Source organism: Camellia sinensis, chromosome 9 (genome assembly GCF_055761805.1).
Source record: "Camellia sinensis isolate YWXY chromosome 9, ASM5576180v1, whole genome shotgun sequence".
NCBI lineage: Eukaryota > Viridiplantae > Streptophyta > Magnoliopsida > Ericales > Theaceae > Camellia > Camellia sinensis.
In genome coordinates, this window is record NC_138969.1 from 152,437,614 (window position 1) to 152,509,702 (window position 72,089).

General features: G+C 35.9%; 4 protein-coding genes and 1 long non-coding RNA gene across 6 annotated transcripts; 2 read left to right on the top strand and 3 right to left on the bottom strand.

Annotated features, from left to right (window-relative positions):
* Positions 1-14,325: 14,325 nt before the first annotated feature.
* Positions 14,326-43,259, bottom strand: LOC114280296 (Pentatricopeptide repeat (PPR) superfamily protein). Of its 2 annotated transcripts, XM_028222649.2 has the most exons (3): positions 43,098-43,259; positions 41,335-42,817; positions 14,326-14,960 (listed from the first exon to the last, which is right to left on the bottom strand). In XM_028222649.2, exon 2 carries the CDS (start codon positions 42,809-42,811, stop codon positions 41,372-41,374), a length of 1,440 nt encoding a protein of 479 aa, XP_028078450.1. In that variant the 5' UTR covers positions 42,812-42,817; positions 43,098-43,259; the 3' UTR covers positions 14,326-14,960; positions 41,335-41,371. The 2 variants fall into 2 exon arrangements, with proteins under 2 accessions (XP_028078450.1, XP_028078449.1); XM_028222648.2 differs by having other exon boundaries at positions 41,335-43,254.
* Positions 43,260-46,367: 3,108 nt separating this feature from the next.
* Positions 46,368-49,067, top strand: LOC114280264 (uncharacterized). Its single transcript, XM_028222619.2, has 6 exons — positions 46,368-47,085; positions 47,196-47,266; positions 47,348-47,570; positions 47,781-48,530; positions 48,651-48,784; positions 49,059-49,067. The coding sequence occupies exons 1-6, from the start codon at positions 46,368-46,370 to the stop codon at positions 49,065-49,067; spliced, it is 1,905 nt and encodes a 634-aa protein (XP_028078420.2).
* Positions 49,068-51,618: 2,551 nt separating this feature from the next.
* LOC114256066 (uncharacterized) lies at positions 51,619-52,878 on the bottom strand. Its single transcript, XM_082887812.1, has 2 exons — positions 52,750-52,878; positions 51,619-52,606 (listed from the first exon to the last, which is right to left on the bottom strand). The coding sequence occupies exons 1-2, from the start codon at positions 52,786-52,788 to the stop codon at positions 51,866-51,868; spliced, it is 780 nt and encodes a 259-aa protein (XP_082743938.1). The 5' UTR covers positions 52,789-52,878; the 3' UTR covers positions 51,619-51,865.
* A 5,862-nt stretch (positions 52,879-58,740) lies between these two features.
* On the bottom strand, positions 58,741-62,382 carry LOC114269897 (uncharacterized). The gene is made up of 3 exons (XM_028211266.2): positions 61,885-62,382; positions 60,611-61,062; positions 58,741-59,505 (listed from the first exon to the last, which is right to left on the bottom strand). Exons 1-3 carry the CDS (start codon positions 62,047-62,049, stop codon positions 59,067-59,069), a joined length of 1,056 nt encoding a protein of 351 aa, XP_028067067.2. The 5' UTR covers positions 62,050-62,382; the 3' UTR covers positions 58,741-59,066.
* A 4,972-nt stretch (positions 62,383-67,354) lies between these two features.
* Positions 67,355-71,651, top strand: LOC145798803 (uncharacterized). The gene is made up of 2 exons (XR_014340445.1): positions 67,355-67,591; positions 71,393-71,651. It is a non-coding gene; the product is annotated as an uncharacterized LOC145798803 (long non-coding RNA).
* Positions 71,652-72,089: the final 438 nt, after the last annotated feature.

Here is a 72,089-nt window from a genome sequence, read left to right on the forward strand (position 1 = left end):
AAACAGGAATCTTCCTTTTGAGTTTTGAGTTAAAAATCTTTCTTTAGTTCATGGCTCATGATGTGCTACCAATGCTAATCTCAATTGCCCATGATTGTTGCCATTGATTTACTCAACAAACCGAGAGGTTCGACGTAGGAGTCGGTCGTGGTGGTGGTTTTGTCCTTCAATGTAGACTTGAGAAATACAACTCGAAGAAAGGAATAAAAATCATGAATCTAGTTAAAACAAAAAGTTTAAGTTGAGATGAAATCAACCGCTATTGCTTGTAAAATGCAGATTTTTTGTTGGATTTTATTTATTTATTTATTGTGTGTGTGTGAATGGGGACCGGCCGTGGCGGAGCCACAGCTAAACCAGGGGTGAACTCCCTGGATTTTGGAATAAATTTTTTTTTTTGTGTATAAATATAAAGAAAATATTTTAAACAAAAAAATTATAAAATATTATTTAAAGTGAAATATCAATGACATTTTTAAAATTATGAGAATAATAATGGTTGTTTTTTTATTGAAAATAAAGATATTACGATAAGTCATATTATTATCTATAAAAATTTCAATACAATCGTGATACCTATCATTATTGACATACAATTATAATTAATCTCAATAAAAATTTGGAATTTATTGAATTGTTAGGTATATTTGACATGTGGGGTTTATCCTCTATGTGTTTCTTTACTATTGGTTGGTGATATTATATATCAATGATGACGTGATATTACTATTATATTAAATTTTTATTGAAATTTTGTATAAAAAATTATTTTATCATTATATAATTTATTTTAAACTTATATCCATGACTTTTTTTTTTTTTATATATATTGTCCATGATATACTAATTACAAATAATATATATATATATATATATATATATTTATCTTTCTTGAAGCCAATCGTAAAAATTTATATGAAATATTTTATAAAATTTTTTAATGTTATAATTAATAAGTGTCTCCTCTGATTTAATTTCTTGACTCCGCCACTGGAGACTGGTGATGTTTTAGAGATTTTGTCTAATTTATAATGATAGGTATCATGAAAAAAAATCATGAAAGATTTTTCACCGTTAGATTACACACACAAAAAAAATCACACACTAATCCAAAAATAAAATCTCTTCATAAAATGATATATTTTTCATCACCCCTAATATTATTCTTTATTTATTGGATGGTCGTAGTAGCAAATGGGAGAATCAGTTTTGAGCTTGTCTTAATAGCGATGGGTGGTGTTTGTATTGATAGGCAGGTGTTGGATGGAATGGAAGGAAGAGAAAAAAGCCTAGGGATTCAAGCAATAATCTATTGTGGACCTCACTTTCTGTGCATTCGTGTAAGATGCAGATTATATCCCTAAAACAAAACTTTTTTACAAAAAAAATAAAATAAAAAAGAAAAAAAAAATTATGAAACCACAGTGTTTCGATGCACAGCAGGGACACAACAGTGAGGGGTCACTGCTCCAGTTTTTTGATTATGAAAATGACAAGTTCTAAGTAATTTAAGCCTCCGTTTGAGAAGTGGGTTACCTTTTTGGCTTTTTAGCTTTTTTAGTTATTTTAGCATGGGCTAAAAAGCTTGATTTGGGAAGAGTTTTTTGGCATTTTGATTTTTTTGACTTTTTTTGTGAGAGAAGAGTGTAATGATTATGGGTGAGATGTGATGTTTTATTTTTTGTGGCTAAAATAGCCAAAAAAGCCCCAAACTCTTCTTGCCAAACGAACCCTTAACTAAACTAATTGTTGTTAGTTTGTTTATTATTATAAATTATATATCATTTTTCTTATTATATAAAATTTTTAAAACCGAAGTGAATCAAATCAAATCAAATTAATCCTGTTTCTACAATTAAGTTATTGTCCGATTACATAGATAAATTGTTTGGTTATAGTTTCAAATTTTTTTAAAATTATAAGGACCGATTCGGTTCCTAATTTATTATAAAATCAAATCAAACCTGTAGATAGTTTCTTTGTTATTATAAATTATATAAAATGTTTAGAGCCGATTTAATCCAATTTTTATGATTCGATTATAGACCGATTACATAGATTTAATAGTTTGATTACAGTTCCAATTTTTGGGCACTATAGGGACCGATTTGGTTCCTACTTTATTAAAAAACCAAATCAATCTGATCTATAAACACCCCACATGCAGATAGTTTGTTTTACAAATCGATAAACCCATCTAGCCAAAAAAAAAAGTGTCAAAATTTTATCTACAATTTTAAAATGTGGTTGGGAATGAATTGGTAAATTATGAAGTCTATACATATAATGAACACCCATTCATATTTCTAAATAAAATTATCAGTATATAGTATTCCACTTTCCAAATAAGCGCTTAAACTTGTTCACCTATGTGGACCCACTAAATTGACATATAAAAGGTTTGATTATTAAACTAACCTCAATTTGTATATATCCAAAATTAAGTGTAACTTAGGACAGAGTAATTTAACTTCAGTTTAAAAAAATTTAGCATTTGGACAATATATTTATGAATTTTGGTAATCAAAAAAAAAAAAAAATTTTGAATTTAGTGATGATTGGAGCAGAAATTTAGAATTCTAAATTAAATTTGAGCCAAACTCAGTAGAGAGATCAAACAATCCGAATAACATGAAACTCAAATTATATGTATAAATATAATAAATATATATATCATCATTGAATAATATTAAAATTATCTAGATTGTCAAATTATATTCACCATATATCATATACACAAGTAATACAATATAAAATCTTATCATTTTTTTTTTCTCACTCAGAAATAGTAAAAACCACCAATGGAGCACAATAATTCTCATCTCTTTTGTCTCTAACTTTCATCATATAAATGATTTTATCCAAAAAAGAAAAAAGTATTAATAGGTTTTAACTTTAATAAGTTAAGCAATGTAACTATATTACAAAAGATTTCAATTTATGAACAATTTAACCTTAGTTTAAGTTTAATTTATTATGCTTGGATTGAGCTTGGACAGAAAAATTTAAATTATAAGTTTGGACAACTTTTAACAATGTTTTTTAGTAATTTTTTGACTTTTTTGTTAAAATATAATGTGAAAAAAACTACTATATTTGAGATGACTTTTTAATTTTTTTACAAAAAATGTGTAAAAAATAAAGAGAAAAGGAAATTTTTGATTTTTTGATATAAATTATTGATTTTTTGATTTTTTTAATAATTTTTTAACTTTTAAATTAAAAGATGATATTGTCAAATGGACCTTAAGCTAATGTTGAAAAACTTCTCACCCAACTGAGTTACACCTCTACCCAAAATTACACATGCCAACCAATCATTATTGTTTGAATCAAACTTTTTATTTATTTTTATTTTTATTTTTATCACGAATAAACGCACTGCCTCAATGAAAAAAAGTCCAAACCTCATAACCAAGTTGAAATATATTTAAAAATGATCAAAAAAGTTGTCATGTAAATGTCCATGGGTTAGGTGGAATACACAACAGGAAATAGTGAGGTGGGTCCTATTTTCATTAATATAAGAAAATTATGTTTAATTTAATAATAAGGCTCCGTTTGGAAAGAGTTATTTGGGATTTTTTTGGCTATTTTAGTCACAAAAGGTAAAATAGATTATTTTAGCCATAAAAAATAAAATATCGCATCTAACTCATAATCATTACACTCTTCTCTCACAAAAAAAGTCAAAAAAATTAAAAAACCAAAAAGTCCTTCTCAAACCAAGTTTTTTAATCCATGCTAAAATAATCAAAAAAGTCAAAAAATCAAAAAACCAACTTACTTTCCAAACAAAAAAGTTATTTCTACAAAAAATTATGATTATGCATGCATGAGCGAGGTAGACAAAGCAACCAATGATATAATGTGTAATTAATTTGCATGATTTACTCTGGAATTAATGTGTCTTTTCTTTTGTTGAATGTGTGAGTGAAGATGCTACTGTGTCATGCTTATTAGTGCATGTTAGGAACATCAGTAATAATAGACCTTTTAGTTGGTTAAGAATGCAAGGGTCATGATTGATGAAAGATTCATCATAATTGGTGTGATCCAACTCCTTTTACAATGTATCATGTCATGTATGTGTATGCATAGAATAATTAAACCAAAATCAAATTTCTAGTCAACTCCAGTTACTGATAGCTGAGGGGTTTGGGATTTTCTGTTCAAAGATTTTAAAAATAATAATAATAATAATAATAATTTTAAAAATCATTTTATCTTATTTCTTGCAATTATACGATTTCATTTATTTTAAAGAATAATTAATTAAATATAAATTTATTGGATATAAATAAATATATGGGAGAGGTGCATAGTTTCCATAAGGTGTAGCTCCGTTTGGAAAGAGAGGTTTGGAGCTTTTTTGGTTAAAATAGTCACAAAAAACAAAATAAGATTTTTAGTCTAATAAGACAATACATCACATTCAATCCATAATCATTACATTCATTCTCTCACAAAAAATCAAAAAAAGCCAAAAAATTTAAAAGTCCTTCCTAAACTAGGCTTTTTAGCCCCAAGCTAAAATAGCTAAAAAAGCCAAAAGGCCAACTCACTTCTCAAACGAAGCCTTAGTTAAAAAAATTTGAATTGAGTTGAGTTTGTTTGGTACATGATTTAGAGATTTAAAAACTATCATATGAATAGTCAATAATTACTTAATATATGCAATATTATGTAGTTGTATGAGATATGCTATATAAGTGTACTTTTTAATTTTTTGATTAAAAAAGTAGAGAAAAAAAATATGTATGTTTGGGATAATTTTTTGATTTTTTACGAAAAAATATGTAATAAAATTTTGTAGTAAAATCAAAATGACCATTTCACCCTTCTGACTTTTTGACTTTTTGGATAGTTGAATGCAAATTTCCCCACAAGTTACCCTTGAATAGTATAGAATTTTTAATATTTGTAGTAATTTTTTGATTTTTTATCTTTATTAGTTGATCGCAAACAACTTTCTTTATCTTGAGATTATTTTAGAATTTTGATGATTCAATAATTACTTAATATATATAAGATGAGAAGAGACTGTACTAAGAAATTAATGAAAACGAAACTTCAAACACCATTAAAAGAAAAAAAAAAACTCAAATATATAAATTTTTAAAATTTTGAACTTCTGATGTAAATGCAGAAGGAATAAATTTGACAAGAGTGACCCAATTATTGAATTTTCAAACAAATCATTGTGTGTTTTTCCTTCATATATTGACTAATCCAAAATAATACTATATGAATATAACTATTATTTTTGACTACCTTTCATGTTTTCTCTTCTGACCATTGTGATAAAAAAAAAAAACAACAATGCTATATACTACTAAATTTTTATCACTAACACCACCATTAATGATGTAAAAAAAAAAATAAAAAAAACACAAAACACATGTGACAGTGCAACCACTACTTAGTGGTCTGTTTCAAAAAAAAATTACATGGACATGAAATAATGGTTAATAATCATCAACAGCGCACAAACACACTAGTGCTAACATTCATGAAATTAAGGCTTGTCATGACTCATGTTGTCCTCTGGTTCATGATTACATACATTTGATTAAGATGTCTATTTATGATACAATCAAAGACTTCGAATTTACACAACCATTCACTTTTACTCTGATTTATGAGTAAAATCTTCAACTACCACATAATAAAACCATTGACCTTTGTCAATTTTGTGCCAGCTAGCCAAAAAAAAAAAAAAAAAAAAAAAAAACCCTCTTTGTAAACACTTGCACCTTTTATTTAGGAAAATGCAATCAATGATGAATTTTTGTCCTAAAAATCACTCTGAATATTTGATGGAATGTGGATCATAATTGTGATTCATAAATATACCTTTTAAAGCAATTTTTCTGAAATCGCTCTTGTAAGTCTTAATGAAACCTCCTTTTCTACCAAAACAAACAAAAAGAAATATATTATAATTGAAGAAATTACAATTCAGTGTAAGTTTAATAAGTAAAAAAAATTAGATCAATGATAAACTTTATAAATATTAATAATCAAAATCTTATAATTTTCCATGAAATTGTTATTATTTTATAGAAATACCACTAAATTGTAATTTCGCACTCTTCTTTACATGGTTTGGAACCCTTGACAAGAGGTAAACCCAACTTGAACAAAAAATGGGAAAATTGCAAATCAGTGTATGTTTTCAAAAATAATTTCAAATCAGTGGTAAACTTTATCAATTTTAATAATTAAAGTTATAAACTTTTTCATAAATTTGTAAATATTTATGAAGTTACCATTAATTTACAATTTTTCCACCAAAAATCAAGGAACACTAGGTCTAATAGACAAAAATCAAGGAATGAAATATTTGATCAACAATGCTACAGACCCCCCAAAAAACACAACTCCCACTCACTTGTGATTGGTCCATAAAGGAAAGGAAAAAAAAATAAAAACAAACAAACAAAAACACATGATTGATCCACATCATTTTGGGGGTCATAGGAGTCCCCAACTTTAGAGGTCCTAAGTATTTTTGATATTTGATATGGAAAATAAGGAAATAACACATAAGTGACTATTGGAAAAAAATAATTATAAATAAGTGGTAAATATTATAAATATTAATAATTAAAATTACTAATGTGTAATAATTTTTAAAAATTATGACCGAGTGTAATTTCTCTTAAAAATAAATAGACACCTTAAAAATGATGTATACCATATGTAAATTATAACATTTGTAGTGTTTTTAACACACCAATGTCATAACTAAATGCTTTTTAATCATAACTAAAAAATAATAATAAGTCACAACTAAAAACCACATAAAGTAAAACCAAATAATTTTTCAATCATAACTAAATAATAATCACAGTAGGTTATAATCAATATCACAATTAATCATAACTAATATAATAATGGATCATAATTAAATCATAATTAAAGACTACAAATGTCATAATTGAGGCATATGATACAATTTAAACTCCTCTTTTGGTAAATTTACGTTTATAGTTTTTTTTTTTTAAAATTTTATATTATAAACATAAACTAGTTTAGTGTCTATTTTAGTTTTCAAAAACTTATAAAGAATTTATAAAATTTATTAATTCTGGTAATCACAAAAATAAAATAAAAAATGAGTTTTACTAGCTTAATAAATAAATAAATAAATAATTTTCTTCCTTCTCCTACCCCACCACTCATCACCACCACCAACATCCCCATTTCCAACCACCATGGCCAATAACCTCTTTTTTCTTTTTTTCTTTTTTTTTTTTTCTTTTTTTTTTTCCTTGAACAACCAAATACTATTAAGAAGCCATTAAGGCGAGGAGAAAGACACATCATTTGTAAGTAGAGCATTAAGAGCTTCAGGTGGATTGGCAACCCAATCCAGAGCCAAGCTATTACAAGCATGAGCCTTTGTCAACCAGTGAACGGCACGATTGTTTACTTTAGGTGTCCATCGCAACTACAGATTTCCTCAGAGTCTAAGCTGACGAATATCTAGCATGTAGGTGAGAATCTCCCAAGGCAAAATCGTCTCTGAGACCCCCAGCTTTATGACTTATTGGTTATCACTTTCGATAGTGGCTGAGGTGAGGTTGCGGACTTGCGCCAGGAGGGCTGCCATGTGCACTGCATGGGCTTCTACAACAAAGGTAGATGAGGAGCTAAAAGAGGAGACTAGTCCATCCACAAGTCGGCCTTCGGAGTCACGAAGAATAGCAGCAACTGAGGCTATGTTTCGGTTAGAGCTGAAACTTGTGTCACAATTAATTTTGAACTCCCCAGCTGGAGATGGATGCCATCCTTGTTCCCCAAGAAGAGCGGGGGCAAGGCACTCGGTGATGGGGGAAATATCGCCAGAGTGCTGGTGTTGGTCCTTTATCGATGCTTGTGTTATTCTTGAGGCAATGGCTGGTGGGTTGAGTGGGAGGTTGTTGAATATGAACTCGTTTCGAGCCTTCCAAATATACCACTCTGTGAAGAAAATTCTGCTCAATAGATTACTCCTTGTACTAGCTCTTTTTTCTACCTCGAACCATTGAGCCATCCACTGCACTATATTAAGAACAGTCCCTTTCTTCATTCTGAGGTCAAGCATGCTGCCAAACCACACAGCTCTAGTCCATGGGCACTCAAAGAGCATATGTTCCACTGATTCATCATCCTTCAAGCAGATGGGGCAGATCCGAGATTAGAAGCAGTGACATTTGTGGAGATTAACTTTTGTAGCCATGAGGTTCTTACACGCTCGCCACCAAAAGTGTTTGATTTTTGAGGGAGCTGCCACTGGCCAAATTGACTTCCAAAAACCAGTAGCGACTTGGAAAGAGCTCGATGGTTGGTTCTGAGACCTTTCCTGCCTAGAGGATTTAGCGATCCAATAACCAGATTTGAAGAATACACCCCTGATCTAGTTGGATGCCAAACCAGTCTGTCTGCTCTATCCTCCAAAGAGATAGGAATAGATTGAATTGCTTGACATTCCTCCTTTGAAAGAAACGAAAGTAGATGTCCAATCCGCCACTTTTTATGAACGGGATCAATGGCATCTGCAACACGTAACACATTGCAATTCGAAGGTTTTGGAGAAGAGAGTTGAAAAAGTCTTGCATTTGGGATCCATTTGTCCTCCCAGAAGCGAATGGATTGGCCATTGTGCACTTGCCATCGAGTCCCCTTGTGGAGGAGGTCCCTCCCATGAAGCAAGCTATGCCAAGCCTAAGAACCACGTGCTCCTCGAAAGGCTGTTAGAAATGTAGATTGTGGAAAGTATAACCCCTTATACAAACGGGCCCAGTAGGATTGAGGATTAGAAATCAATTTCCATCCTTGTTTAGCAAGCATTGCTTGATTGAAAGCCGAAAAATCCCAGAACCCCACGCCCCCATGGAACTTTGATAAACACATAGACTCCCAAGAAGCCCACAGAATGCCTTTGTTCGTTGGGTTGCCTTTCCACCAAAATTCTGAATGACTGCATTAAGTTTGTTACAGAGAGATTTCGAGAATGTGAAGCAAGCTATAGGATAGGCTGAGAGTGCTTGAGCCACCGCCTTGATTAAAACTTCTCTCCCAGCATGGGAAATGAGTTTATTTTTCCATCCCTGCAGTTTTGAAGACACTTTGTCCACCAAAAAACCATAGGCTTCGGATTTGGATCTATCTCACCATGTTGGAAACCCCAAGTATTTCACATTCTATCTAGCTAAAGGGATACCCAACTCCCTACAGAGCTGCTTTATTAACTCAGCAGGAGCATTGGTCGAGAAGAATGCCTCTGATTTTTCGAAGTTGATGATTTGGCCCGAAGCTTCGCTGTAGAGTCGCAAAAAAATGCATCATTTAGAAGCATGCTGAGCTGCTGGCCTTGAGGAACAAAAGAACATCATCTGCAAAGAAAATGTGGGACAAAATAGGGCAAGTCCTTTTCATTCGAAGGCCTGATATAACCTTGTTCTGAATACCCCAAGTGATTAATTTAGACAAAATTTTAGTTACAAGAATGAAAAGGTAGGAAAATAAGGGGTCGCCTTGTCGAAGCCCACATGAAGGAGTGAAGGAAGCTCTATTCTCGCCATTCGCAACAACGGAGAATTGAATTGTAGTGACATGGTCCATCACCCAGCGGATCCAAGTGTCATGAAGGCCCAATCTTTCGAGCACTACTTTGAGGAAGTCCCATTGAATGCGATCATAAGCCTTATTAAAGTCTAATTTCAAGGCCAGATGAGCATGCCTACCACCTTTTTTTTGCCTCAAAAAATAAAACCCCTCATGTGTTATCAAGATGCTGTCTTGAATGAGCCTACCGGGTATAAAGGCCGCTTGTTGTGGTGAGATAAGCTTGGTGAGAGAAACCTTGAGCCTGTTAGCCAAGATTTTGGTAATGATCTTCATTTTGAAGTTGCAGAGGCTGATAGGTCGGTACTGGGATAGCTTCTCTGGAGCAGTTATTTTTGGAATCAACACCAAGTTGGTATGGTTCCACTCTCTAGGAACATGTCCCCCAAGGAAAAAACTTTTGATGGCCAAACACACTTCTAGGCCCACAATTTCCCAGTATTTTTTTATACAAGATGTCTTGAAAACCATTAGGTCCAAGGGCCTTAAGCGGGCCGAGGTGAAAGGCACGCAGGTTCAGGGCTAAATAGACTACTCCAAGAGCACTCATCCATAAACCGGTTACTGGTACAAATAACATAAAGAAATGTAACTAACGTTTATTGGAAAAAGCAACCCCAAAGATTTGGGACCAAAAGCGGTTAGTGGTAACCATTGAATAAGGTTCTTCGGCTTGAGTTGGGTTAAAAGCACGGAATGTATTTGCACCATCACCATCTTCAAATAAAGTATTTTCTGCAGTAGCACCATGAATAGTGCATAACAAAGCCGCACCTAATACACCTGCAATTCCCATTATATGAAATGAGTTCAACGTCCAATTATGAAATCCTTGAAAAAAGAGGATGAATCGAAATATAGCTGCTACGCCAAAGCTAGGCGCAAAGAACCAACCAGATTGACCTAGTGGATAAATCAGGAATACAGAAACAAAAACAGCAATTGGGCCGGAGAATGCAATTGCATTATAAGGTCGTAATTAAACAGATCGAGCAAGTTCGAATTGACATAACATGAAACCTATTAGTTTGAAAGCGCCATGGAGAGCTGTTTTGATCTCCGCATTAGTGACTGGTTTAACAAGATTCGCATTCATTTTACTAGAGACAACCGTTGTGACCGAGGACAGAATGTCATTGAAATCCCGGTCAGCAGCGGCTTGGAAAGAGCTTGAAAATAAGTTACAAGATGCTCATTAATCTCTTCCTCCATCTCTAAAACTATCCCAGCCTCCGTCTTGAGTGTGGTTAATTGGTTCCTTTGGCATCTTTGAATCATTGTTGCATGGAAAAAAAAAGAGTTCCTATTTTCATATTTGACCCAATTTACCCTGGAACGGTGGCGTTGGTACATTTCTTCGCGTTCTAGAGCAGTTTCAAGATCTTGCTGCAACTCCCGGTTTTTGCCATTCTGTCATCTAAATATGGGCATGCTTGGATAGCCTAAATTTCCATCTTCAAATTCTTAATCTTAACCCGATTATCCCCGAACTTGTACTTGCCCCAAGAGGAAAGTGCGTGGCTACATCTTGTCAGTTTCTGAGATAGATGCACCATAGGTGGTCCCGAAAAACCTTCAACCCAAGATGAGGTTATAATTTCGGCACACTCACCGTGAGTTGTCCACATTGATTCGAACTTGAAGATACGCGGAATTTTTTTGGGAGGAATATGACAGTGTAGTAGCAAGGGGCAATGGTCGGAGCCTATAAGGGCTTCATGGAACACCTGAGCAGAGGGAAACAATTGTCGCCATTCCACTGTAGCCATTGTTTTATCTAGCCACTCCCTAATGTTAGCGTCCCCTCCTTGGTTATTGGTCCAAGTGTATGGGGCTCATTTGAATTCAAGGTCCATTAGTTCACAATTTGCCACGAAATTTTGGAAAAATTGCATCCGGACTCGATTACCTCCCCTCAAGCCTTGCTTTTCTCATGACCATCCAATTTCGTTGAAGTCCCCCAAACAGAGCCAGGGATATCCATTTGTCTCTGCCATATTTTGAAGATTGTTCCAGAAAATTTTCCTATCATTCCAGCGAGGAGGTATGTACACAAAAGTAACCAGCCAAGCAATAGCAGCTCCCGTTGTTGTGAGGACACATCGAAATAGATTCTGAGCTTTTGCCCTAACCTGGAGGTCGACTTCGTCAGTCCACCATAGTGCTAATCCTCCCGAGATACCCATAGGATCCACAAAGTAGAAATAAGAGAAGTGGAGACGTCTCCTAATCTTTTCAATTAAAAATTGTTTATTCTTGGTTTCCATAAGAAACATTATTGAAGGGTGATGGGTTTGACATAACCCTCAGAGGATCTGGATTTTCAGAGGTCGCCCAAGCCCCTGACAGTTCCAGCTGATGATCAACATCGGTCATGTGGCGATTTAGGGCTCGCCACCATAGCCAATTCAGAGGGTTTAGAATCATTTTCAGGGAAAGTACTAGCAATTTGTAAGAGACAATCCTCCTCGACAACATTAAACGAAGAAAGTAGAAACAAACAAGTCTGGCCTACCACGTCTTGGATGGTCACCTCCACCAGAGCTGAGCCTTTCAAAATATCCCCCTGCCGACCTCTAGGTCGATCCCTTTTGACCTTCTTGTTAGTCACACTAGCTGGGGGAATATATGTGGAACTGAGTGTTGGTTGGAATTGGGTCTAATCTGGAGCTACCAGTAAAGATAGTGAAGTTCCCACCTTCCAGATTTTGCTGCGAAACAGTGCTTGGTCTTCATCGCCAGAAACCTTTCTTTTAAGGGACAAGTGTTGGAGTGCCTCTGTTAACCCCTCTTCTGGGACTTAGGTAATGCATAAGAGAGGTATTTCATTAGATGGGTTAGATGGTAACAAGGTTTGAGGAATTGGGCTGTTCCTAGTAGAAGGTAAGGGCTCTTGGCCAGGGCCCATATCCAAAGCTTAAGAGGGCCCAGAGTAGTTTGGGCTATCAGGTGGTTCTGTAACAAAATAAGTTGAGACCTTAACAGAGTCCACAGTCACATTAGTAGTAACACCAGGGATTGGAGGAAGGCCCATTCCAGGGTTTGGCCCACCATCTTTGTGAAGGGCCACAAGAATTAAAAACCTTTCTTGGCCCATCGGCTCCAGAAGAGGGGATGTGAGGGCAACAGAAGTGTTGGTAGAAGAATGCTTCTGTCCACCATCTTTCTGCGGGGTAGTGGGATCAGAGCCTCCACGTGGCATTCTAGGGGTAGTGGTAGTCTGATTCTGATCTTGGGATACGGTGGTGCAAGTCTCTGTTGCAGTACGATTTTGTGATCGTGGTTGTGGTTGTACCAACAAACTAGGCTGCTCTGTTCCATAATCCTCACACTCCGGTGGAAAAGAGGGTTCCGATGCCCATAAGGTTTTCCGGCCTGAAAAGAGTGGGGCTAAACTTGCTTACAATGCATCCATTTTCTGGCGATAGTGCTCAGTAGGGAATCTCATGCTTCCAGCCATGCTCGTTCTCAACTCAGGACCATAACCAGAGGAGGTGCCTTGTTCTTTAGAGACGAATTTACAGGTATTCCTCTCATGCCCCAATCTGCCACAGTCATAGCAGAAGTTTGATAACTTTTCGTATTTAAAGGATAGCCATGTATGAGGAATTCCCGAGCACTGTTGAAGCCATATTCCCTTGGGTAGTGGCTATTGTGTGTCAATCTCCACCCGAAGCCGTAAGAAACTCCGATACAGTAATAGATCTTCTGTGTAGGCTTCCACTCGAACCAGTCTTCCAATTGTGTTGCCTAGGATCTCACCATTTTGTTTGGTTAATTTTCGGATAGGGAGTCCGTGGACTTGCACCCAAAATGGACTTCATTTGAAATCTAGTTCCTCCACTGAGCATCCCGATGAGACAGGTTGAAGCGCTAGGAACCACCCCATCACTGACCATGGGCTGTCACGAAGAACTCGATGTCGGTCTTCCCCGTCACTGAACTGAAATAAGAAAATATTATTGGTCCAAGGTGAGATAGAGAGCTCGCCTCGAGTACGCCAAGCTGCTCGAACAATGTTTGCCACAACTGCTTTGTTAGGAGTTTTTGGGGCTAAGAGTTTTCCAATGAGGCACAGATTTGAGATGTCTTCACTTTCCCCATTGCCTTCCTCCAAGGACAACCCCTAGGCAATATGTGAAGAAGAGGGAGGTGGCGTCGGTGGAGGGGTAGAGGCCATGAGAACTAAGAGAGGGTAAGAAAAACTGGAAGAGAAGAGAAGATGAAAGATGACAGAAAAGGAGTCGAGGGGGTAACCGGAAAAGACACCAAAAAAATTCAAGGGGGTAGCCGAGAAAGACTCAGCTAGTACATAGGAAAACAAGAGCATTGGATGGACCGGAGAGGAAGAGCCCTTAGGCCAGAAACTCCCATTGAAGAGAGAGAAGCTCTCATTTTAGAGAAAGAAGAAAAAACAACGCACTCATTGTGGTGCATTGTTTCCGATAACCTCCTTTGACAACCACCTCTAGTCACTACCTACTACAACCAACATCATTGAATAGTCAATGACTATCTCTTGCATGAAACCACCTTCGGTGGGTAACAACAATTGGCGGCCACCACCTCCCACTGGTTTTTTTTTTTTTTTTTTTTTTCCTTTACTTTTAATTTGTTATTTATTTACTTTGCCCACATGAATTATTCTTGATCTCATAATCAAAAATGGGTCATGAACAGAAGCAGAACCCGAAACTTATTGACAGTATAAAAAGCAAATAATAGTAAACCTATTCAAATAAACAATTCCAAAAATATACTAAATAACATGAGTGATTATCAAAGTTGTTCCTTCCTTCAAATAGTTAAATCCGGTAATTGAATCAACATCACTTAAATGATTAAAAGCAAATCAGTTAACACCAAACATAGAGAAAAAAATCACAATGATGAACACAACTATTTGCCCACTGGCATCTGTAATTTCCCTTGAAATTTTCATCTTCTTTGTTGTCCCCTTATATAGTTCTTCAAGGCTACAAGGCAATGTATTTTCAATCAGAGCCACCTTCCAAGGGGCAGAACTCATCGTTCTGCCATCCCCAAATGAAGTAAAAATGTCATCTCCAAACATTCCACCACCACCACCAAACCTTGAACCTCCTCTCATGCCACCAACACCTCTCATTCCTCCAAATGGGCTTGAATTCCCAAAAAACTCGGCAAAAATGTCATTTGCGTTTCGATGATTAAATCTAAACACCGTTGGACCATCTCCCATTTGGAAGAATGTTGTGTTGCCGTGACCACCGAGTCCTCCGACATTGGGTGGTGGCACTTGGCCTTTGAGAACTTCTTCATCATACTGATCATATATTGCTCTCTTTTTGTGGATCACTTAGAACCTAAAGCAATGCAAAATAAATATCAAATTTGTAACATAATTTCTATTCTTCAATCGCACATTAGCAAACATGTCCAAGACGAGAATCAAATTTTAATAAGTGAAAAATCAGGAAAGATCAAGCTATGCATTGTGAAACCTAATAGATCAAATATGAGAAATAGACCCAATATTACAAAATGGGTAATCCTAACAAGTCCTCAACATTGAGAGGAACTGTGAGTATTATAATTCCAAGTATGCCAAAAAAAAAAAAAAATGAATACATAATACGTTATCTCACTAATTTAATTGGATAACTAATCCTACACTAATTCATGAGATAATTAATCCTTTCACTATCAATTATGTTAATCAAACAAACCCTAAAATCTAAGCTACTCCAACTCAATTCGTGTTCATCACAAGTACTTTTGAGATTAACCGATAACAAGTTAAAGTCAATCCATTACTCAACTTAAGTATTATAAATAAATAAATAAATAACACTCAATTAAAATTTGTTTGATTTTGACTGATAATGTGTTTAATAAACTTATACACTACACTACAAAGAAATCAATATACTTCAACTCAACTCAACTCAATTCAATTCGTTTGAGATCAAGCAAATACTTATTTTGAAATTCTTTAAATTATCAAATCAAATTAAACAATCTTTACAGCCTTAGGTATAATCCAAAATTAAACTCCTCTTTTGGTAAATTTATGTTTATAAATATTATATATATATATATATAATTTAGTGTCTATTTTAGTTTTCAAAAACTTATAAAGAATTTATAAAATTTATTTATTTATTTATTTATTGATAAATAAATGGACTTTATTAGAAAAGTATCAAGATGATGCAAGGAATACAAAAACCACCCACAAAGGGCCAAACCAAACTATCTATGTAAATCCTCCACAAAATCTTCAAAAACCAAAACACTGGGATCAACTGAACCCGAAACCCAACTATGCCAAACCAGCAATAATGGACTCTCAAGCCAGGAAACGGAGCGGCACTCATTCTGAAAAACACGCATATTCCGCTCCAACCATACCAACCACATCAAACAATGAGAAGCAAGAACCCAAGCCTTCCGATGCCGCTTCCCCACCCTAGCCCCACCCCAACTTTAAACCACACCTAATATCGACCCCAGTTGCACCCAAACCATCCCAAACAAAGCCGCAATAGAATTCCAAAGTCGAGACGCAACTGGGCAATGTAAAAGCAAGTGATCCACCGTTTCCCCATCCCTACAGCACATGTAACACCAATTAACTAGAACCTGCCCCTGCCGACGCAAGTTATCAATAGTCAAAATCTTTCCCAAAGCAACAGACCAAACAAAGAAAGCCACCTTGGAAAGTGAACCTGTCGCCCAAATGCTCTTCCAAGGAAACACTACCCCACTCCCCCTCCCCCCAAGCATACCATAAAAAGAAGACACTAAAAACACCCCTTTAGATCTTGAACAATCCCACACCAAAGAGTCCGCTCCATCCCCTCCATCCTTGACACCATACAAAATGCCCAGCAAGTCCACCAATTGATCCAACTCCCAATCTTGCACATTACGACGAAGGTGAACATTCTAAACAAACAACTGCTCTTGTCTAACTCTAATAGACTCCACCAACTCCTCCCCATCTGCAGTAATAGCATAAACCATAGGAAACATACTCGCCAAAGGCACCTCGCTACACCACTAATCCTGCCAAAAGCGAGTCTTATCCCCTATCCCCACCTTAATCCGAGTCTTAACCCAAAACTCCGTCCACCCTAGCCAAATCCCTTTCCACAACCCACAACCATGAGGATGGACCACCCCCTTTGAGCACCACCCCCCTCTGGCCACCCCATACTTTGTCGCCACCACCCTCCTCCATAACCGCTCCCTCTCTATAGCAAAACGCCACAACCATTTCCCTAAAAGAGCCTGGTTAAAACCCACCAACCTCTTGACACCCAGGCCCCCTCTCTCCTTAGGAATTCAAATCCTATCCCAAGCCACCAAATGATAATGAAAATCCTCTCCTCCACCACCCCACAAAAAATCTCGTTGCAACTTTTTCAACCGCCTAGCGACGCCACAAGAATCACATGCAACGACATAAAGTATATCAGGATACTAGAAAGGACACTCTTGAACAATATGAGCTGCCCTCCCTTAGACAAATACCGTCGCTTCCATCGTGCCAACCTTCGCTGCACTCTATCTACCACCCCATTCCACACCCCTTTCGCCTTAAAGGTAGCCCCCAAAGGAAGCCCCAAATAGGAAACTGGTAACTATGCCACCTTATACCCCAAAATAGCTGCCAACACCAGAAGACAAACCACCTCGCCCACAGAAGTTAATTCTAACTTGGCCAAATTAACTGGGAGCCCAGACATCGCTTCAAAGCACAGCAACACACATCGTAAATGCCCAATTTGATCTGCATCCGCATCACAAAAGATAAGCGCATCATCAGCATAAAAGAGATGATAAACCACCAGAGAAGCAAGCCCCTATCCCACCTCGAAACCTGATAACAAACCCCCTTGAACCGCCTGGACAATAAACGACTCAATGCCTCCATCACCAAAATAAACAATAAAGGAGATAGAGGATCCCCTTGCCGTAATCCTCGCCATATAGGAAAAAAAGCCCGCCGGAGTACCATTAACCAAGACTGATAACCGCACCGTAAAAATGCAAAACTGAATCCACTTCCTCCATCGCTCCCCAAAACCCATCCGTTGAAGCACATACAACAGAAAATTCCAATTCACATTATCATAAGCTTTCTTAATAGCCAGCTTGCACATAATCCCCATCTTCCTTTGTCGAACCCACGAGTCCACACATTCATTAGCCACAAGCATAGCATCCAAAATTTGACGACCCCCACAAACGCATTCTGAGACTTTGACACCACCCCTTCCAGGACACCCAGAAGTCTATTGGCTAGAACTTTAGCCAATAATTTGTAGACACTATCTAAAAGACTGATTGGCCAAAACTCTCTAATATCCTCCGCCCCACCTTTCTTGGGAATCGACGCAATAAAAGTGGCATTAAGACTCTTCTCAAACTTTGTCTCCAGATAAAATTGATAAAATACGGCCATCACTTCCGCCTTCACCACCCCCCAGCATTGTTGGAAAAAGGCCATGAAAAAGGCATCCGGCCTAAGGGCTTTATCCCCGGACATATTTCTCAATGCACCCCAAACCTCCTCCTCCGCAAACGGACGCTCCAGCATCAACACCGCCTCATCTGAAATAGTATCAAAAGTAACTCCCTCCAAATCCGGACGCCACCCCCCCTTCATTCCTGAAAAGATGTTGGTAGAAACCCACGATACCATTTTGGATATCCACTTCTGAGGAAAGCAGCACCCCATTGACCCACAACCGCCCTATCTGATTCAACCGCCGGTGAGCATTTACCATCCGATGAAAAAATTTAGCATTTCGGTCCCCATTCTTCAACCACAAGCACCTGGACTTCTGGCGATAACTAATCTCCTCCATCCTAGCAATCCGCCCATAATCCTTCTACGCCCTCTCCCGACACACCACATCATCTGCCGACAAGCCCTCTCTTTCTTCCTTCTCATCCAACCCCTGCAAAATCGACAAAGTACTCGCCTTTTGTACCTCAAACTGACCAAACACCTCCTGATTCCATCGCTTCAAATTAGATTTAAGCAGCTTTAACTTTTGAGCCATCGAGGTACTAGGCAACCCCGCCACACTATAACTCTCCCACCATTCCTTTACTGTCTCGCCAAAACCGTCGGCTTATAACCACATATTCTCAAAACGAAAAGCCGTCGGGCCACGCCGTACTGCCTCATTATCCAATAGGACAGGCCAATGATCTGAAACCGGATGTTGTAAGCGAGCCTAGAACATCTGGGAAAAATGCTCCTCCCAATCCCCCGTGACCAGGAATCTATCAATACGAGACATTGCTCCACCTCCGAACCAGGTATAACCCCCTCCCTACAACGACATATCAATAAACTCCAACCTATTAATAAAAGAGGAGAACGCCCTCATCGGCCCCGTCACCTGTCTGGCCCCTGTCTTCAGGCCTTTTCCCAAAATAAACTAACCTACTAACTTATTTCCCAGACTAAGCTTAGTTTGGTCGAATTTTCCAAAATAAGCTGAAGCATGTTTTCAACATGTTTCTGGCCCAGATGCACAAAATGAATAAAATCATAAAAGCATGGTTACAAACCACGCTTTTAATTAAGAAAATGCGGTTTCTATTAGCGTTTTCAGGCTTAAATAACAGCGCGATTTGGAAACACGCTTTTAACATATATTAAAATGTAAACAAAATGAAAGTCAAGTGGGGAAGTAGCTTAAATGGTAAAGCGCTTGTTTGCCTGCAAGAGGCACGGGGGTCGATCCCCCGCATCTCCAAACTCAAACTATTTTTCAAATTCAATTCAACTCTTTCCCCCCCCTCCACTTACTCTATACTTTATATATTTATTATGTAATTTTTTTATCAAAAAAAAGTAAAACTTTTGTTTGGTTAACTAAAAAAATTCTCTATAAAATATAATTTTTTTCAAAATGTCAACATAATTCATTAAAAAGTATTACTATTCAGGTCTAAAAGTTCATTTTCTAAACTTAGTGATGTGTCAAGAAAATTATTGGTTCAAAATTAAATATTCTTTAATTATCAAACAATTATCTTTTTGACACATCACTGAATTTATAAAGTGGGTCCAATGATGTGTCAAAAAGATAATTGTTTGATAATTAAAGAACAGGGTAAATTACATTGACACCCGTTGAGGTTTATGTTTATTACAATTCCTCCATCACCTTTCAAAAATTACATCCCTCTCCCTGAGGTTAAAAGTTTCATTACAGATTACTTCCTTCAACAATTTAAATTTTTTAAATACCAATTTTGCCCTCACTGGGTAAATTACATTGACACCCCTCACATTTTAGAAATTACAATACCCTCCCCAAGGTTTAAAGTAGCATTACCAATTGCCACCCTCGGTTAGTATTAGCTGGAAAAAAAAATTCATTAAAAGAAAATTAATTGGAAAAAAATTTTGTTAGTCAAATTTTTACATTTTTGTTTAAAAACCAACGTAAACTCATTTTTGAATTTACATTTTTTCCTCAAATTTACAAACTGAAATAACCATTTATAAACCAAAAAAATTATCAAACAAGTTTTTATGACAGTTTTTAAAATTTTTGTAAATATAAATTAAAAACTGAAAATGAAATGGTTACCAAACAGGTCTCAGATAGTAAAAACATCGTAAAATTGACAAATAATTAAATAAGTTACCAACGTAAGAAATAACTTATTAAAAGATTCTTAGGTTATGTATGGTTTGATTTTTAAATTTTTTTAAAAAAATTAAAAATTGATTTGGTTAAGAAATAAAAAATAAAAAATAAAAAATAATTATCATTTTTATATAATTTTTATCTTTCGAGTGTAATAAACATAAACCTCATGGGGTGTCAGTGTAATTTTTATCTTATGTTGGTTTTTAAACAAAAATTTAAAAATTTGACTAACAAAAATTTTTTTCCAAATAATTTTTTTTTTCAATTAATTTTTTTTCCAATTAATTTTTTTCAATGAATTTTTATTTCAACTAATATTAACCGAGAGGGCAATTGGTAATACGACTTTAAACCTTGGGGAGGAGATTGTAATTTCCAAAATGTGAGGGGTGTCAATGTAATTTACCCAGTGAGGGCAAAATTGGTATTTAAAAAAATTAAATTGTTGGAGGGAGAAATCTGTAATGAAATTTTAAACCTTAGAGAGGGGAATGCAATTTTCAAAAGGTAAGGGGGGAACTGTAATAAATATAAATCTCAGAAGATGTCAACGTAATTTACCCTATTCTTTAATTATTAAACAATTATCTTTTTGACACATCATTGGACCCACTTTATAAATTCAGTGATGTGTCAAAAAGATAATTATTTGATAATTAAAAAATATTTAATTTTGAACCAATAATTTTCTTGACCCATCAGTAGGTCTAGAAAATGAACTTTTAGACCTGAATAGTAATACTTTTTAATCAATTACGTTGACATTTTGAAAAAAATTATATTTTGTAGAAAATTTTTTTAGTTAACCAAACAAACGTTTTACTTTTTTTTGATAAAAAAAATTACATAATAAATATATAAAGTATAGAGTAAGTGGAAGGGTGGGAAAAAAAGTGTTGAATTGAACTTGAAAAATAGTTTGAGTTTGGAGATGTGGGGGATCGAACCCCGTGTCTCTTGCAGGCAAACAAGCGCTCTACCATTTGAGCTACTTCCCCACTTGACTTTCATTTTCTTTACATTTTAATATATGTTAAAAGCGTGTTTCCAAATCACGCTATTATTTAAGCTTGAAAATGCTAATAGAAACCGCTTTTTCTTAATTAAAAGCGTAGTTTGTAACCACGCTTTTATGAGTGCGCCAGAAACATGCTAAAAGCGTGCTTTGGAAACCTGCTTCAGCTTATTCTGGGAATTTCGGCCAGACGACTTAGTTTGGAAAATAGGTCAGTAGGTTAGCTTATTTTGGGAAAAGGCCCCCCTGTCTTCTCTTCTGGACTCCGCACGACGTTGAAGTCTCCACCTACACACCAAGGCCTCTCCCAGCAAAAAGCAACAGCTTGTAACTCCTCCCAAAAAGCCACCCGCTTCGATCTCCTCACTGACCTATACACCCCCGTAAATACCCAACGAAAATATCATCCACACATCTGAACAGACAAGATAAAGAAAAACCTCCCACCTCTACCCCCTCTTGCACCACCACCCGATTATCCCAACACATAAGAATACCACCTGCTGCCCCTACAGCTGGTTGGAAAGCCCAATCCACATGCCTACCATCCCAGATATCCTTGACAACATTCACCTCTACATACTCCATTTTGGTTTCCTGAAGGCACACCACATCCGCTCTAGCACTCTTCAATAATGATCTAACCACTGCCCTATTTCCTATATCATTTAAACCCTGCACATTCCAAATCAATATTTTCAATTGCATGGCAACAATAAAGGGTTTCCACGCCCTTCCTCATCCACCGACCAGTCCCGATCGTGTTATGATCATAATTGATGGAGCATTCTAATCTGCGTAATTCCCGGCCTCCTCTATCTTTCTGGCCCGTGCTCTGTAACTCTTGCCCCCCTGACACACCTCCTTGCCATGACATCTTAATGGCTGAAAACAGCTTCAAAGCCTCTTCCTCATGCCCTTCAAAAGAAACCCTCAAAAATTTACTAACCTCAGCAATCCGAGCCAACACCCACTCAGAAACCTCATTCGATGTTGGTGGCTGCTCTGTTTGGAAATGCACTTCTGAATCCAGTACTGTATCGGATTGAGAGGTGGCCGCTACTATTTCCCCAACTTCCACGGCCACTGGCTGAAGGACTAGAGCTAAGCCATCATCAATCTCGGCCCCACCAACCTCAAATTCTGCCCCCCACTCCTCACGGACCTCCTGACATCCCTGCTCTGCCCCACCGAGCTTCTCCACAAGCGGCGGAGGTGAAGAAATTGATACACCAGCCATTGTATGTTGCCCGTGGTGTAACAGCAATGCAAGAGACCCCACCGGCCTAAACGGCGTTGACGTGTCATCCGTCCCCAACATTGGCGTCTTACCGCCATTATTTTGGTGACCTGACCCAATAGCAACGTGTAACGACCCGAAGACCTGGGCAATCATCAGGTTCACCTGTGGGCCCACCTCCCTTGCTGGGCTAGGTAACTCTTGAGCTAGGGCCTGAAAAGAGTTCAAAACCCCACTGGACCGCACAATTGGATTCCAGTCAAAGAAGACTGGCCCACATGCATAGGCACCCAAGTAGTAGAGCCCAAAACCCCCTGGCCCACCTTCTTAACTTTAGAGTCCACGGGGCCCAAATTCCCTCGGCCCAATTTATTGACTAGAGGCCTTGCATGTGGTCTGCCCAAAGACCCATCTCTAAGACCCTCTTTCCCAAAGCTATGACTTTTCCCAAATCGTCCATACCCTCAATTCTGTCGATCTTCACGCCTCCATACTCGGGTTTCCTTATTCGTTACAGTCGCCACCTGGGAAACTTCAAACGACGGCTCCGACTCCAGCCAAACTGGTAGCGAGTATGTAATACCCCTGTTCTGAATTATGTTAATTGGTCCTTTATATGAGTAGGATTATGTGTTTAATATGATCTTGTGTGCCATTATGTGCAAATATGTGGTTTTGAATTTCTATCTGTTCACCGTAGGAATATCTGTTCGATTATCTGCTTTCGAAATTAAATTGAAGGCCTTATCGGCCACCGAAACCAAAATTGATCGCGCCATTGTGATTGGCATAATTTTTAGAGCCTACGGTGAAATTTAATTGAAAATTGACTCGAACCAGATTAAGTTGATTAAATTGGTGAATTAGTGCCCAATTATTTATTATTATTATATTGTGTTGAGTAGGGGCCTTAATACACTCTCACTTACTTCTATTGAACTCAAAAAATCTGCGTTATACAATTGTGAGAGAGAGAGGGCCGGCCATAGAGAGAGAGAGGGAGAGACTTGTGCAATTTTTGGCTCAAACTTGGGAATTTGAAGATTGAACTCAAGAATCAACCATAATTTGTGAGAAGTAAGGCTCCTAGGTGAGTAACCCACCCTTGATTCATGGATTTTGTTTGTAAATTGTAAATTCAAAGTTGAATGATGAGGAAGAGCATGGATTGAGATAGTCTTGGTGAATTTAAAGTCAATAGATGCATGTATGTATGTAATTACTTTGAAATTGCATGTTTGAGCACCAAATGTATGATCCATGTTAGTTTTTTTAGTTGAAATCCATGTATTTGACCATCTTTTCATCATATGAGTTGAGAATAAGGGTTATATGTCACATGCATGTACAATCCATGGGAGTAGAAGTTTGAATGTTTGAATTTATCATGTTGGACATGAGTTTGATGTAAGATTAGAACATGCATGTGATTAATTTGTGAAATTAGGCTTTTTAATGTTGTAATTTGGTGTTTATACCATGTTAGTACATATATATATGAAGTTTGAGTCAAAATCAGGCATTTAGAGCCTTTGAATGTCGAATTGGAGCTCAAGAATGTGTTCTGAAAAATCCAGAATTTTTTATGTCCGCTTGAGCGGGGAAAGTGCTGCTCAAGCGGGAAATTCGTGCTCCCAGTACTTTTGCAGACGTGGATGTCCGCTCGAGCGGGGAAGTTCACGCTCGAGCGGGGACCTATGTAGAGAGGCCTTCCGCTCGAGTGCCAGAATGCACGCTCGAGCGTAAATTTGACATAACCAGTACTTTTGCAGGCCTTAAGGGTCCGCTTGAGCGGGAACCCTATTTTCTGAAATTTTGTTTATGCATTCTGAGTTCCGTTTTCTGTTCTCTTTCACTTCCAAGTACTCTTAGGCATACATTGAGCATGGTAATTGAATTAAAGAGATAAGAATAAAGTCTAAAGAGGAAAATATGAATTTAAGAACGGATCAAATTGTTTGTGACCCTTTTTGTGTTCATGGAATGTGTAGGGTCAAACTCCAGGGCAAATCCACAAGCCAATCACTGTGAGTAATATCTTAACAAGATATTTGAAATATACTGTTGTCCAATTGTTTACTTATATGTAAGTTTTGTAAGTTCATTAATCTGAATGGTGGACAACGATTGATATGAATGATTGGGCCGAAGGCCGATTGATATGAATGATTGGGTCGAAGGCCGATTGATACGAATGATTGGGCCGAAGGCCGATTGACATGAATGGTTGGGCCGAAGGCCGATTGACATGAGTAATTAGGCCGAAGGCCGATTGACATAAATGACTAGGCCGAAGGTCGACTGACATAAACGTTTGGGCCAAGGGCCGATAGATATAAATGATTGGGCCAAAGGCCGTTTGCTGTAACTGTTTCAATGATTGCTTATGTATCTTCCTCATTTGATATTATTCACTGGGCATTCGCTCACGCTCATTCATGTACATGTAGGTGAGCCAAGGGACGTCCAAAACCAGCCCCGATGAAATTGTGAGAAACAGTCGAAGTTTTGAGTAGTCAACCCAAACGTCTCACGCACGAGACTGTCTTCGCTTTTGTCCTTGTTCATAGTTTTTGTTATGTTGGTGAAAGCATTGGACTACTTTGTATATAAGTCTTGGGTTCGACTGACTTAATCTTGTATGATCCTGTATGCACAATGTTCTGTGTTAGTATATTTTTTGATGTGAGTTATTAACACATAAATGTTTAGAATGTAATGGTGTGCATATAAGCGCAGCTCTATGGATAAAGTCTTAAATTTGCTTCTGTTTGGCCCCTTTACTTTGATGAGTTTTGTTTTAGTGGATTAAGGCCGTAGGTAATCTCGCGATTACTGGCCGGTTATGGCCTTAACCTATAGGGACGGGTTCGGATCGTGACAGAGTAGTATCATAGCACGAGTTAATAACTCACACACCTGTCTAAAAGAGCAATAAGCGTCTAGAAAAGATCTAGGATGCATTCATGTGATAAGTATGACTTTGATAGTATTGAGAATGCATCTGAATGTTTCAATGTGAACAACTATGTGTTATAAATTTGTGAATTGCTGCTTTGAAAATTATTTAAATAAGTATGCTCTGTAATATATGCATACCTGTGAATCTTTTGTACAAAGTATAATGTAAGTTTAATCAGATAGTGAGAACAAGAGGTGATGAGATAGAAGAATCTTCTACTGCCAGACTGGATAGAATGGAAAGACTAATTCAGGAAATGGCAGAGGCACTGAGGCAACAACAAGAGTGGCAACAACTGGCAGCAACCACATCCGCCACCTCCACCTCCGGCACCACCTGTGCCAGATAATCAGAATGATGACCGAATCATAGCTCTCACCAAAGAGTTTAAGAACATGAAACCACCACAGTTCCATGGTGGATAAGATCCTTTGAAAGCTGAAGCTTGGCATCGAAAAACTGTTTGAAGTGTTTTCGTGTTCGGATACACAGAAAGTGCTTCTAGCCACCTTTATGCTAGAAGACGAAGCAAGAAGATGGTGGATGTTAATGCGTGAGAATTACAAAGATGCTGATTGGGCAAAATTTCTGGAAATTTTCTATGACAAGTACTTCCCGCAGTGTGTCCGGGATAGGAAAGTAACAGAGTTCATGGAACTTAAGCAAGACAGTATGACTGTAGCTGAGCATGAGGCCAAATTTACTGAATTGGCCAAGTTTGCACCATACGTAATTGATACAGACTATAAGAAGGCGAGGCATTTTGAAGGTGGGCTTCGAAGTGACATTTTAGAAAGAGTAAATGTTTTGAAGCTAGAAACCTACATTGGGGTGCTAGACAGGGCCATAATATCAGAAGCTAATATAGCTAGACAAACTAAACCGACAACTGACTAGAAGGGTAGTAAAAGGTAGGGCTTCTTTTCAAAGAAGAAGTTTTCAAAGAAACAAAACACGGGCTCCTCGAACGCTTCTAATTCTTCCCGAGCTACAACCCCATTGTGTACCACTCGTGGTAATAAGCATCGTGGGGTTTGTTACCATGTGACAGGAGCTTGTTTTAATTGTGGTAAATAGGGGCATATGGCCAGAGATTGTGAATAGAGCAGAGGAAAGTTTGCTGCTAGTTTGACAGCATCAGTCCCAAAACCAGGAAATGCTACGAGATCTACTCCCGTCGAAGATACCGTGAGACAAGGGAGAGTTTTTGCGCTTGTTCCGGGCGATACTCGGAATGCCAACGCAGTTGTCTTAGGTAACATTTCTATATGTAATTAGGATGCCTTTATGTTAATTGACTCTGGATCAACACACTCATTTGTAACATGTACATTTGCTTCTAGACTGAGTAGACCTCTAGAATTATTGCCATATCTACTATGTGTGTCTGCTCCATTTGGGGAATCTGTATTGTGTGAAACTGTCTATCGTTTTTGTGACATGCGAATTGGAAATGCCACTCTATATGTGGACTTGTTACCCTTGAACTTTAGGCACTTGACATAATTTTGGGCATGGACTGGTTAACTAAATATTGTGCCACCATTGACTATGTGACCAAACGGGTTGTGTTTAGACCACCAGAACAAGAAGAAATTATATTTGTGGGTAACGGGGTAGTGCCTCCACCTTATTTGATATCTGCAATGAAAGCATGTAAATTGATCAAGAAAGAGTGTCAGGGTTATTTGTGCTATATGTTTTCTAAACAATCTGTAAATGCTGAATTGAATGATATCCCTATTGTTAGAGAATTTCCAGATGTGTTTTCAAATGAATTACTAGGGGAATTGGTAGATAGGGAGATAGAGTTTACTATTGAAACTGTGCCAGGCACCCAGCCCATTTCTAAAACTCCCTACAGAATGGTCATTTGCCGAAATGAAAGAATTTAAAGAACAGTTGCAAGACCTGCTGTAGACACCCCATTTTTGACCGACCTTAAGACTCAGACGTCACCGATTGAGCGCTTGGTGATGTTGCATATCGTGCTCGTTCAGAGGTTTCAGAGTCTCGGCTGCGAGCCTTGCCTCCGGACTTCCGGACTCTTACATGCTTTGCCTCGGTTTGCGAACCAGGCTCCGTTTTCTCTGTTTTCTCTTCCCGAAGGGAGGGAGAGGTCTCGTAGATTATCTCTCAGTGGCCGTAGGCTACGTTTCGTGGTCGTAGGCCATTTTTCCCGTTTGGAGCCCGGTTCCCGATTTTTCGGAGCCAACGGCCGTGTGCCTCGGTTCGAGACCGCTTAACCACCTCCGTTTGCTCCGGTTTTTGGCATGTACCTTATTTGCTCCCTTTTGAGGGACACTGTGGCTCGAAAAACCAACTTCGTGGTCGAACACCACTTCCGGTGCTTAGCAGTCAGTTTTCGGGGCCTCGGGCTGCGCGTTTCGGCCCCCGAACCTTCATTTTGCATCGGTTTGGGTTCATTTTTGGCAGGGACCTCTGTTTCATTGATAAGAAGGTCGTAGAAAGGTGGGAGGCCAGTAATTGTTCTGACAACCAGTTTTATTCCTCCATCGCCCTCCGTCGTCCGTTTTTCTCACTTGAAAGCCAATGTTGACCACCCTGAGGCCACTTTTTCTTACCTTAAACCACATATTTGTGTTGTACACACCTGGGAGGCCACCAATATTACATGGCCGGCCAGTAATTGTGTTTTCCCCTTTTGAACCCCTCCAAAAAGTGGGCTTTTCTCTCTCCTGGTTTACTTTCTCTAGTTTTTTACCACATGGTTGTGTTGTGCACACATGGGAGGCCCTCTTTTTGGCATGGTCGGCCATCAATCATGATTGACCCTTGGCCGGCCGGCCATGGCGAAGGCCAACCAGCCACCTGTAACTCCAATAATAGGCCGGCCTTTCTCCCCTCTCCAGGTACATTACAAATATGTATTTTGTTTCCCCCCAGATTGTGTATCCGGGGGGCTGCACTTTTGGAGGGAAACTTGAATTCCTTTCCCCCCCATTTTTCCCCCATTTTCTCCACTCTTTTGCCTATATATCCAGGCCATTCCAGCAGCTTCAGGGGTTCGAAATTTTTGGTTTAAGCCTCTTGCATTCAATCTCTCTCTCTCTATATTCCAAGCACCAAAATCCTTCAAATCCTACACCATTTTACACTACACCTCATAGCACAAGGCCTCCATACTCCACACCAGCAGCTTGAGACTGTTTTTCAGAGCTTAGGAGCACCCAAACTTGGTCCAAAGGCTGTCAAGGATTGGTTCTTCAAGGGTAAGTCTCCTTCTCTTCTTTTTGGCCCTATTTTTGCATACAATCTAAGCTATACTTGCTTGCATATTTGGGCTCCGACCCTAACTGAAAATAGCATTATTTTGAGCTCCTTTTCATGTTTGTTTAAGGGCCTCTCCCTGTTTGAGGCTTCCTTTTTACACTTGCTTCTTTACCTCTCTTGTATGCCTCTTTCTTGCATGGTATTTTAGGCCTTTTTTTAAACTGTTTTGAGCTTGGTTATAAACTGTAAAGTGGCTTATTTTGTGCCCTTCTTCAACATTGTTGAAGGGCTCTTCACTGTTTGAGGCTTCCTTTTGTCACTTGCCTCTTTATCCCTCTTTTGGCCTTATTTTTGCATGTTTTGTTAGCCCCTTGTGCTTGTATTTTTGGGCTCTGGTCCGAACTGTAAATAGCCTTATTTTGACCCCCTCTTCATGTTTGATCAAGGAACCTTTGCTGTTTGAAGCTCCCTTTTGGCTCTTTGTGTTTAAACCTCTTTTTTAGGCCTTATTTTGCATAATATTTTAAGCTTGCATGTGCACTGTTTTGGGTTCGATCATAAACTGTAAAACACCATGTTTTGGGCCCCCCTTCAACTTTGTTGAAGGGCCCTCCTATGTTTGAGGCCAGCAACCATCACTTGCTTCTTTGTCTCCCTTTTGGCCCATTTCTTGCACAATAGTTTAGCCATACTTGTGTTTGTTTTCGTGGCTTGTTGTAAATTGTAAAGTGCTTCATTTTGAGCCCCTCTTCAACTTTGTTGAAGGGCTCTCGGCCATTTAGGGCCAGCAGCTGCTACTTGCTTCATTATCTCTCTTTTGGGGCCATTTTTGCATGTTAACTTAGCCCTATTTGTGTTCACTTTTAGGCCTTACTTAAAACTGTAAATATGCTTGTTTTGGGACTGTCTTGATTCTGTCTTCACGCTTCATATTCAAATAATGCATGCTTTGCATAGCCATAGGTCATTCCATGTACCGAATTTCATGTTTCGGGGTCTCATTCCATGTGTCGGGTACCATATTGCCATGTTTCGGGGCTGTATTGCATCATATTTCGGTACTGAAATTTGCATGCTTGTATGCCATATTCCATCCCCTGCCATGTCATGTTAGAGTGGCATTTGTGCCTTAGGGTCGGTCCTCAGTTTGCGTGCATGTATGCACGCATTTTGAGTGTCTCATTTTCATCTCATGGCTACCGATGTGAGTGTGGCTGAGGTCCACTCATGTTGGTGTAAGTCCATTGTGCATTGTGTATGCCATTTCAATTCATAGCATTGCGTATGCTAGGTTGTATGTTAGAGCATCGTGTATGCCATGTTACATCGTGCATTGTGTATGCCATTTCATAGCATTGTGCATGCTAGGTTGTACATTAGTTGCATTCATGCATGTCATGCATATTGCATTGTGCTTGGGATAGGAATTCGCCTAAGCACGGGAAACGAGGTACGTTTCATACTCCGAGTGACGGAACGTGTCTCAATTCCTAGTCGCCGACGCTCCGGATTATCCATGATGGAGTCTAGGCCTTGTTGTGTCCATATGTGCATTCATTTCATATTGAGTCGTGCAAATCGACTCCTCGGCCATCATGCATCAAGATGCGTGATTGGTGGCACGAGGATCGAGGACTACACTCCATGAAGAGTAGTCATGCATACATATGTGAAAATACTTTGCCATGTCCCTTTGTTGCTCTCTGTTGCAGCAAATAAGAAATCAGCAGCCTTCCGAAACTTGGCACGTATCCCGAGAATAATTGCAAACAGAGGCTAATTGGGGCATCGCAGTGGATTTCCGCACAAGGCAACTCAAGCATGCATCATCCATCATCCGGAGCAGAATTGAGGCAGTCCCTGGCTTGCATGCCAATTTATTGCTTTCCTAATTTAATTTGTTAATTAATTAGGGTTTTGTACATATTTGGACTGTAATATTTATTCGGGACTGTATATTATTTATTCGGACCCTCCGCGTAAGGACAATATTGTAATAAGTGTGCGTGTGTGTGATGTATGTCTTCCAACCCCACGTCTTTCTCCCTTTTATTTACCAGCTTATGATGGTTAGATTAGGGCATATTTCTATTAGCATACAGTATGATAGCATGTTTGCATTCATTCATCTGTTTTGCATGCACCGGGCTCGGCGCATCATACTAACTGCATTGTATTTTCAATTTCAAGTTGAATACATGTTAGCATTTCATATGCCATGTTTAGAATAGCCGAGCCTGCTATAGTTGCATTTTTGCATGTGTTGCATTAGACATTTCTGTATAGTTAGGATCATGCATGAATTTCTAACCTAGCTTCTGTTTTGGCTTGGAGTACTCGGTAAGTTTTACGCTTTAGCATCCTTGTATGCGTGTGAGTGAATGCCATGATAGCATGCTTACCATGAGGCTATGTGCTTATGTGATATAAACTGCCTGAATGCCTGTGGGTGAAGGTTGGGTTATTTGAATTGGAACAATTTATTAATTGTGAGTTTTAAGCCCACTAGATAGTGGCAAAATCATGTTTTCTAAGCCCACCTGAGGGTGGCAAATCCACGTCTTAGCCTACTTGCGAGTAGCACCATCAAACCATTTTCAAACAAACAAACATGAAATGTTTTGTTCCAATTCAGGCGATCCAGTCTATACTTGTATGCTGTGCACATCACATAGTAAATCTAGGCTAATAACCGGAATAAGAACGCATAATGTTTTCAAAAATAGATATCATGGTTAGTAGAGGCCGATCTTTGATCGGGCGAGCGGGGGTGCTCACGAAATGACCTTCCCCAATCGTACCCAAGTTCCCGAGCCGAGGCAACTTTGGTGATGACGGACACGTGGCCTTAGGCAAACGAGTCAGGGTTTCCTAAATTTCCTCAAAATAAAACATTTAGGTGGCGACTCTGTATCTGGCAAAGCAGTCCATGTTTGACACTTCTTTCAAAATCTGTTTTCTCAAAACGATTTGCCGGATTTGGACTTTTTGGTTCAGATTTAGAACCGTGACAATTTGAGAGTCCGAACTGTAGTAAGCCCAACATTGAACGGAATGGGGGACTCGTTCCTCCCGGGCATTCGGGGACGTCTACACCTGCTTGACAAGGGTTTATCCGACCTAGCACTTCACCTTGGGGTGCACCAGTTTTGTTTGTGAAAAAGAATGATGGAACTTTGCGTTTGTGCATCGATTATCGGGAATTGAACAAGGTAACAATAAAGAACAAATATCCCCTACCCCGTATTGATGACTTATTTGACCAATTGCAGGGATCATAGGTGTTTTCTAAGATTGATTTGAGGTCCGGGTATCATCAGTTGAAAATTAAGGCAGAAGATGTTGAGAAAATCGCATTCAGAACGAGGTATAGACATTTTGAGTTTCTTGTTATGCCATTTGGAGTAACTAATGCTCCAGCAGCATTTATGGACCTAATGAACCGAATTTTTAAAACCTACCTTGACGAATTTGTTGTGGTTTTTATTGATGATATTTTGATATATTCTATAGATAGACTTGAACATGAACATCATTTGAGAACTGTCTTGCAAATACTTCGGGAAAGGAAACTATTTGCTAAACTAAATAAATGTGAGTTTTGGTTGAATGAAGTTATTTTCTTAGGGCACGTGATCAACAAGGAAGAAATTTCAGTGAACCCACAGAAAACAGAGGCAATTGTGAATTGGCCTACGCCGACAAATGTGACAGAGGTTCGCAGTTTCATGGGCTTGGCTGGTTATTACAGAAGGTTTGTGAAAGACTTTTCGAAATTAGCTGTGCCTCTTACCCAATTGATACGAAAATGGCAACCGTTTGAATGGAATGACGAAAGAGAGGCTGCCTTTCATAAACTAAAAACAAGATTGACCACTGCACCAATTTTGACACTACCTTCAGGTATGGAGAATTTTGTAATTTTCAGTGATGCGTCTTATAAAGGTTTGGGTTGTGTGTTAATGCAAAATGGAAATGTTATTACTTATGCCTCCCGACAGTTAAGGCCACATGAGACGAATTATCCAACGCATGACCTAGAACTGGCCGCAGTTGTTTTTGCTTTGAAAATTTGGCGGCATTATCTGTATGGAGCAAAGTGTGAAGTCTACACGGGTCAGAAAAGTCTGAAATACTTCATCACGCAGAAGGAGTTGAATATGCGACAGAGGAGATGGCTGGAACTGATAAAAGACTATGATCTAAAGATTCAGTATCACCCTGGGAAAGCTAACACAGTTGCTGATGCCTTGAGCAGAAAATCAACGGGGAGTATGGCTTGTTTGCTTACTGAACAGAAAGAGATCTTGCAAGATTTTGAAAGATCTGAAATTGAAGTGTTAATGTGCGAACAAGGCGGACTGATAGCTGCTATTACAGCCGAGCCGGCAATCATTGATGAAATCAAGTAGAAACAGAAAGAGGATGAATTCCTCAAGAAAGTGATTGATGAGTTTGAGACAAGTCCGAAAGCAGAGTTTAGTATTGAGAATGAAGTGTTGAGGTTTCGAAACAGAATGTGTGTCCCAGGTATTCCGGAACTAAAGAAGAGGGTTTTAGATGAAGCCTACAGATTTGTACTTGCTATGCATCCAGGTAACAATAAAATGTATCGGGATTTGAAACAAACCTATTAGTGGCCTAAAATGAAGAAAGAGATTGCAGAATATGTGTCCAAGTGCCTTCAATGTCAGCAAGTTAAAGCTGAACATCAGAAACTAAGCGGTCTACTTCAACCTCTCCCTATTCCTGAATGGAAGTGGGAGCATGTGACTATGGATTTTGTTGTTGGCCTACCTCGGACTTCTCGAGGTATGGATTCTATTTGAGTTGTAGTTGATAGACTGACTAAATCTGCACATTTTCTGCCTGTCAAAACTACATTTACTGCTTATAGATTGGCTACTATTTATGTTGATAAGATTATTCGTTTACATGGAGTTCCGGTATCTATTGTGTCGGATAAAGATCTGAAATTTGTATCTAGATTGTGGAAAAGTTTGCAGGAAGCTATGGGGACAGAACTAAGGTTCAGTACTGCATTCCACCCACAGACAGATGGGCAATCAGAACGAACAATACAGACTTTGGAAGATATGCTTCGGATGTGTGCTTTGGATTTTCAGGGGAGTTAGGAAGATTATTTGCCACTTGCAGAATTTGCTTATAATAATAGCTTCTACTCCAGCATCGGTATGGCACCATACGAGGCTTTGTATGGTAGAAGGTGTAGATCCCCTATTTGTCGGACAGAAGTCGGGGATAGAGCTTTACTTGGGCCCGAAATTGTGCAAGACACTTCTAAAAAGATCAAAACCATTCGGCAAAGGCTCAAAACAGCTCAGGACTGACAAAAGAATTATGCAAATGTTCGAAAAAGACCTCTTGAGTATGAGGTCAGTGACCATGTGTTTATTCGTGAGTCCCCAATGAGAGGCAGAGTCAGGTTTGGAAAGAAGGGCAAGTTGTCGTCCCGTTACATCGGACCGTTTCAGATTTTGGAAAGGCTTGGTCCAGTTGCTTATAGAGTTGCTTTGCCACCGGGACTCGAACAAATCCATAACATGTTTCATGTGTCGATGTTGAGGGGCTACCTCTGAGACCCGTTTCATGTGATTGATTATCACCGGTTAGCTATAGATGAAAATATGGAATACGCCGAATGGCCGGAACGAATTGTTGACCAGCAAGTGAAGCAATTGAGAAGCAAGTCCATCCCAATGGTGAAAGTGGAATGGAAAGAACACTATGAGACGGATGCTACATGGGAAAAAGAGGAGGAAATGCGACTACGCTATCCACATTTGTTTCCTGATGAAGGTAAAATGAGTTTGGAGGACCAAACATCCTAAAGGGGAGAGACTGTAATACCCCTGTTCTGAATTATGTTAATTGGTCCTTTATATGAGTAGGATTATGTGTTTAATATGATCTTGTGTGCCATTATGTGCAAATATGTGGTTTTGAATTTCTATCTGTTCACCGTAAGAATATCTGTTCGATTATCTGCTTTCGAAAATAAATTGAAAGCCTTATCGGCCACCGAAACCAAAATTGATCACGCCATTGTGATTGGCATAATTTTTAGAGCCTACGGTGAAATTTAATTGAAAATTGACACAGACCAGATTAAGTTGATTAAATTGGTGAATTAGTGCTCAATTATTTATTATTATTATATTGTGTTAAGTGGGGGCCTTAATACACTCTCCCTTACTTCTATTGAACTCAAAAAATCTGAGTTATACAATTGTGAGAGAGAGAGGGCCGGCCATAGAGAGAGAGAGGGAGAGACTTGTGCAATTTTTGGCTCAAGCTTGGGAATTTGAAGATTGAACTCAAGAATCAATCATAATTTGTGAGAAGTAAGGCTCCTAGGTGAGTAACCCACCCTTGATTCATGGATTTTGTTTGTAAATTGTAAATTCAAAGTTGAATGATGAGGAAGAGCATGGATTGAGTTAGTCTTGGTGAATTTAAAGTCAATAGATGCATGCATGTATGTAATTACTTTAAAATTGCATGTTTGAGCACCAAATGTATGATCCATGTTAGTTTTTTTAGTTGAAATCTATGTATTTGACCATCTTTTCATCATATGAGTTGAGAATGAGGGTTATATGTCACATGCATGTACAATCCATGGGAGTAGAAGTTTGAATTTATCATGTTGGACATGAGTTTGATGTAAGATTGGAACATGCATGTGATTAATTTGTGAAATTAGGCTTCTTGATGTTGTAATTTGGTGTTTATACCATGTTAGTACATATATATAGAAATGGCAACGGGGCGGGGCGGGGCGGGGCGGGGATCACCCTCCCCGTCCCCGATCCCCGAAACTACAAAAATCCCCGTCCCCGGCCCCGATCCCCAATGGGGAACTCATCACTCCCCCCACCCCCGTCCCCAACGGGGATCGGGTTTCCCCGACCCCGGCAAATCCCCGTACTCATCATCAACAACATCATTCAGCAACATCATCAAAAAAAAAAAAAAAATCATCAACAAAGACATTAACAGAGCAACATCATCAAAAAAAAATTTTCTTCAACAACATCATCGATTCAAGGCAGCAACAACATCATCAACAAAAAAATAAAATAAAAAATAAATAAATAAAAGATAGAGATGATCTGTTACAGATCATGGAGATCATGTATAAACACAACAGATAGAGATGTATAAACACAACATCATCAACAAAAAAAAAATAAAAAAAAAGATAGAGATGATCTGTTATAGATCAGTGAGATCGGCAAGATCTGGGAGGAGGGAGAGGACAGCGGAGGAACCACTCAATTCGGAGATGGGATCTGATCTTTTCAGATCTGAGATGTGAGATGTAAGATCTGCGTTGGTGTGGAGGAGATGGGATGACGCCGGAGTAGGAGATGACGCCGGGTGTGCGTACTGCCGCGGAGGAGATCGCACTCGCCGTCGTCGCTGGGGAAAGGAGATCGCGCCGTCGCCACTGGAGAGACGAGTCGCACTCGCCATCGCCACTGGAGAGAAGAAAGAGTGAGAGAAGAGATGAGAGAGAGAGAGTGTAAAAGAGTTACACCGTCCTACAGTGCAATATATATATATATATATATAATATAAATCGGGGCTACATAAGAGAGAGAGTGTAATATTTTATATATATAATATATAATATATAAAGAGAGTAGAGCTGTTGTGTATCAAATCAAACCCCAAACATATATATATGTAATATAAATCGGGCCGGGGGGCGGGGCCGGGGATGAAATTTATATCACTGTCCCCGGCCCGAATGTCACCGGTGATTTATTTTTGAATACCATCCTCGGCCCGTCGGGGGTATTTTGCGGGAAAAAACCATTCTTATCGGGGACGGGGGGTCGGGTCCCCGTCGGGCCGGTTTCAAATTGCCATCTCTACATATATATATATGAAGTTTGAGCCAAAATCAGGCATTTAGAGCCTTTGAATGTCGAATTGGAGCTCAAGAATGTGTTCTGGAAAACCCAGAATTTTTTATGTCCGCTCGAGCAGGAAAAGTGCCGCTCGAGCGGGAAATTCGTGCTCCCAATACTTTTGCAGACATGGATGTCCGCTCGAGCGGGGAGTTTCACGCTCGAGCAGGGAGCCATGTAGAGAGACCTTCCGCTCGAGCGCCAGAATGCACACTCGAGCGTAAATTTGGCATAACCAGTACTTTTGTAGGCCTTAAGGGTCCGCTCGAGTGGGGAAGTCCACGCTCGAGCGAGAACCCTGCTTTCTGAAATTTTGTTTATGCATTCTGAGTTCCGTTTTCTGTTCTTTTTCACTTCTAAGTACTCTTAGGCATACATTGAGCATGGTAATTGAATTAAAGAGATAAGAATAAAGCCTAAAGAGGAAAATGTGAATTTAAGAATGGATCGAATTGTTTGTGACCCCTTTTGTGTTCATGGAATGTGTAGGGTCAAACTCCAGGGCAAATCCACAAGCCGATCACTGTGAGTAATATCTTAACAAGATATTTGAAATATACTGTTGTCAAATTGTTTACTTATATGTAAGTTTTGTAAGTTCATTAATCTGAATGGTGGACAACGATTGATATGAATGATTGGGCCGAAGGCCGATTGATACGAATGATTGGGCCCAAGGCCGATTGACATGAATGGTTAGGCCGAAGGCCGATTGACATAAATAATTAGGCCGAAGGCCGATTGACATGAATGGTTAGGCCGAAGGCCGATTGACATAAATAATTAGGCCGAAGGCCGATTGACATGAATGACTAGGCCAAAGGCCGACTGACATAAACGTTTGAGCCAAGGGCCGATAGATATAAATGATTGGGCCAAAGGCCGTTTGCTGTAACTGTTTCAATGATTGCTTATGTATCTTTCTCATTTGATATTATTCACTGGGCATTCGCTCACGCTCATTCATGAACATGTAGGTGAGCCAAGGGACGTCCAAAACCAGCCCCGATGAAATTGTGAGAAACAGTCGAAGTTTTGAGGAGTCAACCCAAATGTCTCACACACGAGACTGTCTTCGTTTTTGTCCTTGTTCATAGTTTTTGTTATGTTGGCGAAAGCATTGGACTACTTTTGTATATAAGTCTTAGGTTCGACTGACTTAATCTTGTATGATCCTGTATGCACAATGTTCTGTGTTAGTATATTTATTGATGTGAGTTATTAACACATAAATGTTTAGAATGTGATGGTCTGCATATAAGCACAGCTCTATAGACAAAGTCTTAAATTTGCTTCCGTTTGGCCCCTTTACTCTGATGAGCTTTGTTTTAGTGGATTGAGGCCGTAGGTAATCTCGCGATTACTGGCCGGTTATGGCCTTAACCCATAGGGGCGGGTTCGAGTCGTGACAGAGTACAACCACGACTCGCAACGAAGCAAAACCCTAGCAAGAAGGCTTTCTCCTTTTCGAACCAGTAACCGAACCATTCCCAAATCAGTCAGCTGTTCGTCGGCCTTTACAAAACCCCCACACCGATCGCCGACAGCCGATAGGTTTCTTCCCCACAGAGGTGCAACGGTGTACCAATCACCTTAACCCATTTGTACATCCCCGCTCCCGACGGCCTTCCTATATCGCAGAGCACAGTCGGTGACCACCATCGCAGAGTTAAATTGCGTCCATCAATCATCCATCTGCGTTGTAACACACCTTCAGCCTCACACCGAGCTGGAAAAACGAACAGGAAAGTCTGACTCCCTATCAGACGAATCTCCACTCGCCCAACCCCCTTCTACCAACGGCCAACCCAATCCACCATAGTTGAGAACCCAACTCCTCTGCTCCCCACCTCTCCCACGTGACCCACCAGTGCCCTCTCCAACAAATCAAACCACCCGTCCTTTGACACACCCTGCACCACCGCATCACTGACCCCCAGCAAATCAACTGCCCCCTCAGCCGCTGTGGCCACTCGCCACCCTTTCGGCACCTTCTTACCTACATCAATCCAGGTCACCCAACCATCTCCTTTAGCAAATCCTTTCAAAACCAGTGCCACACTCTCCCAGCCGTCCCCAAAATCTGAAATGAGAAGAAAAATCTAAGTTCGTTTACCCTCCGAGGTAACCACAATTTCAAACGAAGAACTACCATCTCCCTCAATACGAATCCAAACCGCCGCATTGCGTCATTTCCCCTCCAGCCGACCCGCAAACGACTGGCAGCCTTGGTTCCACGATGCCCATCGCATCTTCTTACCTATCCATCGCACTTCAAACCCCACCAACTTGATTGCCCTACGTAAGCCTTGCCCTCGCTCCACTATGGACAAACATCGATGACCCCCATATGTCTCCACCGTCTCCTCAATCTCGAAGGACCGTTCGCCAAGAAAGAGGATCCGCCGACGTGGGCCAATCCTCCCTCACCGGAAGCATTCCAGGTAATTACCACATCCCACCGGAAATCTCTTCTAAATATGGAAATAATTAGAGACAAATTTTTATTCTGTGGTGCAAGCCAACTCGAATTTATAAAATTTATTAATTCTGGTAATCACAAAAATAAAATAAAAAATTAGTTTCACTAGCTTAAAAAAAACAAACAAACAAACATTTCTCTTCCTTCTTCTCCTACCCCCTCAACCCACCACTCATCAACACCACCAGCATCCCCATTTCCAACCACCATCATCGATGACCTCTGGCAACCACCTCTGGTCACTACATACTACAACCAACATCACTGAATAGTCAATGACTACATCTTGCATGAAACCACCTTTGGTGACTAACAACAATCTCCAGCTACCACCTCCCACTTGTTTTCAAAACAAGTTTTTTAAAATACATGTGCGTGTGGAATATGTTCGTTTAATGTTTTTGTAAACAAAAAATAATAAACTATAAATGTTACCAAACATATACAATAATAGTTTTTTTTAATTTATTTTGATTTTTTTAAACTTAAAAAACGAAGAACTTGAAAAGTTAAGGCACTGTTTGGTTGTGAATTCAAATCATGATTCCACACCTTAATTCAAGTATGGTGTTTGGTTAGTGTTCTCAAACGATGATTCCAAAACTCTGCATAGAACACATGCGGTTTTCTGCTTTGACAAATGCGTTTTTCTTTTTTTTTTTTTGAAAATTTTGCCTGACGGGGACGTCTGACCGGTTGACCGAAATAGTGATTTTTTTTTTTTTTTGCAATTGATTTATATAATCGAAAAAAATATTTTCTGAAATTTTTAAAATTTTTTATGTACTTTAAAATAATTTTGAGTTATATGTTTAGTTATGAGTTGTAAATTTTTGTATCACATATCAAATGTCGCATCAACAATTCCCCACTCAAATCAAAACTCTTTTCAAAACTATTTTCAAAACTCTTTACCAAGCAAATTTTCTACACTCAAATCATAATTCCACAACACAAACTCAAAATACAACTCATACTCTTAAATCACATTTACAAAACTCTACCAAACACTATCTAAAACTTTTGGTCCAACACTTTTCAAAATACGACAGTTTAAGCATGAAATTTTAAAATTAAAATTAAATAAGTTGCAAGTAAGTTTTTCCATATGGAATCTTTATGTTACTGCCCATCATCATCTACTAAAACATCAAGGGGAAATTTCATATTAGTGCAAGTCTTAAAAAATAATTACAAATAAATAGTGAACTTCATAAATATTAATAAGTGAAATCATAAACTTTTCCATGAACAACTTTATGAAATTATCACTTAATGGTAATTTCCCCAAACATCAATTAGGTTGTCCAGATTTATTTAGAACAATCATATTAACACTTTATGTTAAACCTCTCACACTGTGTTTTTCATCTTTAAAGGGAAGTTTACTTGAGTTTCCAGTATTTCATTTATCAAAAAACATAACACGTTAATGTTACACTCAAAAAGGGATTTTTGTTAACATATGTCCTTACAGCACATATTAAGAAATTTAAAAAAAAATGTACATTTTGTATGAAAGTGCGTGTAATAAAGCAAATACAATTTTTTAAAGTAATCTTAACATGTGCCTCAAAGGGAAGTTAAACCTTGAGTTTCCAGTATTTCAGTTATCAAAAAACATAACACGTTAATGTTACACTCAAAAAGGGATTTTGTTAACATGTGTCCTTACGGCACATATTAAGAAATTTTAAAAAAAAATGTACATTTTGTATGAAAGTGCATGTAATAAAGCATATACAATTTTTTTAAGTAATCTTAACATGTGCCTTAAATGGCACAAGTTAATAAGACCCTAAGATCGTCATCTCAATATCTACAGCTCATTGAAAACAATCCATGCCCTTACATTTTGAACAGAGATTCAAGAGGAAAAATAACGATTATTCTTCAGATACAAGGTGTAATGACACACACCTTGCAGCTCAATCATCTAACAAAGCTATATTTAGCCATGCAAATATGAAATATACAGATTTATCATGCAAGACAACAAAATAATCACGAATGATGCAGATCAATGCATACATGCTGTAAACAATGCCAAAAACAAAAAGAGAAAATGAAAATGAAAAACAACAGAGGAATGCATGCTACCAATGTTGAGTAACAAGATACAAGAAAACCTTATATTCAAATATCACAAACATAAGTAATTAGGTTAAAAAAAACATACCCATGGTAATTACTGATGCTAAAACTCGGTCGAAGGTTTATATTCCAGCCCCAAAAAATGCGTCCATCAGTTCAATATGTACCAACTTAGCAGCTTCCCTCACCTTCCTTCGATCCCAAAATCCACTTACCATGGCAATCCATGTTCCCTCGTTGGGGATACATCCATCAAGAACCATTTCGTCAACAATCCGAGCAGCTTTATGTATATCTCCCTTCTTACAGAAACAATCAACAAGAGATTCAAAAGTTTTGGCCTCAACAGAAAGTCCCCTAGCGCGCATACTTAGATACAAGTGAAAAGCTCGATTTGGGTCATTTTCAATTAAAAGGCCTTGGACTACAGCGTTGTGAATTTTAACATGAAGGCTCCATGTTACTCGATTTGGTGAAATCCCCTCAAGAACCATCTCATCAAGGAAGTTTGCAGCTTCCTTGAACTTGTGAATATCACAAAACCCATTTATGATTTTCCAGTACAATCCCGCGTCTGGTTTCAATCCCTGGAGTTTCATCCTATCAAGAATCTCCAAAGCTTCTCGAAGCTTTCCCTCTTTACAGAGTCCATGAATTAAAGTACTGTATGTTATCATGTTGGGCTTATGTCGTTTGCTAACCATTATTTCCAATAGTTCCATGGCTTGTGAAGTACGTCCACCCTTGCCAAGTCCGTCCATGAGAGAGCTGTAAGTAAACACATTGGGCTCAATACCTTTTCTCTTCATCTCATCAAGCATTCCCATAGCCTCATCCAAATTATTTGATTGGCATAACCCATGAATCAGTGAAGTGTATGTAACAACAGTAGGTGAACAACCTTTAGTATCCATCTCCGTGAAAAGCTCCTTTGCCTCAACAATCTTCCCAAACCTACACAACCCATTAATCAAAGTACCATATGTGTATGAATCTGGAATACACCCACGATTAGGCATCTCGCGAAAAATCCGAAGAGCAGCATCCATCGTACCATTGTTCTTGCAAAGGGCTTTAATCAAAACATTGAGTGAAGCAACACTTGGAGGAATACCCATTTCTCTCATATACCGATAAAACCTTAAAGCCATCTTTAACTGGTTTTCGCCAACAAGAATCGCAAAGACAGTAATGTAAGATTTCTGGGTCGGTTGACTTTCATATTCCTTCATCTTTTGGAAAATTCTAATCGCCTCTAGCGGTCTGTGAACCCGACCATACCCTCTACAGATTGAAAGAAATATATCCTCCGTAATGCTACATTTTTCATTCTTCATCCTATTCAGCAAATCCTCGGCTGCTCTGAATTGGTTAGCAGAGACGAATCTGGAAATCATGACACCAAAAGTGCTGTGATCATGCTGAAACCCATTAGTGTACTCCCCTGTTGCAGCATCAAATATGACAATTGCTTTCTGTAAGTCTTTTTCTGCTCGAATCAGCTGCTCCACTAGAGTTACTGTGATTTGTTTCGGCCATTTGATCATTGTCTTTGTTCCCATTACTGACTATCTCCCCAAAAATGAACAGATTTTATCAATACATGACAAAGCTCAAAGCTTGATTACAATGCAAACACTCGGTCTAGAGTGGGTATTACATACTAAACACTAATTCAAAACAAAATACTTGTTCCAAAAAAGGGAGGTACCGAATTTTTGGGTTAGACATTTTAACAAACACCTAGAGGACCCTTAAAAATTTCAGATTATAATCGAATATATATGTATATAGATACACAGGCGTGTTTGTTTGTATATATATAGATGGGAGGCTCGTCAATCAAACCTGATATGATCTGACACCGGCGACGGACAAATCAACGGTGGAGAATGTAGCAGCGAGTGAAGAAAATTAACACACTGATGATGATCCCAAATATTGGGGTTTGTTTGGTGCAACAGCCCAACATTGGCAAGCGTCTGTCAATGTTAAGAAGAGGTCCAGCCCAATAAAGAAAATTAGCATACTGATATTCTTGATAATTATTTTCTATCAACCAAAACAAAAGGCAAATATATATATATAAATAAATTTTAAAATTTTTAGGACAATAGCCTCTAATTTTATCCTTTTGAAGTCAAAATGATAATAACAATTTGAAAGATTATATTATCCCAACCTATTTGTTTATGTGTTTGCTTTACCTATTTGTCTATCTGTCCATGTGTCACATATCTATCAATATGTCATCCTTTTATTTATTCATGTGTTACCTAATCAGTGCACCTAATTTGTTTATTTGTCTATATCATTACCACCACCAGCTGCTACCATAGCCACGGACAACTTTTCTGATAACCGATCGAAGGTAAAAATAGGGGAAAAAAAAAAATTTCTTCAAAAGAACAATTTGTCCTTTTCATCAAACAATTTCATTAATTATGTCTTTTATCACCAAAACAAAACAATCATTAAACCTAATGCTGTACGCATCCAAAAAAAATAGATTTTTCACCAATTTCCCCTATATATAAAGGGAACAAAGATTTTTTTTTTTCATTATGTCATATTATAAAAATAAATCAATGGGTAAAGTTTTTTTTTTTTTCTATTTATAAATTTTAGCCTTATGGTTGGTTCCTAATGTTTTAATTTGGTCATTCTATTCAAATATCATTTTTAACACGTGCTAGTATCATGAGGAGTTGATGTAGAAAAGACTGACAAAAATTTGGACAAAATGATCAAAATTGTAATTAGATTTGAAATCTTAGATTAATATTGTTCAAATTAAAACAACGGACCAAAGTAAAAATTGTGTCAAATTATTAGGATAGAAAATTAAACCCCCAATGACTTTAGGAAGAAAATCTTGGAAAAATGATATTTATCGCCGAATTAATTAATTTTTCACCTCTTGAGTGAATATGCACTATATATAACCTTTTTATTTATTTATTTATTGTAAATCTCATTTACTTTGAATGATTATGTACTCTATTTGCATATGCAAATTGGCTTGCAAATAGTCATCATGTAGAGCATCAGAATAGTGGCAAGTTGAGGTCAGGGAAAAGAATCAGCATATCAACTCAGAAGACAAAAATGCACCCAAAAATTATGAAGAAAAGAAATAGACATGTAAAGCAGATCCTTAAAAAATAAATAAATAATAAGTAATAAAAAAAAGAGAGAAATAGACAAAAATGTTTATTTTTGATTTCCTCTTTCAAACAGTGTTTACTATCAAGATGGTCTTGTTTCGGTGAGCAAAAAAATTATATATTGTGATTAGCTCCATTCCTAATGACCATGAAGTTGAAGATGAGCCATAGGTGAAGACAAGGTTAGTTAACAATCAAACAATAATTGACTGCCTTGTGTCTACGACTGCATGTCTTTGATTGGTTTGTTTTATAACATTTTTGTTGTGATTTATATATAGGTTATAGATTTATAGCAATTGAGTATGCTTGTGTTTGTAATTATAATTTATATTCATATGAGAAATGATGGGCATGTTTGGTTGAAAATTTCAGAGAAAAAATTTTTAAATCACTTTTTTTTATATTTATTCTATTACACATTAATCAATCACTTTTTTTCATCTTCTCTCTCCTTCTCAATCATTTTTCTCTCACACCCATCTATTTTACAACAAAAAATATCAAATCATCTCAAATTTCAAAACTTCAAAACTATTTTCAAAATATATAACCTAACAAATGTTCAAATTTTCTAAACTCTCTCCAAAAAATTATTTTTAAAATAATATCTTTTTTGAGATTTAGCCATCTATGTTAAGTATACATGTTGGCGCAATCAACCAAAAGCCACCATGTCTTTCTACCAAAATTACCATTGTTCGTTGCACGTCTAGATACTTGATTTTTAATTGAGATATTTTGTAAAAAATAAAAGGTAGTTTGGCTTGTTTAAAAAAAAAAAAAAAAAATTTTATTGAAAAAATTGAAATTAATTTGATAAAAAACAAATATTAAAAAAAATTTGACCTCCAAAAAGATAAAATTATATAAAAGTAATAAATATTTTTTATTTTTTATTTATTTCATCAAATTAATTTTTAGTTAACAAAATTGAAATAAACTTTTAAAAATCATATCAAACATGGGTAAGGTGAATATCCATGGGCTATATTTATTTTATTCTAATTTTTTTTTGGTGATTCAATGGTTAAATGTGTATTTAATTTTTCCATTTTTAAAAATACATTAATATGTACTAATTAAGCATTGTTTTAAATATTTTTTGGGTGGTTAACACAACAAAGAAATTAACAATTATTTTGATTATATCCATTCAACCTAATCGCTCAAACAGTAACTAATAAACAACAATGCTCAAATAAGGTTACATATTTTTATAGGAGATAATTACTTAAAAGTCCTATCTATATATTTGGTGGTAGCTTAGGTCCTATCAAAAAGTTTTTGAACCAATAAGTCTCATTTAGAGGTAAAAAGACGTTTTTTCCCTTTAAGATAAACAACTGTATATAAAATTCCATTCACGTTATTTACTAGAAAGAAAAAAGGAATCAGTTAACAGATCAGTTATGGAAGTAGCTGAAGATTCGAATCGTGAACGATCTTGAAGGATTTATTGCTTTGGTTCGCTATTATACGTAATTGATTTCTCGATTTTGATTCGAATAGGAAAGGATTTTGAAGGATTTCTTAGTTTGGTTCGCATTTTGAGTTGAAATCTGTTGGAGTTTATTATGTGCGATTTCGATTTGTAAATTGAAGAATTGATTTGCTGGATATTTAATCTTCGATCTATTTATAGGTATGTATTGTTTCGATTTTGTATATTATGTTTTTTTAGAATTTTCTTTAGTTTTGATTGAATTTATTTATGAGAATATGTTGAATAATTTTGTTTTTACAAATTGAAGACGTGATTTGCTGGATGATTTCTCGGTTTGGTTATTTATTTTATGAATTGAAAACGTGATTTGTGAAGTATTTGTATTGCTATGAAGTTTTTTGTTCTGGTGTTTATTGTTATGAAGTATTTGTGAAAACTGAGAAAGTTCTTAGCATTGTTCTGGTTTTGATTGATGCGATCTTTATTTCTTGTTTAGATTGAAAGATGAGTGAAGGTTGTACAAGTGCGCCTATTTTTTTGTTGTGCAAGTATAATGGTTGCACATTTGCAATTAAGATTGATCAAAATGTTACATATGATCAGTTGGTTGAGAAGCTATGTTTGAAATGGGATAATTTGCAATCTGATAATATTTGTCTATCTTACTCATTGCCTGGACATCCTAATTGTACGTTGGACAACAATGAGGAGTTAGATTTGTTATTGGCATTAGTTGTGCATTTGAATTCAAAGTGTATTGATGTTGTTGTGCGAGTAAAAGACTCAACCATTGACTGTGGTTATCTCAACAACAGATTGGATTATGGAGAAAGACAGTCAATGTTGGATCTTGAAGTTTGTGATATTGCATTGTCTCATGACAGCAGTAAGTCTGTGAACTTGTCAAACAGAGCATCTACATCTTCCAAAAGGAATTCGAGGTTGGAGGTTGAAGAAGAGGTTGATATGTTATCATCATTTTGTCGACACAAGGAAAAAGTACTGTTGTCTGCTGGTTGGGCAGTTAGTATTACACATGTAGGACAGAAATTTGAAGATGAAATTGTTGAATTTCGTAATGCATTGTCAAAGTTTTCTATTGAGTGTGGATTTGAGTTCATATTTATTAAGAATGATAAAGTTCGTGTTACTGCACAATGTTTGTTTAAAGAGACAAAAGGTTGTATGTGGAATGTTCATGGTAGAGTGGAGAATGCTGATGGTTCTTTTATATAAGGAAGTTGAACAATGTCCACACATGTGGTGCTGAAGTACGCACGATGACTCATTCTCATATGAGTTCTGATTTAGTTGTTGATTTGATTGTTGAAGGTGTTCGTGATAATCCATTGACACGTCCAGTTCATGTTGTTCGGGATTTTAAGTTGGAGTATGGGTTGAGAGTTAGTTATCGTTAAGCTTGGTTGGTGGTAGAGATAGCAAAAGGTGAGATTTTTGGAGACTACTTAATGTCATTTGACCAGTTAAGATGGTATGTGGATGTTGCAAAGAGTTGCAATCTAGGGAGTTACATTGAGTTTGAGTGTGACGATGATACTAAACGGTTTAAGAGATTATTTGTTTCTTTTCATGGTTCCATTAGTGGATTTGATTATTGTCGACCTTTCTTATTCCTTGATGGCACATTTTTTAAGGAAAGATTTAGAGAAAATTTACTTGCTGCTACAGGAAAAGATGGAAATCAAGGTACATAAGAAACTTGCTTTCTCTGTTCTGAAATTGAGAAAGTTCTCAGTTTAGAAATATGATTGAATGTTTTTATATAATATTGTTGTTGTATATGCATTTTTTATTTTTTCAGTTATTCATTTTAGTGTTTGATATTTCGAATGTTAGAGCGTTACCATTTTCTAAGAATAATATAATATTTTCATTTTTTCTATTTTGTACATGCAGGGTTTTTTCCTGTTTGTTTTGCAGTTGTTGGCTCAGAGAATCAAGATAATTGGCGCTGGTTTTTGGAGCATTTGAGTAGAATTGTTTCACCAGAACGAAATATTACATTTGTGTCAGATCGTAACCTTGGATTAGTTGAAGTGTTGCCAAAGGTTTTCCCAATGGCTTTCTATGCTTATTGTTTATATCATTTGAAGATGAACTTGAGGCATCATTTGCGTGGTATGTTTCATGGATTGAAAGAAAAGCTGATCACTTTGTTTGGGAAATGTGCATATGCTCCAACTGAAGAAGCATTTCATCAATGTTTAGTTGAGTTAAAGACTGAAGGTGGGTCAAGAGTTAAAAAGTTTTTAGATGACATACCATATGATCATTGGAGTAATGCATACTTTCGAGGGCAACGCTTTGGAGAGATGTGGTCAAATGTAACTGAATCTTTCAATTCGTGGATACGAAAGGAATACCACTTGCCTGTCACAATGTTGATTGATAATGTAAGAATTAAGTTGATGAGGAAAATTGCTAAGAGGAAGGAACTTGTTAATAAATGGAATGGTTTGATTTGCCCTAAAATGGAGTCCAAGTTGCATGATGGTTTTAATACTTCGAGGCCATGGATTGTTAGTTCATCTGGAAATGATGTCTATGAGGTGCATTCACATCCATCTATTTTAGTTGACATTAGTAGACGAATATGTTCTTGTGGCAAGTGGCTGTTGAAAGGGTTTCCATGTGCACATGCAGTTGGTGCTGTATAAAAGAGTGGACATGATTTGAGTTTATTTGTTGATCAATACTTCTATGTTCAAAGTTATCGAGAGTCCTATTCTTTTCCCATATATCCTGTTCCTTCAATTTGGAAACCAGATTGTAATGTTGATGGTGATAGTGAAGTTGTTCTTCCTCCTTTGTCTAAGAAGCAACCAGGAAGGCCAAATAAGAAGAGGATTTGTTCAAATGGTGAGAAAGTGAGGCAAATTACTTGTAGTAGATATGGGAAGGTTGGCAATCACAATAAGAAATCGTGTAAGGAGGCTTTGTGATTTTTGTAGTTGCTTTGTAATTGTAAAAATTTCGTATTCATAAATTTCTTGAAATAGCAGTTTGTGCTGTTGAGCACTGAGTAATAATCTTCTATGTTTTTGAATAAAGTGCCATTGAATTGAAAGTGAAAATATTCTTAGTTTCAGATTTTAATTTTTGAAATTGTTTGTGATGATATTGTTTGGTTGGCTTTCAGAAATATAACTTGACTGTTGAATGTTTGTTTTGCAGATTATTTGAATGTTGTATAAAAAGTGAACATATTCTCAGTTTAAGTTTTTAATTCAAAATAGCTGATTTTGTGATAATAGTGTGAGGCTCTTGTTATGAATTGGAACTAGTTATAAATGTGATGAATTGAATGAGTGTGAATTAATGTTCTAAATAGATGTGGTCAATGCTTTATGTTTTGATTAAAGTAACAGTGGACTATAAGTGAAAATATTCTTTGTTTCGAATTTTAGTTTTTCAAATTGTCATAATATTGTGAGGCAGCAAATAAATTGTTGTGATGATATTGTTTGGTTGGCTTTCGGAAATAAACTTGACTGTTGAATGTTTGTTTTGCAGATTATGTGAATACTGTATAAAAAGTGAACATATTCTCAGTTTAAGTTTTTAGTTCAAAATAGCTGATTTTGTGATAATAATGTGAGGCTCTTGTTATAAATTGGAACTAGTTATAAATGTGATGAATTGAATGAATGTGAATTAATATTTTAAATAGATGTGGTCAATGCTTTATGTTTTGATTAAAGTAACAGTGGGCTGTAAGTGAAAATATTCTTTATTTCGAATTTTAGTTTTTCAAATTGTCATAATATTGTGAGGCAGCAAATAAATTGTTGTGGTAATATTGTTGTTTGAAAATTGAGTGATCTGTATAAAACTAAAAATATTCTCAGTTTTAAAGTTTCTAAGTTTGAAAATAAGTGATTGAAACAACAATAAGTTTGAAAATATTCTCCATTTTAGTTTTAAGCAGTGTTTTATGAGGCAACAAAACACTGCATAAAAACTGAAAATATAAACAAAAACATCAACAAAGCACTGATTGTGATGCAGTAAAGTCTTGTGTCCACCATTTTCACATGTAATACTATTTTTGTTTTTGCCATATAGTAGTGTGAGGAACAGGATAATAGAAACTGAGAATATGGACAAAAACATCAACAAAGCTCGGGTGCATATATCTTTGAGAGTATGATAAAATATTCCATTACACATCATAGAAATTGTAATATGTTTGTTAGGTAATATGCTTGGAACTATTAACAAAAACATTAGTCATTGTATCAGAGTGTTACAAAAAAGAGTTCATTAAGTTACACATCAAAAAAGTTTTCATTGAAGGTTGCCATCTTGACTCTACTTGACTTTGATTGATCTTTGTGAATCACTGAGGAACTCATGCACCATGTCTGCCCTGAGTCTTGTGGATGTGCCTGGTGATAATGTGTTTGGAATTGGTTGATGCCTCATGTATTGTCTTATGATGTAGCAAACAATAATTTCACAGTCATTCCTGCAGAAATCATTTTTGACACAGTTAGGGAAAAAAGAATTTTTTTTGAAAAAGATATTAAAATTTGTTAGTTAGAATAAATTAACATACATCATTGTTTCTTGTTGAGGGCTGTCTTTGACTGATTCAATCTTAACATCAGGATTCCAGGCTTTTTCTGCTTGACAAGGTGTATCCTTCATGTATTGATGGATGATTTTTTGCTGTAAAAAACATCAACATAAAGTATGTAATGATTTACATCTGATTATTGTAATGCTAATCTGAAATTGTTCTTACCAGTTGATTTGCAACGTTGTAGTGCTTGTCCTTTCCTTTTCTTGGTCTCAAAGAGTTGAAATGTTTCCAAGTCCCCAAGTGTTTGTCGGTAACAAGTAATGTCCAATGATTGAAATTGTGGATGGGGATATGGATGTATCGACATGGGAGGGATTCTTGCAAAGTATTTTTCAAAATCTTTTTCCTTTGTTCTGAAGTTTTCTTCTTCAACATTGGCTGTTTTTTTACAAAAAATATGTGAATATTCACAGTAATGGTACGAACTCAATATTCATGTTGATGAAAAGCAACAAAACATGATTAACTACGATTTGTCACTCAAATTGTTTTGAAATTTGAGTATATTCCTAGCAATGATACCAAAATCAAAATTTGAGAACATTCACAAGAATGATAACAAACACAAAAAATATACTTTAAAACCAAAATTGAACGGAAGATAAAGTATAGAATTGACACATGCACATTGATTCCTTACCCAATATAGACTTTACAGTATGAAAGACTTGCCATTGTGCTCTGCTCCATCACTAGAATTCTGTGCTTGTGGTTCTCTTTGAAGAATCTCAGCATATGCATCAATTGTCTATCAAATTGAAACACAAAAGTGATGTTAACAAATTAATGAGAAGTTTTTTAGTGTTAAAATATTACAAATATTATGCGTACACAGCTGGATATGTCTGTCCCTTTTACCAAGTTCTTGATATTATTAATACACACACAATTTTCATATCTTGCACCAAACCATATACAAGCACTACAAAACAATAAAAAATGTGTTAATAATTAAGTCAGAATATTTTTAGAAAACAGAGCTATTTCTCAGTTTCATTTCATATATTTGTACTAAATGAAAAATTGAAAGATTTATGTAAGATTATACCTTGATTCTGTTTGCTTTTCTTTCTAAAGAATTTGTAGTTTATATTTATCTTTAGGAGGTAGCAATTGAGCCACAGCATACTTGTTTAAAATTGTCTCATCTTTGTGTTCCTTCTCTTTCTCAACTTTAACTTTCTTGCCTCTATACTCATAATCTGACACCTCAGTAGTCTTCCTTGCTTTAGCTTTGATATTTTTAATCATGGAATTCTGTAGCTTTGTTTGTCTTAATTCTGTCAGATCATCGGCTTTTATTGCACAAACTTGTTGGGTTAAGTCATGGACTTCTTCCTCCAGTAACTGATTCTGCAACTGAGAATTTTGACAATCTTTCACATTTGTATTTGTCTCACAATGTTTTGTTGCAAAAAGGTTGTTGCGTTATCTCATGGACCTCTTTCTGATGGAGCTCTTTGTCCACAACTTCAGAATTTTCATGGACCTCTTTCTGATGGAGCTCTTTGTCCACCACTTCAGAATTTTCATGGACCTCTTTTTGCAGCACTTGAGAATTTTCATCGTTTATTATATGACCTTTGTTCTTTGCATCTGTCCCAGAATATTTTACTGCACAAACTTCTTGGGTTATCTCATGGACCTCTTTTTCAACCAATTGGTTATGCAATCGAGAATTTTCATCTTTCAATTGTTGTATTTGTGCTGTAAGTAGCCTGTTATCCTCTTCAAGTTTATTTATGTAGATGGTCTTCACTGTGTTGTCTAGTTGCAAATTGTTGTTCTCAGTTTGAAGTTTCTCAAGTGTTTGTTGATGAATTTGTTCTTCTCCCTCAGGTGCATCATTGATTATAATGTTGCAGAAGTCATTAAAGTCTTCATTTGCTGGCTTTTGTTCTTGGTGGCACTCTTCAGCATATTGACCATCTTCTTCTTCTTCTTCATCTTCTTCTTCTTCTTCTTCTTGAGTATTTTCAACCTCTTGTTTTTGTTGTTCTTGTTCTTGTACTTCTTGTTCTTCTTCTTCAGCATCTTCTTGTTCTTCATCTTCAGCATTTTCAGCATCTTCTTTTTCTTCTTCTTCAATGTCATCAAGTTCTTCATCACTTTCCTCATTCAATTGAGCACTAGTTACCTATAGGTCAACATACAATAGATATTAGTTTTTGAAATAATTGAAGTTTAAGAAACTAAAAAGTTTCTCAGTAATAATTTAGTGTATAAAAATAGGGATTTTCCCCAACTTGAATTGAAATTAAAATGAGATGAGGATGTGACCTGTCTTGTTGTCAGCTGATGTAGTGATATGACTTTCATACGTTTATGTAATTTGGCAAGATTCCACTTGATCACCCTTGGGCATGCTTTGCTAACTTCAAGGTGGATGATCAGTGTGTGCTCACACAACCAATACTACGAAGCAAATGTAAAGAATTTTTGTCATTTGAATAAGAAGTAATACTATCTGTTATTAACAACAAACTAATAGAATAGAGTAAAGATGTACTTACTAAGAGAGCCATAACACATCCTGTGACTTTTGCTGGATTTTTGTGGTATTTTTCAATTGAAGACATCAATGTGTTCCTTATTGCTTCTGCCTAATTGTATTTTCTCATTGAGTTTATGTCTTCCATGTAATTAAGAAATATTCATCCAACTGTTGTTCCTGATGTAGAGAAAAAAAGCTTCAAACAAGTATACATACACAGCATCCTTATCACATTTTCATTGTCTTCTTTCTTCTTGCCTTTCAATGCTTTTTGCAACAAGTTAGTGATGGTTGTGCTCGATAGCGTTTTAGTTTGTATGTATCTTCTTGTCAGAAATGATGATCTGCTTTTATTTTCATAACCAAGATGTATCGGCTCATCTCCACAAGATATACCGAAGATGGACTTGATGTCTTCTGTTGTTAGCTTTACAGTTTCTGGTCCTAACTGGAAAGAACCACTGCTGCCTGGCTGGTATGTTTGAATTATTTTCAATGCAATGTCATCATATTTTCTGCATTGTTTATAATTCAGCTTGTTTTTCAATATTGCATCAAACAATGCCCAAAATGGGGTTTTCTTCAAGCCATTAATATGCTCATTCCTGAGTTTGATGTGCTGTAATAGCTTCACTATTGCCACCATGTTTGATCTGAAAGTTTGTTCTTATACTTTTTGTTCTTCTTCTTCAACATCTTCTTGTTCTTCGTCTTCAGTATTTTCAGCATCTTCTTTTTATTCTTCTTCAGTGTCATCAAGTTCTTCATCACTTTCCTCACTGAATTGAGCAGTAGTTACCTGTAGGTCAACATACAATAGATATTAGTTTTTGAAATAATTGAAGTTTAGGAAACTAAAAAGTTTCTCAGTAATAATTCAGTGTATAAAAATAGGGATTTTTCCCAACTTGAATTGAAATTCAAATGAGATGAGGATGTGACATGTCTTGTTGTCAGTTGATGTAGTGGTATGACTTTCATACGTTTATGTAATTTGATAAGATTCCACTTGATCACCCTTGGGCATGCTTCGCTAACTTCAGGGTGGATGATCAGTGTGTGCTCACACAACCAATACTACAAAGCAAATGTAGAGAATTTTTGTCATTTGAATAAGAAATAATACTATGTGTTATTAACAACAAACTAATAGAATAGAGTAAAGATGTACTTACTAAGAGAGCCATAACACATCCTGTGACTTTTGCTGGATTTTTGTGGTATTTTTCAATTGAAGACATCAGTGTGTTCCTTATTGCTTCTGCCCAATTGTATTTTCTCATTGAGTTTATGTCTTCCATGTAATTAAGAAATACCCATCCAACTGTTGTTCCTGATGTAAAGAAAAAAAGCTTCAAACAAGTATACGTACACAGCATCCTTATCACATCTTCAGTGTCTTCTTTCTTCTTGCCTTTCAATGCTTTTTGCAACAAGTCTATGATGGTTGTGCTCGATAGCCTTTCAGTTTGTATAGATCTTCTTGTTAGAAATGATGATCTGCTTTTATTTCCATAACCAAGATGTATCGGCTCATCTCTACAAGATATACCGAAGATGGACTTGATGTCTTCTGTTGTTAGCTTTACAGTTTCTGGTCCTAACTGGAAAGAACCACTGCTGCCTGGCTGGTATGTTTGAATTATTTTCAATGCAATGTCATCATATTTTCTACATTGTTTATAATTCAGCTTGTTTTGCAATATTGTATCAAACAATGCCCAAAATGGGGTTTTCTTCAAGCCATGAATATGCTCATTCCTGAGTTTGATGTGCTGTAATAGCTTCACTATTGTCCCCATGTTTGATCTGAAAGTTAATCTCCATTCTCTACACTTTGCCTTTTGCTTTTTATCCATTGAAGTTGATTTTGTATGCTTTCTTATCATTTTCTTTGCATTACTTTTTAGTCTTGGGGTTTTCATGAGTTGCTTTCCTGTACGGAAAATCAACATAGACAAGATATAAATACTGAGAATGTTCCCTAAAAGAATCAATCCAATGTCATTCTCATGAAGTCTAAGTTTGATGACATTCATGGCTATAAAAACAAAATCAACATTGAAAGTTAAATTAAAAGCAAGAGAAGATTATTAACTAGGGTTTTTCACTCAAATTGATTCAGAATATGAGAACATTCACAACCATCGCAGCAAAAATCAATATTGAAACTTAAATTGGAAGCAAGAGAACATGATTAACTAGGGTTTTCAGTCTAATTGATTGAAAACTTGAGAAAATTCACAACAATCATGTCAAACTCAATATTGAAACCTAAATTGAAATCAAGAGAATATGATTAAGTCCGGGTTTTCACTCAAATTGACTAAGAATCTGAGAACATTAACAACAATCGTACGAAAATCAACATTGAAACCTAAATTGAAAGCAATAGGATATGATTAACTAGGGTTTTTTTATTCAAATTGATTCAGATTGAAACCCAAATTGAAACCAAGAGAATATGATTCATTAAGGTTTTTTTACTCAATTTGTCTAAGAATCTGAGAACATTCACAGCAATCACACCAAAATCAACAATGAAAGCTAAATTGAAACCAATAGAATATGATTAACTAAGGTTTTTCACTGAAATTGATTGAAAATATGAGAACATTGACAGCAATGGTACCACACTCAACATTGAAACTTAAATTTAAAGGAATGGGATATGATTAAGTAGGGTTTTTCACTCAAATTGATTCAAAATATGAGAACATTCACAGCAATAGCAGCAAAATCAATATTGAAACTTAGATTGGAAGCAAGAGAACATGATTAACTAGGGTTTTCAGTCAAATTGATTGAAAACTTGAGAAAATTCACAATAATCATGTCAAACTCAATATTGAAACTTAAATTGAAATCAAGAGAATATGGATTAAGTCTGGGTTTTCACTCAAATTGACTAAGAATCTGAAAACATTAATAACAATCGTACGAAAATTAACATTGAAACCTAAATTCAAACCAAGAGAACATGATTCACTAAAGTTTTTTACTCAAATCGTCTAAGAATTTGAGAACATTCATAGGAATCGTGCCAAAATGAACATTGAAAGCTAAATTGAAACCAGAGAATAAGATTCACTAAGGTTTTTTACTCAAATTGTCTAAGAATCTGAGAACATTCACAGGAATCGTGCCAAAATCAACATTGAAAGCTAAATTGAAACCAGAGAATAAGATTCACTAAGGTTTTTTACTCAAATTGTCTAAGAATTTGAGAACATTCACATGAATCGTGCCAAAATCAACAATGAAAGCTAAATTGAAACCAATATAATATGATTATGGTTTTTGACTAAAATTGATTGAAAATATGAGAACATTGACAGCAATGGTACCACACTCAACATTGAAACCTAAATTGAAAGGCATAGGATATGATTAAGTAGGGTTGTTCACGTAATTTTAGTAAGAATCTGAGAACATTAACAGCAATGGTACCCAAATCAACATTGAATCCTAAATTAGAAGTAACAGAAGTTGATTAATTAGGGTTTTTCACTCAAATTCCATATGAATTTGAAAACATTAACAGCAATGGTACTAGAATCAACATTGAAAACTAAATTGAAAGTAAAAGAACATGATTAACTAGGGTTTTTCACTCAAATTCACTAAGAATCTGAGAATATTAACAGTAATCGCACCAAAATCAACATTGACACTGAAATAGAAAGTAAGAGAACATGATTAACTAGGGTTTTTCACTCAAATTCACTAAGACTTAGAGAATATTCACAGCAATCGCACCAAAATCAACAATGAAACCTAAATAGAAAGCAAGGAAACATGATTAACTAGGGTTTTTCATTCAAATTCACTAAGAATCTGAGAATATTAACAGTAATCGCACCAAAATCAACAATGAAACCTAAATAGAAAGCAAGGAAACATGATTAATTAGGGTTTTTCACTCAAATTCACTAAGAATCTGAGAATATTCACAGCAATTGTACCAAAATCAACAATGAAACCTAAATAGAAAGCAAGGCAACATGATTAACTAGGGTTTTTCACTCAAATTCACTAAGAATCTGAGAATATTTACAGCAATTGCACCAAAATCAACAATGAAACCTAAACAGAAAGCAAGGCAACAGGATGAACTAGGGTTTTTCACTCAAATTCACTAAGAATCTAAAAATATTCACAGCAATGGCACCAAAATCAATAATAAAACCTAAACAGAAAGTAAGGGAACATGATTAACTAAGGTTTTTTCACTCAAATTCACTAAAAATCTGAGAATATTCACAACAATTGCACCAAAATCAACATTGAAACCTAAATAGAAAACAAGAGAACATGATTAACTAGGGTTTTTCACTCAAATTCACTAAGAATTTGAGAATATTTACAGCAATCGCACCAAAATCAACAATGAAACCTAAACAGAAAGCAAGGGAACATGATTAACTAGGATTTTTCATTCAAATTCACTAAGAATGTGAGAATATTCACAGCAGTCGCACCAAAATCAACATTGAAACCTAAATAGAAAGCAACAGAACATGATTTTTGTAGCATTACAATGAATGTTCTCAGATTCACAAACAAAAACAAAAACAAAAGTTTCGAAAACAAAAGTTTCAAACTCAACATTCAAGCTGAAATGGAAATAAAAAACAAAAGGTTAGAAAATGAAAGTTTCGAACTTAACATTCAAGCTGAAATGGAAATGAAAAACAAAAGTTTTGAAAATGAAAGATTTCGCAAAAACTAGAGTTTAAGATACTTGAATCTTACTTGTTTTCACCATTTTTGGTTGTTCGGAAGTTTGAATGTTTGATGATCTAGTTTGTTTTTGTGAAATCTGAGACGAGATTGATGACGCAAGACGAGATTGATGAAGGAAGACGAAATGTGAGGCGAAATTGATGAAGGTGAGAATGAAATCTGCGAGGGTGAGAAATGGCGGGATGAACTGTCAATGAAATCGTGAATCTGCAATTTTTGTTTTGTGTTTTGATTTGGTAAGGGTAGTTTCGTCATATTAATGGATTATGGGCCTTACTGGTTAAAAGTTTTCAAACTAAGACTTCATAGACCATTATTTGCTAAAACGGGACTTACCTGTAAATCACCCTTTTTATAGTTAAGCCATCTATCAATCAAAACAATCTAAGATATAATTTTTTGATTTGTAATTTTTTTTCCCCTATATAGAGATTATACTTAGGGGTTATTTAGGATGATCTAAATAAATATATTTTTTTACCTTTTATGAAATATGAATTGAGTATGAATCAAATTTGAAGTAATATGATAGAAAAATGACGTGACTTAAATAAGATAATGCGACTTAAATAAGATAGCGACTTTTTAACTTTTTAACATTTTTAAGTTATGACAAATAAGACCCTAATTTGAATTTAACGCTTCCAAATTCAATTTTTTGTATCTAATTAGCTTTGTTTATAAATTAATACTATGATCTTAAAAACAAAAATCATTGAGACCCCCATTTTTTTTGAAGACCTCCACAACCCCATTTTAGATCTCTGTCATTGATGGTGTAAACCCTACACATACATAAATAAATCCCATATATACATCACTGATAAAGATCTTAGTTGTAAAGGTCTTAAAAAAATGAAGATCTCAAACATTTTTCTTCTTTAAAACATAAAAATAAAAATAAAAATAAAAAATGATTACAAAACACACAACCCCCCCCCCCCCAAAAAAAAAAAACAAAAAAACAAAACAAAACAAAAACAAAAACAAAAACAAAAACAAATTGAAACAGTATAACAAGAACTGAATAATTTGGTCAAAGGCAAAGCCTTTCCATTTAAATGAACTAATTTGCTCATTTCTTATTTTTTTTTATACTACTCAAATATCCCAAACCTTTCACAATATAGTTGCACAAGTTCCACAAAGTTTCTTATCATTCTAGCAGAATTGAGTGAGGCAGCCAAAATTGGTTTATTCATCCTTTTTTCTTGGCTAACCAACAACTAGTTACATTTTTATTAAATTGTATGACAACATAATGCTCTATCACACGTATAAGCAATACGAATCTAAACCATTCTGGAGAAAATTAAGGGGCCACAAAGGTATGCACAAGGGCGGGGCATAATCTACATCATGGTGCCAATAATTTCTTGATTCCAGACTTCTGCTCGGCTGTCATCCTTGTCGGAAACTTGATGTTGAACTTGATTCGGAGATTGCCTCTCTTCGACGGCTGTTTTGGTATTGGCATTCCTTCTTTTGGAACAACCTCTTCATAATTTGGATGAATCACATTGTTGATGGGGACCGTCAGGTTTCTGCCATCGAGGGTTGTAAGATGGACCGTGTAACCTGTTAATGCTTCAGCAAGTGATATTTTCTGAGTGACAACAAGATCGTTGCCTTCTCTCATGAATATACTGTGTGGTTTCTCGTCAATGATGAAGACAAGGTCTGCCGGAATGACATTTGGTTGTTCGTTTCCTTTCTCTGGGAAGGTGATTTTTGTGCCCTTTTTCCAGCCGGGCTTGATGTTAATGGTTAAAATCTCCTCCACTGGCAAGGTCTGCCTGTGCAAAAGTATAGATTATGTCAGCATAATTAGAGGTAGAAGAAAGCCAAACCAAGAAGCTGACTGTTAATCACAAGAGAAACAACATACAAAACAAAGCCTCATGAGCTTGATCAAGCACATACATCTATGGAATGTAAACCACAGCCTACATATATAACTCAATGTGTATAGAAAAGCTGCTCAAGGAATCAACATACCGTCACGGTGTCACCACATAAATTACAACCGTGACATGCATAATAAACTTCATACCAATAGCATTACTAGTAGATTTGATTTGCAACCCACACAGCAGCATTACTAGAGCCAAATAAACTCAAGAAATCTAGAATGTTAAGACTACTCATGAACATTAACATATATCTAAATCCACTATGTGCCTATATAAGCAACACATTATGCACTCAGCTCTTAGGTATGAACAACCATAAAATTCTTAATCTTTATTTCAATATTGTTTACCCCTAACTTAGGTCATGTGTTAAGCTTAGACCCCTTCATCACATGGAATCTTAGGTTACATTGCTATTGCATCATACAAAAAACTTCTTTATCTTTCTCATGGTGTATGCAAAATCTACAATTTCTAAAACAGAGTAAAATCTTCTTCTAAGAAGATGGTGGATTTCATGGAATTGTGGCATTCATTTCAGAGATCAAACCACTAGGGTTAGCCTAATAGCCAGAACCGTGCACCTTATTAGGAGGCCACATACATAGGCTTGATTTCCCCTCCCCCTCGGATTTACCGAAAAGAGGAATTGTGCCGTTCTTTTCCAACAATTTCTTATTATGAATACTTTAAAACATACTTAACCCGAAGTAATACAGCATAAATATGACAGTAAGTATAAAGTCAATCAGGTTTCTTTTCTATTTTTTTCCCCTTCTTTTCCCCCCTTTACTTTTAATTGTTATTTATTTACTTTGCCCACATGAAATATTCTTGATCTCATAACCAAAAATGAAGTTGTTCCTTCCTTCAAATAGTTAAATCCGGTAATTGAATCAACAGCACTTAAATGATTAAAAGCAAATCAGTTAACACCAAACGCACAAGAAAAAACAAAAAAATCACAATGATGAACACAACTACTTACCCACTGGCATCTGCAATTTCCCTTGAAATTTTCATCTTCTTTGTTGTCCCCTTATATAGTTCTTCAAGACTACAAGGCAATGTCCTTTCAATTGGAGCAGCCTTCCGAGGGGCGGAACTCATCGTTCTGCCATCCCCAAATGAAGTAAAAATGTCATCTCCAAACATTCCACCACCACCACCACCACCACCACCACCAAACCTTGAACCTCCCCTCATGCCACCAAGACCTCCCATTCCTCCAAATGGGTTGGAATTCCCGAAAAACTCGGCAAAAATGTCATCTGCGTTTCGGGGATTGAATCTGAACACAGTTGGACCGTCTCCCGTTTGGAAGAATGTTGCGCCGCCGTGACCACCTGGTCCCCCGGAATCAGGTGGTGGCACTTGGCCTTTGAGACCTTCTTCACCATACTGATCATATATTGCTCTCTTTTGTGGATCACTTAGAACCTAAAGCAATGCAAAATCAATATCAAATTTGTAACATAATTTCTATTCTTCAGTCACACACATTAACAAACATGTCCAAGATGAGAATCAATTAAAAAGTGAAAAATCAGCAAAGATCAGGCTATACATTGTGAAACCTAACAGATCAAATATGAGGATTAATAGACCCAATATTACAAAATGGGTAAAATCCCAAAAAGTCCTTGCTACTCCAACCTATCAACAGTACTTATTCGTGTTTATCAAAAGTACTTTTGAGATCAACCAGTAACAAGTTAAATTCAATCCATTACTCAACTTAAGCATTATAAAAAAATACTCAATTAAAATTTGTTTGATTTCAACTCAAAACGTGTTTAATAAACTCATACACTACACTACCAAGAAATCAATATACTTCAACTCGACTCAATTCGTTTGAGATCAAACAAATACTTATTTTGAAATTCTTTAAATTATCAAATCAAATTTAAACAATCTTTACAGCCTTTGCTATAATCCAAAATCGAAGATAATGGGTTCACAAAGATTGTAAAAAAGGTCTCATCTTTGGGGGATTAATTAAGAATGGGGGAATTTCAATTCAGGGTAAACCTTTTAAAAAAAATTACAGATAAAGTGATAAATTTCATACATAATAATCATTAAAGTTACAAACTTTTCCATCATTCTGTAATAATTTTTTGATAATACAACTTATAGGTAATTTCCCCATTAAGAATTCTCATAAATAACAATTAATTGAGGCACTGAATGTATCAACTGATATAATAAGCATATATATATATAGAGAGAGAGAGAGAGGGAGAGAGAGAGAGATACCTCATAGGCTTCAGAGATCTGTTTGAATTTGGCCTCAGCTTCTTTCTTGTTGTTGGGGTTCTTATCAGGGTGCCACTTCATAGCAAGCTTTCTATAAGCTTTCTTCAAATCATCATCTTTTGCAGACTTATCTACCTGTAATATCTTGTAATAATCTACACCCATCTCTCCTGTAATCTCCTTTTCTTTTTCTTCTTCTTCTTTCTTCCTTGTTCTGCTACTGCTAAACCTTTGACTCTGATTATAACGCTCTTCTTTCTTCCTTGTTCTGCTACTGCTAAAACTTTGACTCTGTATATAACGCTCGGGTTTGTGTTTGTGTTTGTGTTTGTTGGACAAGTGGATTGTTATTGGTGTTGGAATTGGTTTAATTATAGTGATTGGAGTAGAGAGAGGGTGAGAGATCTGTTTAGAAACTAGAGACAACGAGAAGGGTGTGGAAGTTTCCAGAGTTGTGACGATGGCGATGACTTTGTACCTGTTCTTTTCTATTCTTACAAAAATAAAAACAAAAGTAAGATAAATTATAAATATACTTACTAAATATGTTTAAAATATAAATTATTTTTTTATAATTTAAAAAATAATAAAGTTCGAAAGTTAATATTCGAAACATTAATTTGATATTCGAAATCTAATGTTTGAAACATTAATATGATGTTTGAAACATTGTAATAGGACCTTTCAGTCTATAAGAAAACTTTTAGGACTAAACAGTGTATAAGTTATTAATTTGGGATTTATTGATGCATCCCCAAAATTTTAATTGAAATATTTCTAATTTATAAAATCGACGATTTGTTATGAAATTAAAAATCTCAAAAATAGAACGTAATTTTTAAAAATACATAAACAATTTATATTTTAATCAAATTTTAAAATATGCATTTATAATTTACCCATAAAAGTAAATTACAATCAGTAGACTTATTTTTAAGTACCCGTGGCTTGATAAGTAGGGGTTGTTTGGAAATTACTAAATAAGTACTATATTTTTTTATTTTTTTATAAAATAATATATAGAAAAATAAAGAGGTGATATAAAAAAATAAAAAAAGTGTACTAACATCTAACTTCTTAAACAATCTCTGGGTAAGATTTGTTTGGTATGTGATAAAATAGTACATATTATTTTAGCACATTATTTTACTTGGGCCACAATCATTTTATTTAGGTAACATTATCTCTCTACCACATCACTTCAATCTTAACTCACATTTTACATTTTTTTTAATTATAAAAAGTCAAAAATATATTAATCTAGCACTTCTTAAACAATCCATTAATTTAGTTTCAAAATTATTAAAACAAATTAAGTAGAAATTATAATTAAAAAAAAATAAGAATTTGACTTAAGTAAAATTAAAGGAAAAAATGGTGCGTTGTTTAAATTTTTGATTAATTTTTTAAAATTCAAAACCAAAAACCGGTTTAGTTTAGGGTTTTTCAAAACTCATTCCAAAATTTAAAATTCAAAACTTGTTTAGTTCAAGGTTTTTGATGTAACGCCCCGAAAATAATACAATAATTCAACAGTAAAAACTAATACAAAATGTCATAAACAGAGTATTAGACTTTCATTAATCAGAGTCCGTTTACAAAAGGGGCACATGCATTACACATTTATACACTTTATCCTGAATCTATAACATGTGGCACCAAACTAAATGATCAACGAAATATATGCCGTACAGGCTTACAACTTTCCAAGATGATACTTGGTTACAACAAAACGAGTCAGAAAGCTCAATACAAAATAAAGCCCTAGGCTTGTACAAAAACAAATACAAAATATTTGAAAGTCAGCTCTCAACTCCACAATCCTCCCAAGCTACTGCCTTGGCAGAGGTGTAACACCCTGTATTTTGAGGTATTAATATTTAGTGAGTGGTATTGGTGATTTATTATTTTAATTTAGTGGTGAGATTTTTAGATAAAAATTTAATTTTAAATTATTTATTTGTATTTATCTCATCTCCTTTGTATCTATCATATTGTTATTTAATAAAACAATTTACCATTCCCCCATCATGTGAGAAGAATGTGGAAAAAGAAAAAAAAAAATACAATTAGAAAGAAGACAAAACCGTGGGCTTTACCCACAGTTTCCTCACTTCCCTGACTTGCCACCAAAACCCACCAATTCCATCATTTAACCTTTTCATTTGCTTTAAATTTTTTTAATCTTCTTTAATTCCTTCATTTCCTCTATAAATTAGCCGAGTGTGGGAGCTCCTCACAACCATTTCTTCATTCAATTCTCCCTTTCTCATAAATTATATAGAGTAGAAATATTAAGTTTAGATACGGGAGTGCTTAGAGTGAAAATGAGTATTTTATAAAATAAATAAATAAATTGAGAGTTGTAGATTTTATTAAATCATACATACTTTATGTTTTAGAAGTTTGATCAAAGCTATTTTTGGAGATCTATGGAGCAATTTCAAATTTATGGTGATGGAGTTAATCATTTTAAGGTAAATTCGGGTTGTATACAATATGCTCTTTTTAAATCTCTTTGCAAAGAGTTCTCTTATTTTAAATTATCCTCAATTTGTAATCTATTTGATTATTGTGGTAAAATCATTTGTTGTCGAATCGTTGATATTCTGATCATTTAGTAAAATTCTCTACAAATATTTCAGTATTAAAATGGTGATTTGTCTGACTGAATGACATGGAAATACTCCGTACATAGATCAAGTGAATCTTATTAATTGTTTACACCAATATGCCCGGATAAGCATGGAGCTTGGGTGAGGTGGGTGAATAAATAAATTTATTCACTGGCCATGTACTGAGTAGGACCGAGTATTTGGTCCTAGATAAATTATAGTTGATTTGTTGTGCAATTTGGTAAATTGTTTGATTATCGTATCATTGATTTAATGTCATAAATTGTTGAATTCCTGTTAATTTATCCTGTATCCGAGCCGTGTATTCTTGTCGTATTGTGTACTTCCCGAATTAATTTATTTTTCAGGTGCGGAGCAGATTTTAGTGGAGCTCAAAATTGAGATTAAAAAGATTTATTAATATAGAGATTTGGGACCCGCCACTGTAATTATTAAATTTGGAGATAGATGTAACATTGTTTATTTTGGAGATAATTGTACTATAGAATATTTGGAGGATATTGTACCATTTGGAGACGATTTTGTAGTTATTATTTTTTGGAGCAAAACTTTTTTTTTTTTTTTTAAGGCTATCTTAGTGTATTTAACGACCCGGGAGTGGAGTGTCACAAAATGGTATCAGAGCGTAGGGATTAGGTCTTACATGGGATCTGTTGGGTGGTGAGTATTATAAAAAAAAAAAAGGGGGTTGATATTTAAGGAAAAAAAAATCATTTTTATATCAGAGTGTGTAGCGGAACCGTGTTATTTGGAGTTTTAGTTGAGATTAAATTTTGGAGTATTACGGATTGGAATTTCGAGGACGAAATTATTTTTAAGGGGGATAGATTGTAACACCCTGTATTTTGAGGTATTAATATTTAGTGAGTGGTATTGGTGATTTATTATTTTAATTTAGTGGTGAGATTTTTAGATAAAAATTTAATTTTAAATTATTTATTTGTATTTATCTCATCTCCTTTGTATCTATCATATTGTTATTTAATAAATCAATTTACCATTCCCCCATCATGTGAAAAGAATGTGGAAAAAGAAAAAAAAAAATACAATTAGAAAGAAGACAAAACCGTGGGCTTTACCCACAGTTTTCTCACTTCCCTGACTTGCCACCAAAACCCACCAATTCCATCATTTAACCTTTTCATTTGTTTTAAATTTTTTTAATCTTCTTTAATTCCTTCATTTCCTCTATAAATCAGCCGAGTGTGGGAGCTCCCCACAACCATTTCTTCATTCAGTTCTCCCCTTCTCATAAATTATATAGAGTAGAAGTATTAAGTTTAGATACGGGAGTGCTTAGAGTGAAAATGAGTATTTTATAAAATAAATAAATAAATTGAGAGTTGTAGATTTTACTAAACCATACATACTTTATGTTTTAGAAGTTTGATCAAAGCTATTTTTGGAGATCCATGGAGCAATTTCAGATTTATTGTGATGGAATTAATCATTTTAAGGTAAATTCGGGTTGTATACAATATGCTCTATTTAAATCTCTTTGCAAAGAGTTCTCTTATTTTAAATTATCCTCAATTTGTAATCTATTTGATTATTGTGGTAAAATCATTTGTTGTCGAATCGTTGATATTCTGATCATTTAGTAAAATTCTCTACAAATATTTCAGTATTAAAATGGTGATTTGTCTGACTGAATGACATGGAAATACTCCGTACATAGATCAAGTGAATCTTATTAATTGTTTACACCAATATGCCCGGATAAGCATGGAGCTTGGGTGAGGTGGGTGAATAAATAAATTTATTCACTGGCCATGTACTGAGTAGGACCGAGTATTTGGTCCTAGATAAATTATAGTTGATTTGTTGTGCAATTTGGTAAATTGTTTGATTATCGTATCATTAATTTAATGTCATAAATTGTTGGATTCCTGTTAATTTATCCTGTATCCGAGCCGTGTATTCTTGTCGTATTGTATACTTCCCGAATTAATTTATTTTTCAAGTGCGGAGCAGATTTTAGTGGAGCTCAAAATTGAGATTAAAAAAATTTATTAATATAGAGATTTGGGACCCGCCACTGTAATTATTAAATTTGGAGATAGATGTAACATTGTTTATTTTGGAGATAATTGTGCTATAGAATATTTGGAGGATATTGTACCATTTGGAGACGATTTTGTAGTTATTATTTTTTGGAGCAAAACTTGTTTTTTTTTTTTTAAGGCTATCTTAGTGTATTTAACGACCCGGGAGTGGAGTGTCACAAAATGGTATCAGAGCGTAGGGATTAGGTCTTACATGGGATCTGTTGGGTGGTGAGTATTATGAAAAAAAAAAAGGGGTTGATATTTAAGGAAAAAAAAATCATTTTTATATCAGAGTGTGTAGCGGAACCGTGTTATTTGGAGTTTTAGTTGAGATTAAATTTTGGAGTATTACGGATTGGAATTTCGAGGACGAAATTATTTTTAAGGGGGATAGATTGTAACACCCTGTATTTTGAGGTATTAATATTTAGTGAGTGGTATTGGTGATTTATTATTTTAATTTAGTGGTGAGATTTTTAGATAAAAATTTAATTTTAAATTATTTATTTGTATTTATCTCATCTCCTTTGTATCTATCATATTGTTATTTAATAAATCAATTTACCATTCCCCCATCATGTGAAAAGAATGTGGAAAAAGAAAAAAAAAATACAATTAGAAAGAAGACAAAACCGTGGGCTTTACCCACAGTTTTCTCACTTCCCTGACTTGCCACCAAAACCCACCAATTCCATCATTTAACCTTTTCATTTGTTTTAAATTTTTTTAATCTTCTTTAATTCCTTCATTTCCTCTATAAATCAGCCGAGTGTGGGAGCTCCCCACAACCATTTCTTCATTCAGTTCTCCCCTTCTCATAAATTATATAGAGTAGAAGTATTAAGTTTAGATACGGGAGTGCTTAGAGTGAAAATGAGTATTTTATAAAATAAATAAATAAATTGAGAGTTGTAGATTATATTAAACCATACATACTTTATGTTTTAGAAGTTTGATCAAAGCTATTTTTGGAGATCCATGGAGCAATTTCAGATTTATTGTGATGGAATTAATCATTTTAAGGTAAATTCGGGTTGTATACAATATGCTCTTTTTAAATCTCTTTGCAAAGAGTTCTCTTATTTTAAATTATCCTCAATTTGTAATCTACTTGATTATTGTGGTAAAATCATTTGTTGTCGAATCGTTGATATTCTGATCATTTAGTAAAATTCTCTACAAATATTTCAGTATTAAAATGGTGATTTGTCTGACTGAATGACATGGAAATACTCCGTACATGGATCAAGTGAATCTTATTAATTGTTTACACCAATATGCCCGGATAAGCATGGAGCTTGGGTGAGGTGGGTGAATAAATAAATTTATTCACTGGCCATGTACTGAGTAGGACCGAGTATTTGGTCCTAGATAAATTATAGTTGATTTGTTGTGCAATTTGGTAAATTGTTTGATTATCGTATCATTGATTTAATGTCATAAATTGTTGGATTCCTGTTAATTTATCCTGTATCCGAGCCGTGTATTCTTGTCGTATTGTATACTTCCCGAATTAATTTATTTTTCAGGTGCGGAGCAGATTTTAGTGGAGCTCAAAATTGAGATTAAAAAGATTTATTAATATAGAGATTTGGGACCCGCCACTGTAATTATTAAATTTGGAGATAGATGTAACATTGTTTATTTTGGAGATAATTGTGCTATAGAATATTTGGAGGATATTGTACCATTTGGAGACGATTTTGTAGTTATTATTTTTTGGAGCAAAACTTGTTTTTTTTTTTTTTTTAAGGCTATCTTAGTGTATTTAACGACCCGGGAGTGGGGTGTCACAAAATGGTATCAGAGCGTAGGGATTAAGTCTTACATGGGATCTGTTGGGTGGTGAGTATTATGAAAAAAAAAAAAAAGGGGTTGATATTTTAGGAAAAAAAAAATCATTTTTATATCAGAGTGTGTAGGGGAACCGTGTTATTTGGAGTTCTAATTGAGATTAAATTTTGGAGTATTACGTATTGGAATTTCGAGGACGAAATTATTTTTAAGGGGGATAGATTGTAACACCCTGTATTTTGAGGTATTAATATTTAGTAAGTGGTATTGGTGATTTATTATTTTAATTTAGTGGTGAGATTTTTAGATAAAAATTTAATTTTAAATTATTTATTTGTATTTATCTCATCTCCTTTATATCTATCATATTGTTATTTAATAAATCAATTTACCATTCCCCCATCATGTGAAAAGAATGTGGAAAAAGAAAAAAAAAATACAATTAGAAAGAAGACAAAACCGTGGGCTTTACCCACAGTTTCCTCACTTCCCTGACTTGCCACCAAAACCCACCAATTCCATCATTTAACCTTTTCATTTGTTTTAAATTTTTTTAATCTTCTTTAATTCCTTCATTTCCTTTATAAATCAGCCGAGTGTGGGAGCTCCTCACAACCATTTCTTCATTCAGTTCTCCCCTTCTCATAAATTATATAGAGTAGAAATATTAAGTTTAGATACGGGAGTGCTTAGAGTGAAAATGAGTGTTTTATAAAATAAATAAATAAATTGAGAGTTGTAGATTTTATTAAATCATACATACTTTATGTTTTAGAAGTTTGATCAAAGCTATTTTTGGAGATCCATGGAGCAATTTCAGATTTATGGTGATGGAATTAATCATTTTAAGATAAATTCGTGTTGTATACAATATGCTCTATTTAAATCTCTTTGCAATGAGTTTTATATTTTTAATCATCCTCAATTTGTAATCCACTTGATTAGTGTGGTTATTAATAGATTTCGTAAAATTGTTCGTTGTTGAATCGTTGATATTCTGATCGTTTGGTAAAATTCTCTACAAATATTTCTGTGTTAAATGGTGATTTGTCTGGCTGAATGACATGGACATACTCCGTACATGGATCGAGTGAATCTTATTAATTGTTTACACCAATATGCCCGGATAAGCGTGGTGCTTGGGTGAGGTGGGTGAATAAATGAATTTATTCACTGGTCATGTACTGAGTAGGACTGAGTGTTTGGTCCTAGATAAATTATAGTTGATTTGTTATGCAATTTGGTAAATTGTTTGATTATCGTATCATTGATTTAATGTCATAAATTGTTGTTGTTATAGCGATCCCGGGTTTACCCTTGTTATACCGTGATCCGGACATGTGTCCGTGGATGTTGGTAGTTGTTTATTATTTTGTTTACATCCTTTTACTTCGTATTTGAGTTATAGGATGTGTTGGGCGGATTTGTTTCAGATTGGTTGAGTTTAGAAACCAAAACTAGTTGCCCAGGTTTTGGCCTGTACGCTCGAGCGGGGGTGTTGGCGCTCGAGCGGAGATTACACCCTTTCAGTATTTTCCTGTGCAGCGTTGTACGCTCGAGCGTGCTATTGGCCGCTCGAGCGGGGTTGTCTGAGTGCCGCTCGAGCGTAGAGTTGGAAGCTCGAGCGGAGGCCTGGTTCTGCAAAAGTGCTGGGCGAGTGCATTCTGCGCTCGAGCGGGCGGTTGGCCGCTCGAGCGTAAGTCTGTGAGTGGCCGCTCGAGCGGGGTGTTTTACACTCGAGCGGAGACCTGGGTTAAAGTCCCGAATTTGTGACTCTTCAAATCACTTTTTTACTTTCTCTTCTCTCTCTTACTTTTCCAAAATCACCATTGTTGAGCCTCTCACTCTAGACTCTACCTTCTCTCTAGATTTTGATCTAGTAGGAGTGATTTACTCACCTTTGGCCTTTACAAAAAAGTTGTTGATCGTCGAGGGCTTCATTTTAATCTGAAAATCTCGGGTTTTGAAGCACGTTGGGTTTTGTCGTCTTCTCCTTTGGGACTCCGAATTTGAGGTAGGGATATCCTACTCCTCTCTATGGGTTTTGTCTTTAAATATTGGTATTTTGAGATGTTGGGCTTGGTTTGGTAATTTTGTGAAAGTTTGGGGCTTTTGTGTAATTTTACAAAAGTTGGGGTTTTATTCATAATAAACCTAGATGCATGTTTGGCATGAAAAAAATGGAATGATTGTTGAATCATTGATGAAAATGGGACCTAAGGGTTGAAATGTTAATTATGAGAATTGACCTAATTACATTGTTTAATTAATTGGGATAATTAATTGAGAAGAATGAAGAAATGAAATGTTGATTGAATATCCATTGTGCATTTATTTTCTGTTTAGAAATAACTGCTTTGGGCTATCGGTGGAGGATAGTCGTGATTGTTGTAGACAATGCATGATGATTAGGTAAACTGAAACTAATCAATGAAATGTGTCATGGAACTTGACGGTTGATAGAATACATTAATTGTATGTATTGGATGATTGTATATAGAACCAATGTGTTTATATACGTTATGTGTAGAGGAGGAGATAGGGGATGTACTCCGCGGTTTAGGGGAAGATAGGGGATGTACCTCTAAACCGGATAAGTATTGGGAGGAGATAGGGGATGAACTTCGTAGACACAGCTCATATGCTTGTCTAGAGAAGTGAAGATAGAGCTCATATGCTTATCTTTGTGAAGTGTGGATACAGTTTATATACTTATCTGTGAATGTGGGATATTGTTGTTATACATATCTGTTGAGAATGTGGATATAGCTTTTATGCTTATCTGAATGTGAGATATAGTTTTTATACATATCTGTGGAAATGATGATAGAGCTAGCATGCTTATCTGTTGAAAAAGGGAAAATGAAAGGTAACTTAGACTCATAAGTTGTAAGACATAAATATGTGATTTATGTGATTGTATCAGTGTTGACCATCTATCAATTGCTAATATTTTAGTCATTGTCCATGGTTGGTTTAGTGTATTTCTACTGGGCTGTGGCTCACCCTATATGGGAATATCATTTTCAGGTGCAGGAAGCATGCCACCTCCAAGGACATAGCTGGGAGGCTAGTGGCGGACATACTTTTGTCGCTTAACTTTTGATGTATTACATGTAACTTCAAGCCTAGGGCTTAATGTGTAAACGAGTTAGTACTCTTTTGTTGTAACCAAGTGTTAACTTGGAAAGCTGTAAGCCCGTAGGGCATTTTGTTTTTGATAGTAACATGTAATACTTATGTAATGAAACTCTAATGAATAAAAGAGTGTGGTTAGTTTATATGTAAATGCATGTCTTATCTGATGGGTTTATTGTTGTTATTTTGAGGGCGTTACAGTTGTGACGCCCCAAATTTTTTTTTTTGAAACATCAAGGGAAATTAAATAAACAAAATGACTTAATAAACTAAAAAGTTGACATCTTAATAGGGCATTCCAACTCTCGTACATAACCAAAGGTTCAAATAATATTAAATAAAAACTTAACATTATCCAAATACAACATTAATGAAATTATAAGGTCCTTAATAGCTAATATATAGGATAATAAAGTTATTCGACTTTAGCTATGATTTCAAGTCAGCCAAGGCTCTACGTTAGCGTCAACTCCATTTCAGCTTCAATTATTTCCTCGCCAAAACCTGGCATAAAACGTCAGGGCAACAAAAATATATGCCATGAGTTTTGCAACACAGTAAGAAAACATAGCCAACCTACCATTCTTTT

Excerpts from the sequence above, each read along its gene's own strand:
- LOC114269897 (XM_028211266.2), bottom strand. The coding sequence starts at position 62,049 with ATGGGTGTAGATTATTACAAGATATTACAGGTAGATAAGTCTGCAAAA. Across the intron at positions 61,063-61,884 it reads AGATCTCTGAAGCCTATGAG|GTTCTAAGTGATCCACAAAA; the intron begins GTATCTCTCTCT and ends GCATTGCTTTAG. Across the intron at positions 59,506-60,610 it reads GAAATTGCAGATGCCAGTGG|GCAGACCTTGCCAGTGGAGG; the intron begins GTAAGTAGTTGT and ends ACTTTTGCACAG.
- LOC114280296 (XM_028222649.2), bottom strand. The coding sequence starts at position 42,811 with ATGGGAACAAAGACAATGATCAAATGGCCGAAACAAATCACAGTAACT.
- LOC114280264 (XM_028222619.2), top strand. The coding sequence starts at position 46,368 with ATGAGTGAAGGTTGTACAAGTGCGCCTATTTTTTTGTTGTGCAAGTAT. Across the intron at positions 47,267-47,347 it reads AGTTGGAGTATGGGTTGAGA|TTAAGATGGTATGTGGATGT; the intron begins GTTAGTTATCGT and ends TCATTTGACCAG. Across the intron at positions 48,531-48,650 it reads TCCATGTGCACATGCAGTTG|ATTGTAATGTTGATGGTGAT; the intron begins GTGCTGTATAAA and ends TTTGGAAACCAG.
- LOC114256066 (XM_082887812.1), bottom strand. The coding sequence starts at position 52,788 with ATGAAAGTCATATCACTACATCAGCTGACAACAAGACAG. Across the intron at positions 52,607-52,749 it reads ATCAGCTGACAACAAGACAG|GTAACTAGTGCTCAATTGAA; the intron begins GTCACATCCTCA and ends GTTGACCTATAG.